Source organism: Gopherus evgoodei, chromosome 19, assembly GCF_007399415.2.
Source record: "Gopherus evgoodei ecotype Sinaloan lineage chromosome 19, rGopEvg1_v1.p, whole genome shotgun sequence".
Lineage (NCBI taxonomy): Eukaryota > Metazoa > Chordata > Testudines > Testudinidae > Gopherus > Gopherus evgoodei.
In genome coordinates this window covers 8902732-8963679 of record NC_044340.1, presented here as the reverse complement: position 1 = coordinate 8963679, position 60948 = coordinate 8902732, and the positions used below count along the sequence as shown (strand labels likewise).

The following is a 60948-nucleotide window of genomic DNA, read 5'->3' as shown; positions in this document are numbered from 1 at the left end:
AAGAGTCTCGGTCCTGTCTCTCACTTCCTTAGTGCTTTCCAGCTGTCAATCTCAAGCCCATTTAAAAAAAAAACCATTAAATTAATTAACCATCAACCTCCCCTCCCTGGAAAGCAGGTGGGACCTAACGCCATTTCACTGGTGGTAAAATTGATGTTTAGCCACTACTAGGGAAATGTAAGTGGAAGACCTAAGAGCTAGAAGGAAAGAAGATGCAATAAGCAGCAGTCAGCTGGCAAATTGACACTTTCAGGCATAAGGTGCTTTTCTCTGCCAAATGTAAAGGGCCAGTGATGAGCAAAGCCTGCTGGGATAGGTTTCCATAAAAGGGTGACTCTACAATGGTGTGTTTCAATCAGCTGTAAAGACAGAAGTGGCCAAGTTTCTACTTTCCTTTGTGGGAAAGGGACCTGACTGAAGGACTTACCCAGGCTGAGGCAAGGTGTATGAAATGGCTCCATTTAAAAAAAAGGATGTTTTTATTATAAAAATCAAAGTGAAGTTTTGACAACAGCTTGGTAACATGGAGGTGGACAATACCGCCACTATATTGTGCCTGGAGATATTAATATACATGTCCCTGGTCCTAGACTGGTCAGTAACAGAACTGGGAATAGAGAAACCAGAAGCTGAATCCACTGAAGTTTTATGCTGAGCTCAATTCTCCTTCCCATCCTACCCTTATGAGATGACCATACTTGAAGTTAATGAAAAAAAATTGTGATAATGTTTGCCTACTTCACAGGGGAATTGGGAGGCTGATTTAATTAAAGGCTTAATTAAAGGTTAATTAAATGGCTTGAGTTCTGGAGATGGAAGGTTGCTAGGGAAGTGTGAAGTATTATTATTGCCTCTCAAACTGGCAATATAATCGGTGAAACAACTGGCATAAACGTGGGCAGGACTTGTTCTGCTTCCTACGCTTTGATTTCAATCTTGCGTAAAAGAGGCAGTGGAGGCAGGCGTTGGTGGATCCTATCTTTAGTTGAGGACATGAAATGAGTCCTGCATGGACTTTCTGTAGTAATATTAGACTTGGAGCAACAGCAGGTTTCTAACTTAATTCTCCCCTCTCTTTTTTTTTTCAGGTTAATACTGTTAAGATTGAAAAAGTGAGTCAGACTTAATGTTACTGGTATTATCTTAAGAATGATCATCAACATCCCCCAGCTCTATATTATCAGATTACTCATGTCCGCAACAGGCACACGTAGTAGCAGCACCAGCCACCGCTCTGGAATGTGATCTTGCAGCAACCCCAAAGTAAGTCTACAGGAGTCTAAAAAGGGAGGAGCAGAGAAAGGATATTATCACATGTATTAAAGTCTGTGTCTGCCTTCTGTGGAAGGATAAATTAGCTACATAGATATTCCCATCAGAGAAGGAAAATCAGGCCATGTCTACACTACAAAATTATGCCAACTTAACTTACATCTGTATACAGCTACCTCCATTATTAAATCGCTTGTGTGTGCGCACACTTGGCTGCTTGTGCTGGCCACGCGTGTCCTCACCAGGAACTCTTGTATCGATTGTATTGTCAGTGTGGGGGCATTCTGGGGCAGCTCCTGAAAGCCAGTAACAGTCAATGTAAATAACAGTGTTTACACTGACACTACATCAACCTAATAACTTTGATTGTGACTGTACGCTGCTCGGGAAGGTGGGGTCACTAAATCAGTGTAGAGAGGCACTTACATCAGCAGGAGCCAAATTTAAATGAAGACACTTTCACAGCTAGGTCGACACAAGGCAGCTCACATCAGCTTAACAATGCAGTGTAGAACAGGCCTCAGGAATAAGAAGGCAGACATAAAATGTGGCTAATTGAAATGCTTGAAAGTATAATTAAAAATGTGGGTTTGTGTCTTACATATTTAAAATAAATTGTAAACAAAATAGTCGAGCATAAGATTTCAAAGTAAGTGGCTGATGTTAGCATTTAAGCTGTGGAAACCAGTTAGTTCACTATTTACTTTAGTCATGTTTTGGGAATGGTATAAACAAAGCAGGCTGGATAAAGTTGTTTTGATTTGGACGATATTAGTTCCTTTCTGCAATAGCAGACCTGTGGCAGGGGAAACACCTGTAGGAATATCTCCCCTTGGCTTTTGACCAATGTCAGCATCTGAGGTTCTGGATGCGATTAGGGAGATTAAGGTTCTGGACTGCGATTTGGACCCATGTTTTGGTGAGGTTTATCATGAAGAGAAACCATCAAAACCTCCCCTTTGATAAGGTAATGTAACAGCATGAACAATCAGACTCATGCTCCGGGAAACATCTCTTGATGTGGACATTTTTGCCAGGCATCTCCTTGTCTTTAATCTTACCTTTTTTGGAGAAGACTGAGAAGGCTGTAGTGATATCAGCTCTGCTTCATTTTGGAGTCCTCAGATTTCCTTGATCCTCTACAGTCCAGAATTGGACCTGCGTGTAGTACAGCCCAGAACTGGACCTGCACTAGTCCGTGGTTGATTATCTTCTGACAGATCAAAACATCTGTGGTGGTTTCTTCAGGCTCATTAGCTACCTTTCACAATGACAACATGTCTTTAGGGGCAAGTGGAGTCTCTGCAGGCTAGGCTAGGTGGAGTCCACTGAGTGGTTTTGTTTTTTCCTAACACTTCCCATCAAGAGGAAAGTGCTACCTCCCCACGCCCCATTTCCAGTTTATACAAAGACTAGGGAAAATTGTGAGACAGATGGTTTGGGCTTGAGTGCTATTGTGATTAGGCCAAGTTGGCCTAAACACCAGGGATTGAACCAGAGCTAAAAACATGAACTGCTACAACTTGAGCTAAGTATCAGAGGGGTAGCCGTGTTAGTCTGGATCTGTAAAAGCAGCAAAGAATCCTGTGGCACCTTATAGACTAACGGACATTTTGGAGCATGAGCTTTCGTGGGTATTCACCCATGAAAGCTCATGCTCCAAAACATCTGTTAGTCTATAAGGTGCCACAGGATTCTTTGCAACTTGAGCTAAAGAGCCAAGGCTCTCCCTTTCTGCAGGCTGGGCACAGAGTGGGATCTGTAACACGATTATCAGTGAGGTACATTATTGTATGCTATGACATTCATCGCTATGTCTCCAGGTCATTGGATTCATGCAGTGTGAGGGTCACTCAGCTTTGTCAATAATTGTGTAGAGGATGGGGCTTGGAAGAAAGCGATCTGTTCAGATAAGACAAAGGTGATTTCAACAGGCATGGAAATAGCAGTTAAAGAGAAAGAGAAAATATTAGCCCCTTTAATTGAGATGGGGTGGGGGCAGAGAGCTCAATCTTAAAAAAACAAACAAAACCACTATTGATGGGATTTTGCAACCACAGGGGTCTGGTTGAATCAGTTAGCGGCTTCTGGGTGTCCAGAGAAGGGGATGAAAGGGGGGGAAGAAAAAGCACCGTTGGTCATTGTTTTGGCTTTTTGTGCTGAGCAGAAGTGGAGAGGGTCTTTTCAATATACTAGATTATTTCAAAGTGGGACCATAGTTGAAATAAAATTTCCCACTCCCCTGGGAAAATTAGAATTCCCTTTTGAGAGGCTGTGTAACAGGCAGTAGATGGGATTTCATATTTTCTTTCTCCCATTGCTAATTCTTTCCTCCCCCTTTCCCAGTCACTAGATGTGATGATACTTTGGAAGAAATATGCTTCACAGAGAGAAAACAAATTAACAAGCATTATACTGATGAATTTTAAGACATTTTTAGAACTGAGGAGTCAATGAGGCAGAAGAGAAGTTATTCCAGATGGTAAGAATAGCCGAGGAAAAAGAAGCGCTTTGCTACAATTGTGACCAGATTGTGATAAGGGATAAAAAAAGATGCTAAATGAGAATAAGGGGTGACAGAAAAAGCAATTTATTTGATCGACAGCAGCATGTATGGCCCTGAAGAAATGGAGAAAGACCATTCTCACTTTAAGAAGCTCTCAGAAAGAGCAGAGCAAATCCAATGAATGTTTCAAAAACCAAGATCAATTTTGATGTTGATCCTATCTTATGAAAATAGATTTCAATCATTTCTTTTGGGAGAGGTAGGGGGAGGAGAGATGCAAGGTGACTATCATCTAAAATCTTGAATCATTTGTGCAGTATACACCACCACCTCCTCTTCTAACTTCTGCTGCCACCATCTGGTCATTTAATTTTTACATTTTTTAAATAAGCAGAAACCCTCTGCAGTGTCACCTCAGTTCTACTTATTGTTCAATTAAGCTTATTTTCACCCCTTTGCAATTTAGGTAATTCAGCTTGTCCCCATTTGGATATTGGCTTACTTATGATCAGAGAAGAAACAAAATTCTGAAAGATGCTCACAGCAAGTTTTGTGTCATTGTAAGGGGGAAGGAATGATGCAGCTTATTTAGGTAAAACATTCCAAATGCGTTATTGAGGGGAGGAAACGGTTTCTGAAAAATGCTTATTGTATAAAATAGTTCAAGTCCTTGCAGTTTGCTATTCAGGCTCTTGTCAACTGGATTAATCTGGAGGAGATGTTATTTCTTGATTCTTTACACATCAATTCATTCATGCTTCTCCTAGTAGCATGCAAAATAAAGCTGTTCAGTAGAAGGAAGAAAAAATAAGAGAGTAGAAGAGAGAGTAGGAATGCAAGCATTCAGGTAAAGGTATGCTGTTAGTTTTTGCAACACTGTAAATTAGCAATAAGATTCCAATTCTAGACTCTTTAGACAGCATTAAAAAGTCTTCTCATCATGCACACACAAGTTCAATAGGGCATTAACATGCAAACCATGCCTTCCCTGGGTGCATAAACATACATCCACAGATAGATATAATTTGAACCTATTGTAAAATGAACAGGTGTTCAGTTAAGCCAGGACAAAAACAAAATCAATTCCCTAGCAAAATCAATTCCTAGCAGTTATTAAAACACACTGTAGTCTGTGACAGCAGAGCATGATTCATATCCAAGGATGTAAGGATTTGAACTTTGGATGTTTGCAATGCAAATATATATATTTTTAATTCTCCCTCAGCCTCCCTACAACCAGTGTCAGACCTTTCCGATCTGAACTAGGGAGTGGCATTTCCAGTGTCTCTCTGGATCTAATTATCTGGCAAAGGCAGGTTGAAGAAAGAATAGAGCTTGGTCAGCAAGTTCTCTTAATGCCCTTGGCAGACGTTTCTCTTTGTTGTGTCAGAAGAGACCAGACACATAGCAGCTGCTGGTATAGGCAACGACTGAAAGTTCATTACAGTATCCTACTCACAGGGAAAATGACACTCTGCCTTTCCCTATGGCAGCCCAGAAAGGAACGCCTCGTTCTCTCAGAGCTAGAGGGAGGCACACAGGTAGGTGAGAGAAAAGTCAGATTATAAGGGACAAATGCCCCAATAATAAAATAGTGCAAGCCTCAGGGCCTGAAGATTCAGAGGGATGAAACTCTGCTCCCTCTAGAGAAGGGGGAAAGTCATCATTATTTACATTAATTATAATGTTGCTTACCCATAATTCCACATGAGTTTTGTTTCTGTGGTTGGAACTTATGTTTTGATTTTATAAATAAAAGGTTATTGCTGTATTCATTAAAGGACACAAGCATTGTGCAGTATATCCCTCGGCAGGAGTAGGTCACCCTGATCTTATGCGTAGTGGACTTCGGTTTTGGCGACAAAACTCAAGTTCAAGAAGGAAGGGTGGCAGAACCCTTTTCCTGGAGATAGAATCACTATCTCAGCAAGCAGGGACTCTGTCCAAGGGTTCAGTTTTACTCTGGATTCCCTACCTGGAGATTCAGTGACCTGTAAATTTACTGAACTGAGTCAGAGCCGACCAGCAGCATCACCCAGCTGATCTCTCAGCAGTGCCTGAACAGACCCACAGGGACTCACTGCTCAGCAACCCAGAAAACAGCTGATTTCACAGCACCCCCACCCACCAGGCTGGCACAAGCAGAGTGGATATTACAGCATTGGACTGGATATCTTCATATCTGCAGCAGGACCTGGCTCAGCAGCCCTTTCCGGGGATTATATGGCTCCTTAAAACACAAAACAAAAAACCTGCACAATCAATCATTGTTTGAGATCAGGAATGGGATTTAAGAAGCAGGAGAAGGAGGAACGTGTCTCAAAAGCAACCTTCATTGGGCATGACAGCTAGACTCTAAATCAGCCTGTGCAGCACTGAGATGAGACACACATATTTGTCCTATCCAACCTTTAGGAGTATGGTTTACATCTCTCAAAAACCTGAAGTTGCATTAAGATTGCCTCAGACTCTGGGATATCCATTAGCGACCTTGTTATTCCAATCTACTTTACCTGGGAGGCTTTTCTATACTTTGGTGATAGGCAGCAGTACAAAATCTGAAGATAGACAGACCAAAGAGTAGGAAGGTAATTTTTAGTACCTGCTGTGCAGTACTCAGATTATAAACTGATGAATTATGGACACCTGGTCAAGTAGGATTTTTATTTCTTATCATTTTCAGTCTTTGTAAGGCTTGTCTCAAAAGTATAAAAAAAGACAAGTTGATGTACGTTACTGAAATTTTGTACTACGTACAATTGAACAATGACACTGCACATTCTTTGGCATTGGCCCGTGCTCTTCCTGCTTGGGGTGACCCTTCTGAATCCTTCACTCCACAAAGTATCACTAGACTTATTGAAGCCCAGTCTGCAGGTTTTTCCAACTTGGACTATCAAAGGTCAGCCCTCAATTCACTCAGAAAATATGACTGGCAGGCTCTGGTCCATCACTATAGAGACAACATAGACCTGAGATCCCATAAGCCAAACTGTCCTGACATTTGAATTTCTGCATTTGATTTTTCCATTAAATAAAATTGCTCAGAAGTAGGACATTATGCACCCATTTCAGATCCAAAGGGCTTCAGGGAATTTGCAGAAGGAGAGCAGAGATCACATCTTGAGTCTGTCCATGCTATTCAGCAGTAAAATTGCAGGATCTTCCTTCTTGATATTCCAATATAAATATTACTCAGATTAAAAAAAATTTGATTCTCATAATCTTTAGGAAATAAGAGGTATCAGCCAACGTGCACTGTCCTCATTCCTCATCCAATCCATTTAAGAGGGAAACATGGGAGCTTGTGTCACTTTTCTGTTTCCGAACCCCAAGTCCAATATCTATTTCTCCAGTGTCTCTCTTACATCTTTGGATGCAGCTGTAACACACAAACAATAATTGTCATGGTTACTGAAACCCCCACCTACCAGTGCTGCCCTGAAGGCCACTAATCTTAGGGTGGCAGGATTACACACATGGGTAAGAATTTGTTTGCATGGGTTGCAGTCGTTTGTATTATTCTGTAATGTTGATTCATTTCTCTACTCTCCCCTGCATCAGGTTTTCCATGTGCTGTGATCCACAAAACAGGTGCTGAGGAGGAATGAAGGCGAAGCCTGGCTGAGCTGCATGAACACTGGTGAGCAGCAACCCCCCTTTCCCAAATCCATTCCCTGTTGAAAGGGACCCCCACCACCCAGAAGAGACTTTGTGCCACTGAGCCTCACAACCTCCAGAAAGACCCCAGCCCCCTGTGTGATGCACTATAATATGAGGCCTCATATAGGGAGATGGGGGCTGTATAAGGTGTGTTGCCTCTCTATAAGAAACACCTTACCCTGTGCCCAGGAGGAAGAGATCCCTCACCCCCCCATCTATCCTGGAATGACACCCCCCACCAAGTGCTGTATAGGCAGATTTCACCTCTCACCCTATCCAGCTCCTTGTTTGATATTCCTGGAGAGTGGCCTCCAAAGGAAGACCCCCTATCCCCAGAGTGCCCTAGGCATTATTTTAGGTAGTTCTGTGGCCTTTGTTATATAGGTGGGGCAGACCAGATGATCACAATGGTCCATTCCTGCCTTGAAATCGATCAGTCTCCTAATGCCAACTATCCAGGGGCTGCAGCAGGATTACAGGCATCTTATGGGGCTGGAATAGCAGGCCTGGTAATTCTGTAGCAGATCCTTGGGCCATTCCCTGCAAAGGGGTTGGCATGTGTGCCTATTGCTAACCTGTACAGAGAAAGCGACATCTGAGTGGCAGTGCTTGTGCTGTCAGAGGCTGGTGCTTTCAGGGAACTGACAAAGCTACCTCATGCTAAGGGCAGGTGGTGGCAAGATGCCACACAGCCCTGGATACCCCCAGGGAGCATCACAGTTGCACATTCCAAATGCTGCATTTAAGGTAGCCGTTGCAAAGTTTGCAAGTGCAAGATGCTCAGACAAATGGGCTTGTCCAGCGCGGCTGCATTAGCTTGGTGCAGCCATTAGTGGGATACCATATTCTATACATCAGTACAGATGGGATATAGTCACCTCATCTGTGATACAGTGAAATATTTCTCTGTGTGTATGGTGAGACGCGGGAGGAAGAATGCTCCCGGGCTGGAAGTCAGGAGACCATGTTTCTATTACAGAGCTCAGCCAAAGATGTTGAGTGCGACAGCAGATACCTCATTTAGGGGTAAGTTTTCAGGAAGATGTTCCTCCTGTTGCAGGCACAAGTTTAAACACACTTTTGTGCCCCCAGTATTGAGCTGCAGACCCAAATTGGAATATTCCGGATCTCTACGTATTTGAGTACTGGCACAAATCTGAGGTTTAATAGTTCACATGGGCATATTTTAAAGATATTTAGGGACCTACAGATGCTGATAGGCACCTAACAGGATTTTCAAAGACACTTAGACACCTATCTGCAACTTTAGGCACCAAGATACCTTTACAAATCTAGCCTCATTTTGTACAAATAAAAATATAGCTGCATATAGCAGCTGCAAAAAGGGAAGACAGGTGTTAACTAGGCTGGAAAAAAATATATATACCCCCTTAATCTCTTGTGGCTGTTTTGCAGTTTTGTCAACTCTCATGATTTTATCACAGGTCTTGTGATAATTCATGTTTTTCTTTATACCCCAGCTGCTGGAGTGAATATATGAGATTCCCATCTTTTATTTTTTTTTAAAAAACGTTTCTAGCCTGTGACACTTTGGACAACTCAAGTTTCTTTGTGCATCAGTTCTCCATCTGTAAAATGGAGATGAAAGTACTTCCCTATCTCATCGAAGCATTGTCCTGTTAAAGATAGACTGTGTGGCACTCAAGTATTACAGTGCTACGGCCTGACAAATATTTAAGACAGATGGATAGCCCTCCTGGTAGCATGGAAAGCTCACCCTGTACCAGTAAAGCTCAGAAACCAGGAAGCCTTAAAAAGAAACCTCCCCACCTTTTTTTTTTTTTTTGAAATAATGAGAATTTTTAAAGTTAATCTCATTTTCTGGAGTCTAAGTACTTTTTATATTTTTTAATATTTGGGGTTGGCACTATTTTGGTCTGCTCTCTAGATAAAGGTTCTGTGAATCTAAATTCATTGCTGTTTTAAAGTGCTTTGAAATCCTTAGAATGAAATCAACATTGCAATGCCAAGTGTTATATATTTCCAGCAATATTTTGACTGATTCTTTTATACATTTTTTAAAATTAAACCTTCACTGTCAATTGCCAGCCAGCACCCAAGTGCAAAGAAATAAAGGTTAAGACTTCAAGAAGCAACTTAGAGGCTTGCTGACATTGCTTTGAATCTGTTCATTTGGCAAGTGAAGGATACGCCTCTTGTATGCCCTGAAATTTAAAGCCGTTTGACAACAGTAACTCAACCATGACTTTGCACTGTAGGTCATGATATGAGCCATTCCGCATCAGGCTCCAATCATCTCCCCTGCCCTCCCACTGCTAACATACCAGTAAGTGAGAGCGTAGTTGGCAATCATGATGAGAACAGCAGCTGCGTAGTGCCAGAAGAAGCACATGGTGACAAACATGATGTTGTCATGGTCATCCTCATCCCAGGCTGGGCCTCCCCGGGGTGGGAACAGCACAAACCCAACCTGGTTAGAATAAAATGATTTGTTATCTTTGAGGGGGAAGGGGAAAAAAAAAGTGGATGCCTGACCCTCCAACCTCTAACATCGCTTTACTTCACCTTCATTATTATAATGCTTTACTCACTAATGGCATGGCCTGACCCCCACTCATGCACAAGGCTAGACTTGCATTTCAAGCTCAGAAGACCTGAGTTCAAGTCCCATCTTTGCCACAAATTTGCTATGTGGCCTTGGGCAACTCACTTAAAATATTTGTTCCTCAGTTTCCCCATGGGCAAAATGGGAATGATAATACTCCCTGATTTCTGAGGAGCAATGTGAAGATAAGTTATGGTGCCCAAGGTGCTCAGATACTATGGTGAAGATCACCAAAGAAAAGTGTGTATAGCAATAAACACCACACTGGGAAACAGAAGGCTCTGGGTTCACTATCAAATCACCATCCTTATCAATTAACCAGCTTACTAGAACTGCTTGGCAAACTTTTGTTTTACATTTGATTCTGTTAGAAAGGAGGTTCCCTATCCTGAATCAAAGTGAAGGGAGCAGTTACACATGAAGAAAGAGAACGTGACCAATTATCTTGTGTTCTATTTAGTTCTAAAGATACATATTCAACCCTTTGGTACTGTTGACGCTGAACCATCCTTAGGGGAGTTTCCATAACATGCATCTGAAATTCATTAGCATACCACACGGCAGTTACTTAATCCACATACAGTTCTAGAACGGCTATTCCTTCCCACTAAACTGAAGGGAATATTGTGGGGCCCCACGATGTGCAAAAAACATGAAAGAACAGTATCTAGAGTACATGGCTAGTAGATAGGTGACCAGACAGCAAGTGTGAAAAATTGAGACAGAGAGTGGAGGGTAATAGGAGCCTATATAAGAAAAAGACCCCAAAATCGGGACTGTCCTTGTAAAATCGGGACATCTGGTCAAGCTACTAGGAGAGCATGGCAAAAAGTCTTGATCACAGCAAGTAATTTCTCTCTCTCTTTATTTAAAAAGAACAAGTGAACAAAGAAAATCAGTTATTTCACGATCAATGGTCATAGTAAAGGACCTGGGACTAGTAGGTTTCCAGGACAATTGTTCATAGATGGGTTTTGAAGCATTTACCAAGTAAACCCGGAAAGATAATCCTTTAATGACAACTTATTTGTATGTACAGTGATGTACATCCCTCCCCCACATCACGTTTCCCCACCCCCAATGCCTAGTCCTAGAACAAAGCTGAAGGTGTTGAACCAGAACTGACCTGCCAGAACCAGGTTCCCTGCAGAATGGTAAGGCTAGCTCTGAAGAGCTCCAAGACAATGTTGTCACGGTGGAAGACTTCCAGTAGGATGCTGAAGGCCCCACCGAACACAGCGATGAGCAGCAGGGAGTGGATGTGCATATCTAGCATGGGGCGGTGAAGGACGTGATAATAAAAGAGAAAACCTGTCAAAATTCATATCAAATCCAGAGCGACATTGTTAGTAAGGAACTTATAGATTTTGCATTGCAGTTTTCATACAATAAATAAATCAGTCTCAAAGTGCTTGGCAAAAAGAGGCCAGTAACATTCCATTATCTCCATTTTACAGATGGGGAAACTGAAGCACATGGAAGTGAATTTGCCCATGGTCACCCAGGAGAGCAGAGGCAGGCTGGAAATAGAACCCAGGTCTTCCAGGTCCCCATCCTGTGATAGTCTTGCTGGTGATGTGCGAGCCAGATCCTAATAGGTTTCAGCTGCAGATCTCTGCAGCAAAGCTCGCTGTCCCCCCACTCCCACTGCACACATGTGCATGAGCACACATGTGAGTTTATGGCACTGCCAGGTAAAAAAGAAATCTTAACATATTAACTGAGGCAAGTTGTCATGGAACCCATCAGGCCAATTTTCCCAATTATAGCCTGTATGTCAAGGCAACAAGAAGTTGGCTGAAAGCCTTTGAGCACAGCGTACAGACAGCTGAAGCAGCAATCCCTGTTTGAAGGTGCTAGGTCAACTCCCATCACCACCAGCAGTCCCTCCTTTCACTACTGAGTTTTTGCTATCTACTGTACTTCATTAGTTTAACTTTCCCTATTTCCTCCAGGAGCTTGCAAATGGAGATTAGCATGGACAGTGTCCTTTTAAATCCTGACTTTGCAAACGATCATTTCAGTGTCTGAATAGTTCCACGTCAAAAATTATTGCTATCTATCCCCCCTGCACACCCACCCCCAAAATCTCTGTTCTGCATTCTTTAAAGTCAAGGGAATAAGAGGAGGAAAAGAATCTCGAGATGTTCCTAGACACAGTGGATTCACTACCAACAGGAGCTCCATTTGCACGTGGCCATTGGCTTGCCCTGTTCAAGTCAAATGAAGCCTGAAATCCTGGCTCTGTATGTCCAAGATGATCAGAACAGAGAATGATATTCACGATGTGTTTATCTGAAGCCAGTGCATTGGCCACTTGGATTTGACAGGAGAGATGAAAGCAGGCAAGATCGACGCTGCCTACAGTGGAATTAATTGCTCTCTGGTGGTACACATGACACAAGGACAAAGCTCTATAGACGTGAGGCAAGAGTAGGATCTACCAGATATTTACGGTAACAAGGAACTTCAGCCTGCTGCTTCATACCACAAAGCCATTGTCATCTGAGGAATCCATGCCAGTCTATGGCAAGTATTGTATAGTTTTAAAGCTTGTTAGTAATCATGAGGCTAGTTGCTCTTGAAATAATGGCAGGATCTTTAGCCTTATCTGTATCAGTTACATTATACTCCCTTATCTCAATACAAAGAGCTCACCTTCCTGATGTTCATTGTTGGTCATCAGACAGGCCCTCACTTTCGTGACAGTGCAAGAAGTGACTGGCCCACTCCCTGTTGTGATAATAGCGAGACACATCCCGATCCCCGCTCTATAGCCACTTAACGGTTTCAGTCTTCAACTCTATCTACTTCCATCTGACGTGAATTCAGCTAGGAAACCTGAAATCTCCTGTGGTCTTCAAACCTCCTCATAGTTTGAGACACAAAGAAATTCCCTTTCACTGCAGAAAAAAGTTCTGGTACAATAAAGCCAGATTGAGGTCTCCTCTGATTTAGATAAGGTGGCTGCCCCTTGCCTCTCATTAGAGGTGGACTTTAAGTAACACCTCATGCCCCAACGCGCCCCATTTTTGCTGAGGTTCCGAACGTGGAAAGATCCAGTGTCTCTCGGCAACTCATCATTAATCCGTCTTTCATGATACTTCGTGTGTTTTGTATCTATGATATCCCCAAACTTTCTTCCTGAACCCAGCTGCTTCCAACAACATCTTGAGATGTTTCCAGCCATTTCAGAATCCAGTTAACAGAGTTTATTCCAGTGATTTTTTGTGTAGTTTCTTCAGTCTCTTAACTGTTTTTTCCCTCAGCACATTAGCAGGTTTTACAATCTAGTTATCATCCTAGTGGTAGACTTTCAAAGCTGTCTAGTACATCCATATCCCCAACTCCTATGAGGTTCAATGGGTATCTGTCAAAATCCTCTGAGCAGCTTTGAGAATCTCAGCCCTAGCCGTTTGCCACCTGGCTACTAACCTTCAACAAACACAGCCACAGACAGCATGAGGCGATCCAATCCCAGGGGCAACTTGAGCGGGGAGTAAGTGAGCACATCCACCACACCTGAGAGTCCATAGAACAGGTACATGGTCGTGTGCTGCCAGTTCATCAACTTCACCCAGCTGCGTTCCTCACCACTGTAGAGGTACAAGTGAGGGCCATCGGGGACAAACTGCTCAGCCAGCATCCCTGGACAGAGACAAATAGAGGGTTACATGTCCTGTTTTTTAAAAACAGAGGGAAATCCAAAACCAAGAAAAGGAAATACTTTTTCACACAACGAGTGATTAGACTGTGGAACTCATTGCCAGAGGAAATCACTAAGAACAAGAATGTAACAAGATTAAAAAAGGAAATGGATATTTATATGGATATCCAGTTATCGTAATTAGTGACAATAAAATTTTTGAAAGGAAGATTAAAGGTTGTGCTTTACAGCTTAAATTAATCTCTCTTAGAGACCAAGGTGAGACATATCTTGGGGTCATATTATTCCACTTCTGCCTACTGCAGAGCTCTTGCACTATTCTCTGGCACATCTGGTTCTGGCTATTGTTGGAGATAGGACACTGGACAAGATGGACTCATAGTCTGATCCAGTCTGGCAATGTCTATGAGGAACAGATTTGAAGACAGAACATTCTCCAGGCTGGTAAGAGAATGAAAAAGCCCTAGTAGAGTTTGTCTTTGTTTGCCAGAAGCTGGGAGTGGGCAAGAGGAGATGGATCACTTGATGATTACCTGTTATTGGGCACCTGGCATTGGCCACTGTCAGAAGACAGGATACTGGGCTAGATGGACCTTTGTTGTGACCCAGCATGGCCGTGCTTATGTTCTTCTGCTTCATGTCACCCATTGGAGACACTTGGTGGTGTGCAGTTCATTGGACCATGTTTATAATAATTGTACATGTAGGATAATTTTTACCCTTACTTTTGATGAAATTAAGGGGCTGTAGGGTGGGTGAAAAGGTCAGAGTTTTGCTTTTCGGGCCAGAGTTACAGTAAGACAATAATTGTAGCATGGTGAATAGTCTTGGGTGGTTGGCGATGCTCAGTGTTCTAATCCTTACCTATCAGGGCAAAGATGATTTTGGCTGCTCCTTCAATGACATCCAAGCGTTGGTAACAGTGGTTTCTATGGGACTTTTTATTCACCTTCTCGTTGAAGTATCTCAGGGGGTATTTCACAGACCACCAGAGGCCAAAGAGCAGGAAGAAGCTGCCTGGGAGAGCATGACCTTTGAAATTTGCCATCACGATCTACCTGCTGGCGCTAAAAGGCAAGGAAATAAAAGGTCATTGAGAGAAAGGCTTTTACAATCTCCCTAACAATGCAAATAAGCCTTGCCCATGGGGCATGACCACAGCTAGCTCAGGAAGAGAGATCTGTGAAGAGAACAAAAACAAAAGTTTTTTCACATTTATTTCAAGATCATTTTACAACCCATATATTTGCTTTTTACATTGTCATTTTAAGAGGTGGTGGCCTGGCAGATACGTTAAGCAGATTCCCCAACCAAGAGCAGTCACTAAACAATAACACCATGACTTGCCAGCAGTGCCCCAACCGAAGAAGAGAAGAGTGCCTCCCTCTGGCTCAGCTACCAGAACTAGGCTAATTTTTACCAAGATACCGATCACACACTGTATATCATGGTCAGAGATGCAGAACCATTTGCAGAGGGATTTCGGGCCCTGTGACTCTGGAACCAAGAGGAAAATAATCCCCTTTGAAACTGAGTAATATCCCTTCAGCGGAAGCATTAAAAACAAAACAAAAACCAGTTAGAATGAACCTTCTATACATGTAGCATGGGCAGAGATTAGCATGAAGCTATCTAAAGGCTCCAACAGGTATATTAGACCTGTGAGCTCTGAATAATTGTGGACTGCAAAGCACTGTACAGATCCAGACAAGCTTCTGATCTTTGCGGTGTACGTGCACCTGTGCGGGCAATGGAGCAAGTGCATCACTGCAAGAGGACAAAGCATGCAGGAAGTTGAAACCAGCTATCTTGTTGGTAGTCCTGGGAATCCACAGCACATCCAAACTGCCTGGCAGGCAATGATGTCACTCCCTACTGTATTGTGCCTTAAGGACAAGAGAAGCATTTCATCATTTCGCTGGTCTGTGTTTGAACTTGACATTAGTTCTTGAAGTCTATTTTGAAGGATGGTTGCAGGCAAGGATGAAGCTCTAGGGTGGAGTGGCCAAATTAGTAGGGTACTGTGGCAGATTTGCAAAAGCTTCAAAGGGGAAATGCGCAGGGGTAAGGAAAGCATGACAATGCATTCATTGGCAATAAACCCTTCTGGACAACATATTCATCCAAACCCACTGCCTCTGATTCAGTTTGTGGCTTTTGCAAATAACAATACATACATATCACTGTAACTCTAGCCAATGCCATGAATGCTGGCCAAACATATGCTTCTTGCTGAAATCTGACCCACCTTCGTCAGCCAGCATTGTGCTCCCTCTGTTCTTTGGATGGAGTGGCACAGACCTAGCTAGGAGGGTGGGAGAAGGAAGGAACATTGGAGAATGACCACTAGGTAGGTGGCTGACAGACAAGGCTAGCCCCGTGCTGCACAAATGACCTTACACATACTCTGGAACTGGTGAGCAATTTCTGGAAAGGTTGCAAAGAAGCAGTCCATCAGCAATCTAAACAGAGACCCAAGTTCATGTCTTCAGTGTGCTCCACTCTTTGTGCTGGCTGCTGATTCAATTCCAGGTCCGTTTCAAAGCTTTTGCCCTTATCTATAGATCTCTAAATTGGCTAGAAAGACCTGGCTGTGTCAGAGTGTGTCTCCGTCTAGTCACACCCCACCATGGCCACTTAGTTCAATGCAGTAGTACAGCTGCTGGAGCCTGGGCTCTGATTAACTTTCTCATCAAAGACCCCAAAACTATTGAAGTTGCTGACACCAGAGAGCAAGCTGAGCCTGAATCTTGCATCCTTCAAGGTACATTGCAAGACTCATTGGTTTCCTTGGGTCTTCTAATATACAAGCTGCAGATTGACTGCAACGATTTACTACTGGAAATAAACCACCTAGGACTTCTGTTAATTAAATTATCTAAACTGAGGGGACAAACTGGGTCTTTACATGGAAGGAAGGAACAGATGTTACACAATGGCAGATAGATGTGACAATGATGGAGCTCTGAGAGACGCCACCTATGGTGCAAGCAGGGTATGAGATTAATCCAGTGTTCCTTTCCTCTGCCTCCATCCAGGGTGGGAGCACAAAGGTGAATACTACATGGGAGTGGCTCATTTCACAAACTACCCACAGCCTGCCCTGGAGGCATTTGGCATTGACCTCAGCACGGCACTGAGGCCATCCTGACATACCTGCTTTTATTGGCTCCCTGGAATAATCAGTGGCCACAAAGAGACAAGAAGATTTGACAGATGCCAGTGGGAGTACAGGGCCAGCAACTTTTCTGTTACAAAAGAAAGGAAGATGCTAGCTGAAAGCAGCCTGAGCAGAAAGGGCCTATGGGGAAGATAAAGAGATGGGTCCTTTGTATAAAAAGGCAGTGGCCATCAACTCCTCCTGCTGACGAGTGAACTTCAAAATGGTCCTGAGCCTCAGCAGACCCAAGGGAATTAACAAGGCTGGACAGATCCCTTGCAAGAATGGCCTCTGTTATTCTGAGCTTTTGGCTCTTAGTCCTTGATGAATGAAACTAGGAAGCACAGAGGTGAAGTTACACATTTAAATTAAACCTTCCAAAAGGTACAGATTGGATCTTATTTGGCCTGGTTACTGTATTTCAGAACTGTCACCCTGGGTCCTCCACACAACCCAGACCAGCTCATGAAGCACATCTGTCACTTATAATCCCAAACCTGTTACTCGTTTCACCCCTCCTTTTATCTCTCTTCTGTGACAGTTTCAGGGCAAATGCATCAGCATTCCTCCTCCACTGACTCTTGAGGCTTCCTGCTTAAAGTTTCAGGCTCCCAGCTGTCATCTCTCTGGGGCAGAGACCTGAGTCTCACTGACTCCTAACAAGGAATTTTAAGACTGCACAGCTCCCTGGATTGGCACTGTGATATTCCCAACAACCCAGACTGCCTAACCAGGTCAGCATCTGCTCTTTGCTTTCTCTCCAAACGCTATGACCAGTATATAACGTGCAGTTACAGCTCCATCGAAGCAAGCACATTTATAAGAGATTGGTTAGGAACAGAAGAAGAATGAGAGCAAAGTTGTGAATAGGAAGGTGACTGCTCTTTAAGGTAAAGGCAAGTCTGAACTTGCTGCATGAGTTGAAGACAGCAAAGAGATGCAAAGAGACACCAGCAGTCTGAGCATCTGGGGGGGAGGAGGGGGCATGGAGTGGGGAGAGAGATGATTTTGACAGCAGCATTTTGGATAGACTCCAGTGGGCACAAGATGGGATATGGAGAGTCCAGAGAAGAGGCAGTTGCAGTAGTCAAAGCAAGAGATGAACAAGAGTAGGGGTTTGTCATGGTATAATTCCCCACTCTGAACCTTAGCATCCAAAAGATGGGGTACCAGCATGAATTCCTCTAAGCTCAATTACTAGCTTAATACTTGTAGCGCTGCCACCAACCAGGAATTCCAGTGCCTGGTATACTCTGGTCCCCCCAAAACCTTGCCCAGGGACCCCCAAGACCCAGTCCCTCTGGATCTTTACACAAGGAAAGTAAACCCTTTCCCTCACCGTTGCCTCTCCCAGACTTCCCCTCCCTGGGTTACCCTGGAAGATCACTGTGATTCAAACTCCTTGAATCTTAAAACAGAGAGGAAAATTCACCTTCCCCCCTCCTTTTCTCTCCCCCTCCCAAACTCTCCCTGAGAGAGAAAGTAATCCTGACACAGGGAGAAAATTAACCTTCCTCTCCCCCTTCCCTCCTTTCTCCCCACCAATTCCCTGGTGGATCCAGACCCCGTCCCCTGGGGTCTCACCAGAATAAAAAAACAATCAGGTTCTTAAACAAGAAAAGCTTTTAATTAAAGAAAGAAAAAACAGTAAAAATTATCTTTGTAAATTTAAGATGGAATATGTTATAGGGTCTTTCAACTATAGACACTGGGAATACCCTCCCAGCCTAAGTATACAAGTACAAATTAAAATCCTTTCAGCAAAATACAAATTTGAACTCCTTCCAGCCAAATACACATTTGCAAATAAAGAAAACAAACATAAGCCTAGCTTGCCTTATCTGCCTAATACTTACTATTTTGAATCTATAAGAGCCTGTATCAGAGAGATTGGAGAGAAACCTGGTTGCACGTCTGGTCCCTCTGAGCCCCCAGAGTGAACAACAACCAAAAACTAAGAGCACACACAAAAACTTCCCTCCCTCAAGATTTGAAAGTATCCTGTCCCCTGACTGGTCCTCTGGTCAGGTGACAGCCAGGCTCACTGAACTTGTTAATCCTTTACAGTCAAAAGAGACAATGAAGTACTCCTGCTTTATTAACCCTTAACTATCTGTTTATGACAGGGTTATAAAAACAGAGGGGGGAAAAGAGGATTTCAGAAGACAGGATGAAGTACAGTAGGATTTAGGGATGAAGAAAAGAAAGAGGTGTAAAACAGATCCCTCAGTTTATACAGAGTGACAGGAAGGATAATACAGTTACGGATCTTGGGTGACACTCTAATGCAGGGGTCGGCAACCTTTCAGAAGCGCTGTGCTGAGTCTTCATTTATTCGCTCTAATTTAAGGTTTTGCATGCCAGTAATACATTTTAACATTTTTAGAAGGTCTCTTTCTAGAAGTCTATAATATATAACTAAACTATTGTTGTATGGAAAGTTAATAGGGTTTCAAAATGTTTAAGAAGCTTCGTTTAAAATTAAGTTAAAATGCAGAGCCCCCCGGACCGGTGGCCAGGACCTGGGCAATATGAGTGCCACTGAAAATCAGCTCACATGCTGCCTTTGGCACGCGTGCCATAGGTTGCCTACCCACGCTCTAATGTATGGTTTCAGAATAGCAGCCGTGTTAGATTGTATCCACAAAAAGAACAGGAGTACTTGTGGCACCTTAGAGACTAACACCGCAAGTACTCCTGTTCTTTTTACTCTAACGTATGACCATGTTGTATGCTGTGTTATATAGCACTAGAGTTTCGATATCACAGAATGAACTTTTCACCTGTTAACACAGAAAACAGTAGGTTGAGAGTCCCAGTGTTTCACTTAGTCACGGAGCACACGCACATCTAGTTACTTAGGTGAGTCAGGGGATTGGTTTCCTAGGAGAATTGTAGCAATTAAACACAGATTGTTCCTGTTTGCCTTTTGCTAGTTTGCTTAACAAGGTGAAGAAACTGTTAGCTATTTGATGTAGCCTTGAGCATATGTCAGGAAGACCCTCTGGCATAATTACTGGTCATTTCTGCCAGGATGGTCAGTTAGGCTTTTTTAATTAATAGCTGAAGCTGAAACTCAATGCACCAAAATGTTTCTCATCTGTTTATTAGTCTCTCTCTCTCTCAGTAAAACAGACTTACATTTAAATAGTAAGCAGCAGCCATATATCTTGCTATTTTGAATTAGTTTATTTAAATAGCAGGTGATGATGAGATGGGGCTGAACTGCAGAGCTGGATCTGACCTTATGACTTGCCATCCCCATCCCCTCAGCTTACCAACTCCACAAAGATTTCACACAAAACACCATCAGCGTTAGGTTGGTGCTCACCAAGGCATTGACTGGAAAGTTCCCAGGAGCTTGGCTCCATCAGAGCTATGGTGCTATGGAGCTGGATAGTGGGGCCTAGGAGGCAGTGCAGAAACTCAGACCCTCTGTGCAGAGAGCTCTAAGCACCAGCAGAGGACTCAAGGTCCTCACATTTTAGGGCCCTTCGCACTCCAATACTCAACAGGGGCAGGGACCATCTTTTTGTTCCGTGTTTGTACAGCACCTGGCACAGTGGGGTCCTGGTTCATGACTGAGGCTCCTAGGTTTTTTAAATCTTTCCTCAGAAGTCAGGTTTTCTAAACCTTTTATCAGTTTTGTTGCTCTTCTCTGGACTCTCTCCAATTTGTTCACATCTTTTCTAAAGTGTGGCACCCAGAATTGGACACAGTACTTCAACTGAGTTGACCAAGAGCTTCACAGCACCCTGTCTAGATTATCTTTCTGGAAAGCTCAGCCTTTAAAGGCCCAGCCCTTAATACCAAAAAACTAGTGCAAATCCCCATGTTGACGCTTCTTTCAGCTGAACTTAAATGTGTCTCCAATCAACTTAAGATAAAGCAAAATAAGCCACCCTTAAACCAAACTAAAAGCATTGACACAGAGCCTTGCAGTGGTTTAAATTATCACCTTCAGTTAAACCAGTGTCACTTGCTCAAGTAGACAATCCTTGAGTGTTACGAGCATTGTTCAGTGCTTCCTCTAGTTTTCTGACTGTTAATTGTACAGTTATTTCTTCAGCAGAAGAGGTAGAGAACTTTGCTTCCATTGCTGAGGTCCTGGGCTTCATTCCTACAAAACCACGAGATAGGAGCTACTAGTAAAGATATATTACTATCCCTGCAAGTAGCTCTTACGAGAGGATATTTACTCCTAGAATGGAACTAGCCCATACAATAAAATACTATTTTCTAGCATATTTTACAGCAATGTTGTGGCCAGCTGTTACAAGTAATGAAAGCCTCTGCCTCACTCCATGGCTGGATGGGAAAGATTATTGGCAAATGAGCACATTTGCCTTCTGTGTTTAATGAGCCAAACAGAGAATCCTTTACCAGCAGTATTGGTACAATCCAATAATTTTATGTAATAGACACTTTATTTCCTTGGAGACACACCAACCACCTACCCAAACTGCTATAAAGAGGCCACATTCATATACACTATGGAGATAGCTGAAAAGATAAGATTTCTGGGTGAATAGCTGACCACACAATAAGCCTGTATAAGAGCTCTAGCAGCTGTACTATTAAAAAGACATTTAAATGGCAATTAAAGGTGTGCCCCATAAAATAGGAGCTGCCAGAATATTCATCATAATTAATAGATGCACAGACTCATCAGATATCGTAAATTAAGGTCACACCCTTTGCCCTGTTGGACACACTGTGCACAACCCGTTCCACAATCAAAATGCATTGTAGGAGCAGAAAATTATCTTCAATGTATTTTTAAGCACACCAAGAGAGGACTAATGTTTGCCCATGTGACTGACTCACCCTGAGACTAACAGAATGATCATGTGCCCTGACCCATTCTGCACAGCGCAGAACTGCTTGCAATGTTTGTGTGTCAATGTCAAGAGAGACTCAAATGAGCACAAAAGAGCAATAGGCTGTCTCAAGCATTTCTGTGCAGAACCTGTGCTCTGATTACTCTGGAGCAGGTAATAGGGCACAGTAACCTGTCTGGAATATGTAACCACTGGGAATACAAACATGCCTGAATGCACTTGTCTCTGCTGGTACCTTGTCCCTTTTCTCGTCATTCACCATTTGCCTATTGTTTAAATCCTAGTGCTTCGAGGTATGAGTTGTTTGTTTGTAAAGTCCCAAGCACAGAGCCCCAATCCTTGTCTGGGGTCCTTGGCACTACCACATTAGACATAAGCGAAAGGAGTCCAATGACTTCAGATGGAGTTGTGGGTGCTCAGTATCTTCTGAGAAACAGGCCCAAGGCATCTCAGCCTGGGCACCCACAATTAGAGGCTGCTTTTTCAGAAATTGCCTTGCCCTTACCTGACTTCCTGCTTACTCCATTACTCAGTTCACCAGCTTGTTCCATAGCATACTTGATTCTCCACTCACTTTAATTACCGTACTTTGCGCTATTGCCTGTTTATTACAGTATCACGCTATTCGTCGTCTTAATCATTGACCTGGGGCTTCTATTCTGATCACTTTCACAGCTCAGTTTGTTTCTTGGGCTGTTGCCAGTTCTCTGTTCTCCCAAGAATTAGCAGTCACTGGACATAGCCAGGTGCTGCTCACCCTCGCTTCTGAATGCGCCTCTTCTGGTGGAGTCTCTTCCTGCTCCCTACACCTCCCACTCCTCCAGCCGCCCTCCCTCTCTCTTATTCCCACCACCAGTTCCACTTAGGGTGACCAGATATCATGATTTTATAGGGACTGTCCCGATTTTTGGGTCTCTCTCTTATATAGTCTCCTATTAGCTCCTCACCCCGTCCCGATTTTCCACACTTGCCCTAGTTCCACGTTTTTTGCCCTTCCCTATCTCCCATCTCATTGCCCCGCTACTCAGTCCTACATTTCCCAGACCCCCCTGCCACCACCAGAGCCAATTGCCCCAATTCTGCCCATCTCCTTTACCTCCCCTCTCTTGCCACCTTGATCCCTCTGGCCCCCTCCACCTTCCATTTCACTCTACACTCCTACTCACTTTGGAACATTCCTCTCATCTCAAGATGGATCACCCAGGCAAACATCTCATCTTTTGTCTCCCCCACCCTTCCCCTGCCATTTAGTGAAATGCAGACCCTTCTTCCACCCAGCAATGCCTCTGCTGCTGCTTTCCCCAGGGTCATTAGGCTTCTCTCCTGCTTCTTCCACTTCATCAGAACTGCCTCAGAGGACCTCTTCATGGCTAAGTTTGGAGCCTCTGGAGCTTTCCAAGGGTCTCATCTGCTTTACTGGACCAATGCACCTATCCTCCCTGAATCGGTTTCTTTTACCCTGTCAATAACACTTCATCTTGCACAATCTGTCTGGTTCCTGGCGGTGTACAGTGAAAGTCCAAAGTCCAGTATGCCACTGTAGCAAACTGCTCATGGACACCCTTTCTGCACCCTCCCACCTCACTCAGATTACACAAATCATGCATGTAGGTTCACACACTGACCACACACTACCTAAGAACTACATTGATGGTGATCATACCATTTGGGATTTGAGAACAGTGCCTATGGCTCTTGCGTGTGTACGTGGTGTTAGAAGGATCATTTTAACAGTCTTAAGGGGACTGCTGGGCTCTTAATTCAAGTGAATTACAAGGAGTCTTCTAATCTCAACATGAATTTAGTTCACTCATACATTTCACTAGCAAAAGCTGCAGGAAAGTTTCAGACAGGATTTGTGTCAGTCCTGCCACTCTTGGTGCAAGTGCGTCTCTTGCAACAAACATCCAGTTTGATTCAGCTTCTAAAGTAAAGCCAGCCAAACCTAGGTGTTAATGGACTATTTCACCTCCTGCTCCCTTGAATGTGTATAACAATACTGCGCTGTTCACATCTGTTCCAAACATACAGTAATTAGACTTGTTACTAACGGATCTGGCCATGTAATTGGACAAATGAGCCAGTTCAAGTATCTGGTCAGATACTGTGGGGTCCTCATGGTTTCTCTTTATATTTACATCTTGTTCAGTCTTTATAAAATTGATTCAGGGGGTCATTACACTACTCACTCCTGGCTCTAGTTCTGGAATACATCTGGAGTGTTTAACTAAAGAGCCTTTGATCTATTAGGAGGATTCAAAGCTCAACAAAGTCTCCCATTCTCTCACAATTTCATTCCCCTCAGACAAGTGCTTTATTAGAGGACAGGGTATGATTTCCAAAAGCCTCTCAATTCTTTACCTGCAAGCTTGTTCAAAGGTGAGTGGGAAAGATGAGAAATAAAAAGGAAAGTTTGGATTTCTGTAGGTGCATCATTTGAAGCCATGCAGATGGCAGTGACCTCTATTGTTGGTGATTAATTGTCAGCAGCTTAAACAGAAAAAGAACTAAATCCCTTTTATATGAGAACTGCTTGCCCTTTTTCTGCCCCCAGTGCTGAGTACACTTTTATTATTTACATACTGGAAAAATTTGAGTGCAATTGCATGACAGGGTTGCATGTGATGATAGGGGGCAGGGCTCAACAGCCCTGGGATTCACTTCCCATTTTTGTCTTATGTTCCTAAGAGTTCATGGTTTCAGCCAGCCAGCTGCAAAGGTCAGGAAGAAATTACCTCTCCCCGCTGTATTCTGGGATTTAAAACAGAAACAAAAAAACCCTCCTTTCTCTGAAGCATTAGGAATAGCAACAGCTGGAGAAGAGAAAGGTGGCACCAGGCATTCTCCCTCTCAGGTCATTGGCTGGTTTGTTCTTGCTTACGTGCTCAGGGTCTAACTGATCACCATATATGGGGTCGAGAAGGAATTTTTCCCCAATTGAGACTGGCAGTGAGCTTTTTAAAAAAAAACCCAACACCTTCCTCTGCAGCATGTGAGTGTAGATCACTTGCCAGGATCATCTGGGTACATCTTACTTAATGATGTTGGGCACTGGTGCGCCTCAGCCCCTCCTACTCTCTGCCTGTTGCACGTAATAGTTCAGGCTTTTGTGGGCTGTAATACTTCGGCCTAGTTTCAGTGGTTGAGTTTAATGTGCAGGTGCTGTTGGTGGCCTGTGATGTACAGGAGGCCTAGATGAACTGGTGGTCCCTTTTAGCCTTAAACTCTATGATGAGTCAGACATTCTACAGGAATAATGGTCAATAACCTGTGCCAGTTGTAGGGGTTATTTTTTGTTCATGTGTTTGTGAACTCACTGGATGACTGGTCAACTGGAGAAGAGTAGTGTCACTTTCTGCCAAGCTCCATTCATACACCAAGTTGCACCTACGGGAGAGGTAACATACCACACACCACAGAGCTTGGTAACGGGATCATCCTACTGATTTTTTGCATGCTTTGAGCTACACTGAAATAATTAATGCTGACATGGACATTCTCATCAGTCCTCAGAGCTAATAACCCATTGGGATGGGTGGAAGCATTTCACACTTCTTGAGGCTGTTGGTCCAGGCTGTCTGCAGGCTCTGGAAGACATTACTGTCTGGGTTACTCCTAGATGGCATTTGAAAAGTTAGGTGAAAGCTAACATTCTTGAGCAAAGATGCAGCTTCCAGAAAAAAGGACCTAGCTCACAAACCAGCTCCATTTGGCCTCTGCTTTATAAGAGAAAGCTACACATAGCAGGCTCACTCAGTTAATTTTTTGCAAGCTCCTAGTGGCCAGTGCAGTATTAGTCCTTACTTTCAGCCCCTGAAGAATACTGCTTCTCTTCCCACAGCCATCAGGGAGTGGCAACACTAGGTCAGCTGAGGTAGAAGAAGCCTTCCTTCCCCATGTGGTTTCTATATTGCAAATGATCTCACCTAGTCTCTGATTTCTTTTTGCGAGAGTACAGTGGAACCTCATAGGCTGGGATGCGCTCAATATTTCCCCCAGGAATTGAAATTAGTGGGAGTGTATAAAAATACAGGGGAGGAGTGAGGACTGATGAAGTGTGAGACCATTAGGGTTTAGGTGGGCTGTATGGCACCATAGTGAAAACTGAAAAATGGTTCACAACCATTTTATTAGATTTAAGTCATGTTTCTAAAACCAGCACACAAACTAAAGTTGTATACACAAGCCTACTATGAAGCACTGTATCTACATTTGTCTTAGTGTCTTGTTGTAATTGTGCACAACTCTGTTATTTAACTTCTTGAATGCAGTTCATTCATTTTTGATGGCTTCTCATGCGTCCAGTACTTCCAGTCCTTCAGGATACAGTCATGATCACGCAGAAAGCAACTTCTTTCAGAACCCTAAATACTATTCAATGAGGAAAAAGAACACAACTGTAGCTGTTGTGACTGGGAGTAGAAAGAGATGAATTCCTACTTCTTTCATCTCAGAAAAAATAGCACAAATATTGGGTTGAACCATTAGTGATGATAAAGAAGTTGAAATTAAATCTTCATTTGTTCATTGCATGATATTCTATTCTGTGTTTAAATTCTCTATTCTGTCCTGATCATATGGCAGCCCCTTGCAGGTAGGGCCGCACTCTACTCAACTGGTGGAGCTTTATAAGACAGGCATCTGTAAAACCTACATAGAGGTTGATAGAATCCAGAAGTTGGTGTTGTAGAGATGTAAGAATCAAGTCTGTGTACTTTATTTTTTCATCTGACTTAAACACTTCTTATACTGACTCCTTAAATGAAGAGGACAAGTGCCCTAATTAGTCAACTTCTGAATTGAAGTCTTTGCTTCTTCCAGTATGTTTTCAATGGATCTCTCTCTGATTGATCCAAGTGTAGTTTCCATTGCTGGACAGAGATCTACTACTATTGTAGCAGATGCCTGGATAGCATTGTTTAATGACCCAAGTCATTTCAACAGTTGACTTGCAAGAGAGAAAATGGCAACAGTCTTCTCTGAACTTAGTAGCAAAAGTAGTCCACCAGCCTCACTACTTAGATGCGTCCCATCTTAGTAGATACTTTCCAAAGCCAATAACAACAGTTGCAGTAATTTTAAGACAGCCAAGGATTGCTCATGAGAAAACCAATGGGTTTTCCCCAGGTTGGACTAATTTGAACTTCAGTCCAGTGTATCTTCTATATTTTCCAAGACATTCAGTCCTTTTAGACTCTTTCATCCAGAGTATAATACATACATTAAAAGGCATAGCTTTTGAAATGTCTTTTGAAGATTCTGTAGCCTGTACTAGTGCTATTTGGAGTAGATGGCCTCTACAGTTTGTATAGGAGAGTTTAGACTTACACTTTTCTCTGAGCAGTTTGTACTTCACCCTACTCTCAGTCATCCAAACTCCTTGCTTCCGAGTGCAGTTCATTTGAGGGTGACCAGTGCTTAAATTGTAATTAAAGAGGTGCCAGGGCTCAGGCATGGTTTTTACCTTCATAACTGATCTGGCAAGAACTGCCAAGCCTAGAGGTACCAGGGCTGAGCTCTGGCAAAAATTAAGCAGCGAGGGTGACCCCCTCAATCAGGACAGGCTAAGTACAGTTCTGCTGCCCTTCACTCATACAATAAAGATAACATTTCATGACCCCCCCCCCCCACATTCAATAATAAAGTGATTTGTAACCCAACACCAGCCCAAACTGATCACTTCGGCAGCACAGCTCTGTCTGCTGGATACCTAGGCAGAGTAGGTGTGTTCATGTAAATACAGTCTGGTCCTGAAGCCTTCCCACTTCCCCTGGAACATCACTAGCTATCAGGGGAGAGCTCATTCAGACCTTGCTTACAAATGATTATTTGAAATTATAAGGCTGGCCAACATTGCCAAAATAAATGTGACAACGTTGTCAGAATAAACAATAGCTGTGTGAAGCAGCTAGTCTTTGTTCATACTTTTCAAACCTATTGTACTTTTCAGGTACAAATATTTTATCATACACTGTATCTGTTTTTAAAAGTGTGTATTAATGTTTCAATTTCAATTCAAATTCACAACCAATGACTAAATTGGCAACACTGCTTGTAACTAGTTGACCACTGGGAGGTGGGTGGGGGGAGTTGGGGAAATTCGGAGGGGGTGGGTGTTACACCACCACTGGAGTTGTGTGTGTAGGGAAATCCCTGGATGTTCTAGAGGGGAGGGTGGAAAGGTGCTTCCAATGGAGAAAGGTGTTTCCCCAATATGTGGGGGAGAAGACAGAGGCAAATGGTGAGAATATCTCCCCCAAACTCTTATAAAGATAACAAAGATGATAAAAGGAACCAACAAGAGATATGTGGAGAAAACTGCTCACACAAACTTAAGTTGTTCATAAACTTGTTTCCTTCTCTTGTTCCATTCACCCATTACCTGTCTCCAAATCTTCTTTGCGCAACATCAAATTTAGATTGTCAGGATGATGCCCTGTTTGTCTGCAAAGTCTCACATGCACCTATTATCATAAGCACTTCAACCTCTCTCCTTGGGAATCTATTTGCTTGTTTGTTAGTGATCTCTATTCAGGCTAAAGTTCCCCTTTGCAGAATTTCATGCTATTAAATCAGAGGGTTTTTTATATCCTTTTCCTCCAGCTGCACCCAGGGAGAATTGTGATGGTTTTGAACAGTTATGTTATTACTTAAACAAATTAGACTGATAAAAAAAATCCTCAAGACTGGTGAAGCAACTTTCGTTCATTCTACAGTTGCTTCTGAAAATTTCCAGTCTTCCATTACAAAAAGACCTAATGAATCAAAATTTAATTATATAATTGGCGCCTAAAATGCCTGAAAGTCACCTCTTTTGGTGGGGGGGAAGAGGGGTTGCACTCATGCAGCCTGCTCATAGATGCTACCCTAGAAATTTAGGCTGTTAGCAATTTTCTTCCATAAGCATTTGAGATCAGTGCATAGTTAGGGTTGTACTCTGTATCAGACGTTGTACCTTGTGCTAGAAATGAGATCTGTTATCAATTTAACTGATGACAGGGATGACATTTTTCCTTTCCTTATTGTTCCTGTTAGAATTTAGTCTGTTACTAGTATCAAGTTTTGATAAGTTACTTCTGGACTCTGATCTTGCTGCTGTTCTTTGCTCCAGAAGTATTTGTTTATTTTTCCACTCACCATAAAAAAAAAAAAAAAAAAAGCAAGCACATTTCTGGACAATGCTACAGAAAGCATGCCTGAGGGCTAATGAATTTCAGACCAGCAGCTCAACAACATATGGATCTCATATAGATTTTCTTCTAGGTTTTAGAAGAAAGGGCTCTGTCTCATTAGTTTGGTTGAAGTCAGAGAGGAAGAATCAGAATTAAAGAAAGAGACTCATAAAGCTACATTAGCTCAGTGACAGAGCAAGATCTTCTGCAAGTCTAAGCACAGAAAGTGTCATTTTACTTGTAATTTCATTGAGAATTGGTCTTCTCCTCTCCTGCTTCCAAAGCTTTCAATTGCCATTTGCCTGATGTACCTTAGTGCAGTCGACTAACACCGTTTAGAGGTTTCCTTCTTGTATGTAATTGAAGCCCCTCCTGGCCGCTAGGCTCCCTGGTCAGTTTGTTACCACTACATACACGGTGTGGTCACCTTTCCACCTCCCTAGGTTGGCGAGGCAAAAGCAAACCAAACACTCCCCAGACCAGGGACCCCTTCGTGACAACGGTATGAAGAGAAGGAAGTGCAAGGCTCACGCACACAGGCAGTCACCATCACACCTCAGGGCTCTGCCTTATCGCGCTTGCACTTTTATTTGCTGCTTTCTGAAACCCAAGGAGGAGGATGGAGGGGGCTTGTACTGGAGACTGGGGCGGATCCCAGGGGAGGGAAGTGGGAACCCCCTACCCTCCAGAGGGAAAGCTATGGCTTTAGAGGGGAAGAGCAGGGCAGTGGCATAAGACTCACCTTAGCAAAGCCTTCCCACATCACCGCGATACACAACCTCCTGCTCACGGAACTGTAGCCCGGAGCTTCTACCCACCCCAGACTGCTTAGAGAACTGAGCGCAGCCCTCATGGGTGAGCGAACAAGAGAGAGGGTTTCTCCTCTAAAGATGGAGAAAATTCCCAGCCCAGAGGACCCCCTTTCTTCATTCTGCAGCCCCCGGTAGCCTGATCCAGAGAATGGCCTCTAAACATGAAGCATAAAACCTGCAAACAACCTAGCGCTCCCCTTCTCAATCCGCCCACCCGCAGAAGAACTTTACCTGCTGACCACTTACTGCTGCTCCTTCCAGCCCTAAGAGCACCTGTCGCTCTCTGGATACAGGTGAGCGGCTGACGCAGAGCAAGTAGGCACAGGTGAGGGAGGGAAGGCTCCGCCCCATTCTCCCTAGCCCAAACCTCTGGGGAGGAAAAAAAAGAAACACCTTCTAATCAATGGCTGCCCCGGCTTTTAATTAGTGCTATGATTGGAGTCTCCCTGAAGTTTTTCTGGTTAATTTCACATTCTGGGAGAATTTTCCTTTACCCTCAATTTCCTAATATTTGCACTTCTAACATTCTCCCCTGTGTATTTCCTCTTCCTGTGCTGCTGATTTGCACTTTGTTTTCTATGCCTGGATGCAGCCAGGCCAGTCCCTGGTCACAAGTTTTGTGTGATGGTCATATAGTTTCTGTCCTTTTACTTAAAATAAAATACAGAAGAAATGGTGGAAGTAAACCCTGGCTTTATGATGTTATAAAGCACTGTAAAGATCCTGATGTTCAGTGATTCTGAGCTCCAAGGCATCCCATTGCAAGGAGAGTGGGAGGTCCTGAACTAATGAAACTTCAGCCATGTATTTTAAACCATTAATATCCTGGACATTCTAATTTTCTATCTAATTTTCTTCCAAGGCTTTGTTACATTTCAGTTATCACATGAGTCTGTGGTTTTGTGACACACGTTCTTTAAATAAAAAATGGCATTTTTTCTAAACAAATAAGGGTGAAATCTTGAGACGGTTGAATTCAATGAGAGTTTTGCTATTAACTTCAATGGGACCAGGATTTCACCCTAAATCTCTATTTTCTTTTCTTATAATTCAAATGACGGAATTGGCATGCTCCCACATGGGTTACCTTGAGGTCCTTAGTTTTGAGAACTGGATCAGATTCACAATTGCCCAGTACTTTATGTAAAAATCTACACCAGTCAAAAGTGAATGTAAACCATTATTATTCTGAGTACAGAACAGCAGTGAATGCTTTGGTGTGCAATAAAGAAAGCAAAGGTACAATAGGGATAAAAGGAAGGATGGATAGATGGATTAGAGAATTTTTGAGTAAAAGGTGTCAGAGTTGGGAAAGTTATATTAAAGTAATATTAAAAATGGTACACCACAGGAAAGTGTTAACAGTCTGACCTTATTTAACATTATCATAAATGATATTCCAAAATGAATAAATCCTGGCATAGGTGTCACTCTATTTGCAGATGATTGTGCTTTATGGATTAGGAGCAGGAATATTGAGGTGACATAAAAGAGAATAAACAAAGCATTACTGAAGACTTCAAACTGTGGAAATGCCTCTGGTTTCAAGTTCTCCATTGCTAAAACCAAAGACTGATCTTTACTGAAAGAAAAGCTACAAAGGAATGCAAACTGTATCTGTGTGGAGAACAAACAGATATAGCTAAAAGGGTTTAAATTCCAAGTGGGTAATATTTGACACTGAGTTACTTTGAAAAGATCATATAGACTATGTTAAAGATAAATGGCCAGCTATCCTAGAAAACAGAGTTCATTCATAATAATGCTGTGTACTTACAAAGTCTTTCATTCCAGGCTCTAAAGTGCTTTACAGAGATTAAATAATAAACCCTCACAACACCCCTGGGAGAAAGGTAAGTAGTAGTATCCCTATTTGTAACAGTGATACTTGAAAACCTTTGTGCTGGCAGACATACCTGTAATTCGCTTTCACATATCAGTATGCAAATACGGCATCACTGCTAGCAAAACTACCTGCCTCGGGGAATTTGTAGTAAGGAAGTAGACGTTATCATTTAGATGCAGTAAGGGAATTTAAATATTTCTGCTTCATTCCATAAGTGAACTTCCAGTTCAATGCAGGCCTGGCACCTTCCCACGCACACGTCTTTTTCAAGAAGAAGGAAGGGGTTTATTAAAATGTAATAGCTTCCTTTTTAGTATTACTGTTGACACAGGTGATGTTGTAAAATGTGAGATGCGAGCCCATTGGCTGTTTCTACTCTGACACATAGGTACTGTTCAAACCAGTAGTGGAAGCTTTCTGCATGAGTCTCATGCATATTGTATCAGTGAATACAAATGTCTCATTTAGACAGCTGACATGATGTTGAGTGGTTTTGTGGGCAAAACAAGCAGGCTTTATCCAGGTGGGGCAATACAAATTTTACATAAAGAAAGACTAAGTTGCAGGAATATCTTCTCTCTTAATTGTTGCTCACATACATGCAGTTTCTACTGTTAAGTGACCTGTAATGTGCCAGTGGTCTCCTGATGTCTTCACTCCAGTCCTTGCAAGAGCTGGGTGAACAATTCAGAATAGGTCATTTGTTAGTTGCACTACAGTAATGCACAGAAGCTTTGATCGCGATCAGAGCCCCTTTATATAAACATACAGTGAGAGACAATAGAACTTAAAATCTAAGTTGAAGAAAAGACACAAGTGAGTTTAAAACTAATGGTGAGAGAGGACACAGAAAAGAAATACAAAAAAAATCCAAATTATGCATCAAAGCACTTCTGTAAATAACTTGAGTTCTGTAGCTTATTTGCTAACAGTTCACTGTGGGTGTTTAAAATTCAGGCTCTTTTGATTGGACATATAGGTCTTACAGTATGTTTCTGTTCCCCAACTTTTTAGAGTCAAGTTTCTGGTGCAAATCCTTGTGATGGTGAATTTACAAATTACGTTTGGTGAATATTCTGCTTTGTGTATTTAAAATCTCCTGTTTCCACAAACATGGCTGCTGGGAAACTAAAATATTTGCAGAAAGCAGATATGAAGTGGTGGTGATCACAGCTGAAGCAAATTGAAAAGTCCAAACATTTTATTTAATATAGTAAGTAACGTGAAGGAAGAATGTGCTAATGCTGAAACAGTTAGAATCCTCACACTGCCCTTTTGGAAAGTCCTGTAGCTATTAATGGAGTTCAAGACAAAAATTGTCAAATATTGTGGAAGTTCCATATTCTCTCTCTCAATTACTTTTCAGACAAAGCTGCAATTTATAAGTCAAAAGCTGGTAGCTACGGCCATCATAGCAAACTCAGCCTGCCTTATGAAAGTCAGGCCGACTGTTCTCCAGTTCTATTCTGGTTCATCTAACTGTGTTCATCATCATGGTATGTGATTGCCTTCAACAGTGCACTAAATAATGTGACTTAACAGCTGTTGTGTAATGGTTTTCCTCTGTCTCTTCCTCTCTACAAGAGGAAAATTGTGTGTGTACCTGACAGGAATACGTACACTTCTGTGTGCTGTGTGTTTTCATCAATGAAGGCTTAGCCAAAGATGTTCCCATTACCCTTGGAATGGAAGATGGTGAGGTTTGAGGTAATTCTTTGTTCCTGCTGTCTGGTATTGGTTTCCAAAATGCTTTTGCCTCCACCAAAAAATCTCCTTTGCGATAAATAGTTCTATTGAACCAGAGGAGCTGAGTTCTTGACCATTTCCAGAGTTTTACATGACTTTCCAGGTGTCCTGGGTACAGACCATTGAATATCTTGAAGATAGGAAGAAAGGCCTTGAATTTGACACAGTCTAGGCAAAGAACTTACGTCACCAGCAGCGATAAGGATTCTGCAAGTAGGGCTTAGAAGATATTAGTGTTGAGGATGGAGGCAGAATAGAATGCAACTCGCCCACTCATGGCTGCTTTGGAACTGCAGTGCTAACAGGCATTGTTTTGTGCAGTGAAGTTAATAGATACAATGAGCAGTTCTGTTGAGCAAGAAAGTATGTATTGTATTCTCGACTGCAAACATATTTTAAAGTGTCGTTGTCACGCCATGGGGAAAATTTGAACCAGACACACTTGATTCTCTTTTTCCAGTCACTTCTTTAATCCTGTTTTTATGTAACTCTACATCACATTTATTTTTGTTACTATCTGCCTGTTCCAAAGTTAAATTTCTGTGACATAAAAATTCCTTTGCTTAGCAAGCAGGGGTGAAACGACTACAGTGATATCTGAGGGCACCCAAGTGGATGAACTCTTGAAGGATAAAAATTCCAATTTTGAACATATCCTTGGTACTAAACAACATGGTAATCAGAGAAACAGAATAGCAGGATTGTCTCCAGTTTTCCCCAAGAGGCCTTAGATGCTGAGCAAAAGTCAGGTTTAGACAAGACCCAGATTTCGGGTAGATAAATCAAAATTAGAGCTGACTGAAATTCTCAAATGAAGGTGTATATGTGGGGGAAGGGTGCCAGTTGGTTAAAAAAGTCCTTTTTAAAAATAATTTTTTCTCTTCTTCCAAATTTTTCTATCCTTCAACAAAATGAAAAAAGGAAACATTTTTGTTTGCAGCTTTTCACCTTTGTTAGTGATAAAAATGGAAAAAGAGGGAGAAGGGAACAAAAAATAAGGGAGAAATTAAACCCCAAATATCAAACATTTTATTAAAATGTCTTGCAATGTTTTAAATAAACAAATGCCCCTGCTCCCCATGGAACAGAACCAACTTCAAAACTTTCCACAAAAATTCTTTACCATATTTTAACCAGTGAGAACCAAAATGACATCCATTTTCTCCCACTGCTGTGGAAATCTTGTCCTTTCCTTTAGGATGAGTACAGCTGAAAAATGACATTCTGACTCTACAAGACAGTTCCCAAGATCTCGGGCCTCCCGAGGTCTCTATGGATGACTGATGGGGTGGCCTGAAAATCCTCAAGCATCTTTGCAAGGTCTGCAAAGCCGAGTTTTGTTGAAGATCAGTTGGGTGGAGAATTCATTTTAAGCGTACTCTGCTCTGTATCATTAATCTGTAAAAGTGTTTATAATGTTTCCAGATGGTCCATTAATATTTTTGGTAGTCCAATTAAAAATCTAAAGCGAGAGGGCATATCAAAGTCACTGTCTCATCCAGGGCTGTTATGTCCAACAGAAAGTTAAATTAAACCTGCTCAGTGGCTAGTGTCTGGATTTCTCTGTTCACAGCTGCTCATGGCTCCTGTCTACTGATGTTAGAAACTTAAACTAAGTATCAGGGATATGAGGCTTAGAATTCTCATTGCAGAGTTCCAGTTTTGCTATTATTTGTATTGTCGTAGCGCCTACAATCCCCACTCAGGGCTCAGGACCCCATTGTGCTAGGTGCTGTACAAATACAGAACAAAAAGATGGTCTCATGCACAAAGATCTTGCAGTCTAGATACTTCATCTGAAGCTTTGTATTTGTCTCATGGGAAAATCACACAAGCTAAATAGGAAAGGAAAACAATTTTCTTCAGAATCATGTGGTGGTGTCAGTTCCGGCTGTCTTAAACTGATTCTTCCATTATTTGGTGCCTTTTTAAAAAATCCCAGTTCCTGGAGTCAGGTGACTGCAGAATCTCTCTTTTCTTTCTTTTTTTTAAAAAACCCCATAAGCTTCTAGCTGTTGCAGAGAAAAGCGTTGAAAACATGCAAACCTAACGCCTTGTAACCACAGCAGGCAAATAAAGAGCACTCCAAATGTGAATTCCTTTTTAAATCTCTAGATTTTTAAGCCAATCCCATGAATCCATACTGGGGAGCCTGACCCATGCTGTTTGGATGCTGGAAGAAGGCAATGCTACTTGGACCTGATAGAAACCAGAAGTGAGATTCTGTGCTGGGCCTCTGACCGTATGTCGATAACTGTGACTTAAAACCCACAGCAAAGAGTCTCAGAGCCTGGGTCTACAGGCTTGAGGTCATGCTATGGCACTAAAAACAGTAATGTGGACACTGGGCGCTGAAGCCTGGGGAGTGAGTTTCAGAGCCTATGTGCCAGCCCAAGCCCCAGCATCTACACTGCTGATTCTAGCACTATTGTATGAGCCTGAGCCTGCAAAACTGGGTTTTAAATGGCAGTGTAGACGTACCCTAAGAGGTGACGCCCAGAACACCGAGCCCAGGGGGGCATAAGATGACTTTAAGCCACCTGTATAGCCTATTTAGACAGCTCAGTCTTAAATTACACAAGCCTCCTTGGCTTGCCCTATGGGCTTTAGCACTGCCTGGAATCTTTGCAATGTACACCCCCTGTAGCGGCCCTAGTGAGAGGCCCTTGGGAGCCAGCCTTATGGCTGTCCTGCAGGGTGCCTGGACTGGGAGAATCCTATCCTGGCTGGATACAGGGCTTTTAAAGTCTCTTTATATCACTCTGCCCCTTTTACATTGTGTAGAAAGCCTGGAGCAGGGTTCAGGATCCCTGTCGGCTGCCAGGGCTGGGCTCAGTGCTTGCCCTTCTGGGGTCTATATTAGTCCCCCGAAAAAGAAAGAGAAGTGTGTTTCTTTATGATCTGGGCCTTGCATCATCTTTCTGTTAAGGAGGAGAGTGGGGAGGAAAACAGCCTTGTGCCCAAGTGAACATTTAAACATGAAAACACTCGGTCGTTTGCTTTTTTCCAAATTGGCTTAAAATGTTTTTATTTTGCTGGTGATTTTTTCCTTTGCAGAGCTCAAATGAGAGTTATGAGTTTACCTAGTCACTTGCTATAAATATGCATGTTAAGCAATGAGATTCTTCTGTGAGTCTGATTAGCAGGTATCTGTATTGCCCTCGTACCTAAGTCCCCAGTAAGACTGAGGCCTCATTGGAAGAGGTAATTTTGCTGGGTACGGAGAAGTGGTAGGTGATATGTTACTTGCATAGGTGTGACTATGCTAATGAGATACTACTTTGTAGGATTGCTGCACTTTCCAGCTGAGTAACTCAGGGCTTGGCTACACTTGAAACTCCAAAGCACTGCCACGGAAGCGCTTTGAAGTGTGAGTGTGGTCGCAGTGCCAGCTCTCCCAGCGCTGCACATACTCCACTCCCTCAATGGGGATTAGCTTGCAGCGCTGGGAGCTGTGCTCCCAGTGCTGCGGCACTGTTTACACTGGCGCTTTACAGCGCTGTATCTTGCAGTGCTCAGGGGTATTTTTTTTCACATCCCTGAGCAAGGAAGTTGCAGCGCTGTAAAGCACCAGTGTAGCCAAGGCCTCAGTCCCTAAACATCAGTCAAACTTCACAGCCCCTAAGAGGTAGCTAAATACTTCCAGCTAGAAGGTTCTACCGTAGGGCAAAGTGCTTTGTTTGAATTGTATTTACTTATTTATTACTGGTTACCAAATGGAAAAGCTCCAATCCTTTTGCTGGATAAATGAGCTTGGGTTTGAAAGCTAGGAAGGACAAACCCCACTGGGTTGTGGTTTTTGATCTCCCTGCCCTTTCCTACAGGCAGGCATTCCCACTCGTACACTCTCAGCAGTGGTTCTCGGCAGGGCCGGCTCTAGGTTTTTTGCCACCCCAAGCAACAACAAAAAAGCGCAACTGCCGAAGAAAAAAGAAAACTACCCGGAATGTTGCCCCTGGAATTGTGCTGCCCTAAGCACCTGATTGGTTTGCTGGTGCCTAGAGCTGGTCCTGTTTCTCGGCAAAGCAATGAATGGAGCCAGGGCACAGCTCTGTGGCAAGGAAGAGGAATGTCCATTTCATAATCCCATCATGCGTTCCAGTTCTTGTGGTTTGGCAGGACCTTGGCTTACAAAGAAGGCAGAGTTTGTCTGGAAGTTTGCTAATCCCAAAGGATGTGGCCCTTCATAAACAACCTGTATTACAAATTTAGTTCCTAACCCTTCGTGGAATGAAAGTGGCTGTAAGAAGAGAAAGTTGTGAGTTTTTCATGTGCCCCTCTCCTGAAGTCTTTAGTTACTTTGGGGGGTGATGTGGATGTGAATTTTTTCTCTCTCTCTCTTGCTTTCAGATGCTTTCCCTGTCTTCCTAGCTTCCTACTGCCAGTTGGTATCTTCATTCCCTCTTGGTGGAATCTAATCTGAACTCCTTCCCCTTCTTATCATGTGGAGCAAATAAATGAACATGCTATTCTAAGGATGGAGCACAGGAGATCCCTATAAAATCATAGAATCCTAGAATATCAGAGTTGGAAGGGACCTCAGAAGGTCATCTAGACCAACCCCTTGCTCAAAGCAGGATCAATCCCCAATTAAATCATCCCAGCCAGGGCTTTGTCAAGCCGGGCCTTATAAACCTCTAAGGAAGGTGTCATGGTATAATTCCCCACTCTGAACCTTAGCGTCCTAAAGATGGGGTACCAGCATGAATTCCTCTAAGCTCAATTACCAGCTTAAAACCTGTAGTGCTGCCACCAACCAGGAATTCCAGTGCCTGGTACACTCTGGTCCCCCCAAAACCTTGCCCGGGGACCCCCAAGACCCAGACCCTCTGGATCTTAACACCAGGAAAGTAAACCCTTTCCCCCTGTTGCCTCTCCCAGGTTTCCCCTCCCTGGGTTACCCTGGAAGATCACTGTGATTCAAACTCCTTGAATCTTAAAACAGAGAGGAAAATTTACCTTCCCCCCTCCTTTTCTCTCCCCCTCCCAAACTCTCCCTGAGAGAGAAAGTAATCCTGACACAGAGAGAAAATTAACCTTTCTCTCCCCCTTCCCTCCTTTCTCCCCACCAATTCCCTGGTGGATCCAGACCCCATCCCCCGGGGTCTCACCAAAATTAAAAAACAATCAGGTTCTTAAACAAGAAAAGCTTTTAATTAAAGAAAGAAAAAACAGTAAAAATTATCTTTGTAAATTTAAGATGGAATATGTTACAGGGTCTTTCTGCTATAGACACTGGGAACACCCTCCCAGCCTAAGTATACAAGTACAAATTAAAATCCTTTCAGCAAAATACAAATTTGAACTCCTTCCAGCCAAATACACATTTGCAAATAAAGAAAACAAATATAAGCCTAGCTCGCCTTATCTGCCTAATACTTACTATTTTGAATCTATAAGAACCTGTATCAGGGAGACTGGAGAGAAACCTGGTTGCACATCTGGTCCCTCTGAGCCCCCAGAGTGAACAACAACCAAAACTAACAGCACACACAAAAACTTTCCTCCCTCAAGATTTGAAAGTATCCTATCCCCGATTGGTCCTCTGGTCAGGTGACAGCCAGGCTCACTGAACGTGTTAACCCTTTACAGTTAAAAGAGACATGAAGTACTCCTGCTCTATAAACCCTTAACTATCTGTTTATGGTAGAAGGAGATTCCACCACCTCCCCAGGTAACCCATTCCAGTGCTTCACCACCCTCCTAGAAGGGGTAAGAAAAAGCAGCTTATTTCATTTGCCTTGGGCTGCTGCTCCCAAAGCCAGCCGTCTAGTCAGCGTCCAGCTCTTCAGAGCACTTTAACACACCGATTTGAGCTGAGGGTGTATTTGCAGTCTGTGTTTGGAGGAGAGCATGTGTGGGTTGGTGGGACTGAAAGTGAGTTTAGCTATGTTAGTGCCAAGTTATAAACACTAGATGGTGCTGTGGGGTTACAAAAATACCATAACGGTCTGTGACATCAAAGCAGTCTACCAACATCACAATGGGCTGGAGCTGGTGATGTGAATACTGGGGCTGGGGAATAGAAGGATATTGGGGCTAGAGCCTGATCTTAGCTACTCTGGGTTTACCACTGGTCTGAGGTCAGAATCTGGCCCGTTATTCCTATGAAAAGCCCCTTTCAGATCATTTTTCCTACGACTGGCATGGGCTGTGGGGGACACAGCTGTAAATCTGTGCTCTGCCTGATTCAGAGCAGTGTTTTACATCCCAGATCACTGAACCCAGCAGGGCAGAGACTTGCAGCTGGATTCCCCACATCCCTGTCCAGTGGGCTATAAAATGTGAGAGAATGTCTCTCCACCAGAAACCTTCCCGGTGAAAAGTTCATCAAAGCTGATATATCTCCTCAAAATATGCCAGCGTCAACATAAAGTAATTTGGTTGAAAATGTTCCAACCAGCTCTGCTTGAAACTTATGATTCCTCCGTGCCGAGGGCATTCAGATACCACTTAACCTTCACCGTGCCTACACATTGATTCTGCTCACATTTGTGTTAAAGGCAACATGGTTACACCTTGTGCCACACACCTCATGAGTGCTTGCAGCAGCAGGGCCTTTGGAAATATTAACAGCTTTTAACCTGCTGTAATGCAGGATCACATATGCTGCATTACTGGTGGCACAGAGAGAGGGGTTGCCGTTTGCTGGACATCAGCATATCTATATCCAGTCAGGGACTGGCTAGATGAACAATGACATCTATCCACAAAGTAAGATGTAGCAGAGTTCTATCCAATTTAGGCCTTCGGCTTCTAGTAGGGAGCTACATACCTGACCACCTGCTTCTGCGATACTGTTAGGGCTTCCCTCTTCTTAAACAAATACCAGATCACTCCCCACAGCTATATGGTTTATTATGTATGCTTCCTTCTTCCTATTGCTCACATACAATGCTATTTTTTTAAACAAGGGCTTCTACGTGAAGTTCTAATTCTTCTATATGTGTAAGAATGAAAATGCCCATGGTATAAATACACCTGAACATCAGGTGCATTTCCTTGAATGCTGGGATATTCAGGTGCCTGATATGGATAAGTCAGAACCAGAACATCAGATCCAAACTTTCCTTTGGATAAATTTATGGTACGGCCAGATTTAGCAGCATGGGCTCTGTAAAGGACTCAACCAGACTGTCCTCTGATGGAAATTATGATTCAGATGCAAACTTTTCAGCTTCAGCCTCTGCACAGGCTCGAAAAGTCAGGAAGCAGCAACTTAACAAAAACCAAATCCAATCCACCACAAGTCAATGGGAGTTTTGCCTACTCAACTGGGCCCAACATTTATATTATTTGTTTATTTTATAGTCAGCACACATGTCTCTGGGCACTGCCTGAGCTTTGCACATTGGTGGAATCTAAAGGACATAATGAAATATGTGTTTTTTAAGTTGCATAAAGAGAGATGCTGTGTGTCAGGGACTCAGGGTAGGGAGCACTAGGCCTTTTAAAAGAAGGTGGTGGGAAAACAGAGCACTGTGCCTTTATATTCTTCAGATTTAGTGGCTTCTTAAGGACTATAACTGACTCTATTCCACAGCATCCATCGCCGCTCCTCTAAGAAATAAGGGGCTTGCTGATTAGGCTGAGAAACAGTAACTCGTCCTCACTACTGACCCTGCCTGCCATGCCATTGCATTGTCCGAGAGCTCGGGTTACCCAACAGGTCCGTAAACAGTGTCTAAAATAATTGCGCAGTTGTCACCACTGCAAAGGGGGACTATTTTAAAACACTGGCTTAGCCCGAAGGGCCAAGGGGATTCAAGCCAGGCCCAGCTGTCAGAGCCCGATGCAAACGGAGGCTTCAAAGTGCCTCAGCGCCAGCCTGTCCTGGCCAGGAGAGCTGGGAGGAGGGGGCGGCGCGGGAAGAGGGGGGAGAGGGAGCCTACACGCTAATGGTGTTTTGACATATTGTTTCAAGAACAATTCCTGGGGCTCGGGAGAGTTAGGAAGCAGCTGTTAGGAACCCGCTGGAGGATGATGGAGGAGAAGGCGGGGGGCTGCTGATTAACAGGAGGGCTAATGTCTTATCACATGATAGTCTCCCACTCCTTAAATTGTTTAATAGAAGGGCAGACATGCTGCTGTCAGCTGAGCTGCTTTGAAGGTGGAGAAGGTGGAAGTGGACGCACAGAGCAGGGGGTGGAGGTGCCCCAAGCCAGGCAAGTGAGGGGAGGCAGGCCAGGGGGAGCAAGCCATGAAGAGCATGGGACAAGATTCAGTGTGCAAGACTCTGTAAAGGGTCCTGACAGAGAGCATCACAGTCCCCAAAAGCTGAGGAGACAGCAGCTGGAGAAGAGGGAGCAGCCAGGCTGAGAAGGCAGGAAAGTGCCCGAAAAGAGATGCACAGCTCTCACCCCAGCCAGGTTTTGGGGCATGTCACTCAGCTTTATTCTGCTTTTCTCTCCTACTGCCCGAAGCCTGCATTTCAATGGGATGTGTTATTCTTAATTGCCTCTTTAAAACCTTGTTGTAAGGTTGGCCTTGAGTAGCCATTATCTGACCCCTGGTTGGCTGCATTTCACTGGTGGATGAACAAGCAGTTTTGTATCCTGGTCTTGAAACATTTAGCAAGTGGGCAGACCACTGTTCCTGCAAGGACATAGCACTCTGTTTACAGGTTATATGTTATAAGATAGGGCCACAGCTGTAAAGTGACTTGGTATCCTTGGGTTGCCAGGTGCTAGGTACATGTGATAAAACCAGCTGTACTCTCAGTTAGATTCATGCAACCCCAACAAAGGCAACTGAGTTGTAAGGATCTAAGAGTAGAATTTGACCCCAAGTAATTTATTAACCTTACAGCAGATTCTAAACATACACTGAAATGGACCCTTTGCTTTGGGGAGAAAAATCCTGAATTTTTTTGTTTACTGAAAACCCAGTTTCTGGTAAATAAAAAAATTGTTGACCTTAATTTAGGGAGGAAAAGCTCGATAAAATTGTCACTAAAATGTTGAAAAATATTTAACATTCAAAAAATTTCCAATAGCTTAACTTGTTTTTTTCCTGACATTTCAGGCTCCCTTGTATGTCTGAAAGGAGTGTGACAGGTCAGAGAGTGAATTGACCAGTGCTGGATGTGTGATGTCTTCTTATCTGGCCAGTTCAGAGTACGTGGGACCAATTCCTTCATTTGAGCCTTTGAGACTATCGCATCTTTTCCTGTGGACCTGCCATGTACAGCATGAGAGAACTGCTTCCTCTTGTCCCTCATTCCAACCCAACAGTGGCTAACACCTGCTGCGTCAGAAGAAGAAGGGGAAAAAATAACACTAATGCCTCTAGTTAATTGTACGTTGGAGGCAGAGTGAAATTCTGGTCCCATTGAAGTCAATGACAAAGCTCCCACTGACTTCAGTGGGGCCAGGATTTTACTTCAAGCCAATAAATTCCATGGCAGTGTGATGGGGTGTGTTCCGCACACTAGCCCTGCCACAGCTGAGTTAGGCCAGGTGGGCCCAATCAGCTAAGTAGGCTGCAAGCAGGGGAGCCTGAGGCTACTAGGAAGCCACTGATTCGAAACAGGCTCACCTGTGCAAGAACAGGCAGGGGCTGTTGCTGGGAAAGACTGCAGGGAAGTAGGCTGCAGTGGCTCCCTGGGTGGGTGACCAGATGTCCCGATTTCATAGGGACCCAAGCCGATATTTGGGGCTTTTTCTTAAATAGGCTCTTATTATCTCCCACCCCCTGTCCCAATTTTTCACACTTGCTGTCTGGTCACCCTAGTGAAGGGAGTTGGAGGTTGGCAAACCCAGAGAGGCTGGGAGCCACCAGCGATGTAGGAAGAAGCTCAGGGAGCCAGCAGCAAGGGGTAGGACTGTGGCTGCTTGTTATAGGGTCCCTGGGCTGGAACCCAGTATAGAGGACGGGGCTGGATTCCCCTACCAACCACTGGGGAGTAGCAAAGGCACTGGAGTTGACAGCAGGTCTGGAAAGACAATAAATTCCCCAGAAGGGGAGGACTTAGTGACCTGGCCAGAGGGCCAAGCCATGAAGAGAAAACTGCAGCTCCAGGACTGAGCAGGACAGCAGAGCAAGACAAGATGGGGGAAGACATCCAGTCAAGCAGAACTAATTCCGAAGATGGCTAGCAGGAGTTGCTGCAAGTGGTGAGTGTGCCTCGTGTGCCCCATGACAGGCAGTAGTTGTGTTTCACCAACCTTTCCTCACGCATCCATGAGCATTATCCTCTCCTGGGTCAGGCTGAAGAGAGGTCACTGGAGACCTGCATACATCTCCATAGATGGGCACATCATGTGGTCGCTGTCACCTCTGTGCAAAGAGGATGTTGAATGTCAGCCTGGCAGCACTTTACTTCACTTTGCAGAGGTATGCAGGGCAGGATCAGGCCCTGAGTCTTAGCTTTGATTGGAAGGAGAAGAGAAAAGCTTAGTAGGCTTAGTTCACCCCTAATAATCATAATGTTTAAAGTCTCATTTCTGAGACTTAGCAAGCACAGTGATAGCACAATCATGTCTCTGCTAGAGCTGCTGCTACAGACTATTAGCTATTAAGAGGTGATTTTTTAAAATGCTTCCTTCTCTGTAAGATCTGATCCTTAAAAAGCGCCAGTGTTTGCTGGATCCTACTGGGACGGAGAACTCAACCATTATTTATGTTCAAGGGCCAATCCAGTCCCTTCTGCCTGGCCTGAGGAGCTGGTTTGGGTACTTAGGAGAGGAATCCTTCCTCCTTAGGATGCAAATTCACACCCAGCACTCCTGTGCCCTGCAGAGGTCAGCTTTACACTTCCCATGTGGCTCCCGCTAGCCCTCCCTGGCTCCTCAAGCAGCAGAACAGCAGCGGTTCCTCTGAATAGGGACCTTCTGCAGCCATGGAGAGAAAAGCTGGATTTTCTCCTTTATGGATTAAGATCTAATTCTGAGCCCAGTGATGAGATCCACCAAGACTTGAAGCTGGTGAGTTTTCAGGACAGACACCTGCTGCCTCTACCTGCTCTATATCTCCTGGACCCCTTGCCAGGACAGCGCTTCCTGGCCTTTAGCTCCAACTAGCTGATGCATTTGATGTTTCCCAGTAAGATCGTCCCTTTGGCGACCTGAGGGAACACAAGTCGCTCTGTACTGCAGTGACCAAAAACTCCTTCCAGGGTGAAATCTCAATAAAGGAGGGTGTTAATCTTCACCAGCAAAAAGCTGACAGCTGCTCCTTGGGCCGCAGACTGAGGGGCTGATCCCTAATAGCAGCCAGGATGATGGACGTAGCTTTTTGAAGTTGTTCCTGCATTCCTTTCCTTCCATGTGTGTCTCTAAAACCCATTTGCCGGGGGGTGGGGGGAGGGAGTGGGACCTTTCAGTTGGCACTTGATGGTACCATAACCAGGTAGAGGGCAAGCAGTAGAAATAAGAAGCATTTATGGCTTCCTTCACTAATATACACACTGAGAACAGCTGGAATTGGGCATCTCATCCTACTACAACAGCCCCCTTCAGGCTGAACGATTCCAGAGCGCGCTATCAATTATGCATACAGGAAGCATCCTCCTCACTCCACACCCACCACTGAAAAGCAGCCACTTCTGGAGCAGAATGGAGAAGCAAGTTAGCCGTACACTGTGTTATGTCTCTGGTTTTAGAGTGCTCCTTCAGGGCTAGCCTACCACGTGGCCATCCTTCTTGTAGGGAATTTGCAAACCGCTCTGGATAAAACAAAAGCCAAACTGAAGCGCTGTAAAAACAAACTGAACTCAAATCTTTGCTTTCCGAGGGCTTTGCTGTGCATGTTTTCCTTCCCGCGCAAACTGGTTTTCACCAGGACTATAAACAAATACCACAAGCATAGGCTGATCTGACTACATTCGCATCCTGGCTTGAACAAGGACTTAGCAGAAGTGTGTCCCCCCCAAAGCCTGTTTTGGATGTTTAGCCAACTCTCTGAGGTTTTCCCACCAGGTGGTTAAAGCCCCCAGCTCTCACTTTTAAGTGCAATATACCCTGGTTTACTGCTGAAGGCCCTTTTTCTCCTCATCAACTCATCCCTAGCAAGACTGCCTTGCTCAAGGCACCCTCTGTGCTTCTCATTCATTAGCACCAATCAACAGCCAGATCTCAGCCAACCCGCTGTAGATTCTGCGGTCATGATGGTAGGCGATGACCTGTTGGTGAGAAGTGACAGCTTGACTGGGTCAGGCTCGCAGAAGCACCACAAATAGCAAGAGAAAGAAACTCTTGTTGGGATTAAAAGGCTAAGCAAGGACATGGGAAGTACACAGGAAGAAAGTAGGGCTCCGTTTGAGGAACTTTCCCTGTGAAGAACATTTCAAAATCATGGACGGCTAGTGACCCAGCTGTTGGGGGAGGCCGCAGTGCCCCCAGGCCTGATGTGCCGGATGGCCACTCCCAGCCCCAGAGCACCGGCTGGCTGCCCCCAAGAGGAAATATCCCTTCCCCTCACCCCCAAAAAATGCTTGTGTTAAAGGAGGAAAATTTCTGGAAGACAAATCCAGAACCCAGTCTAGAAGTATCTGGCCCCTTATGTTCAGAGAACCATCAAATTCTCATTTCTGTGGGTATTCACCCACAAAAGCTTATGCTCCAATATGTCTGTTCGTCTATAAAGTGCCACAGGACTCTTGGTCACTTTTTATCAAATTCTTAGTTTTGTTAAATTTAGTTTTTTCCAAATTCTTATTGTCCTCTCCAATATTAATCCAGTGTGATCACCTATGATTGTAGTAACAATACTTAGTAGCAGCATTAATTTGTCCACTGTGGTTCCATGGCTTTACAGAGCCCATTCACACTTCCCTACAGTTTCCACATGTTACTGTCATTAGCTGAAAGTCCAGCAAGCTGTATATCTTTTTAGACAATGTCTTTTCCACCTTTGGGATGGACTTTAAAAGATCTCAACCTCCTTTGCTAGAGTAGACCCATCCAGGCAACTAGTGCAGTGAACTTGAATTGTATCCGGCAGCTAAGTGTTACTACCATGGGTCTGAGTTCTACAGGCTGGCAGCACAGCATCAGGAGTGAATGTAGCTAGGGGAGGGACTCATTGGAAGAGGACAGCACACCACTGGAAGGAGACATCCTTAGGAAAGTCTCACTCAGCCCATGGGAGCCCCCTACAGACATGTTCTCTTGGGCTCTGATCACCTCCTCCTGTGAAGATGACCTGGACATGTAAGAAGAAAGAGAAAGTGAACCCACAGAGTTTTACTTCACTAGCTTTCATGGTAAGAGTTTAACTGGAGAGAAAGACTAAAGGGCCTTTATCAAGTTAGCAGCACATTGCCTCAAGCTACCAATTTGCTGCATTACTATGGGCAGATTTGCAGGTGAAGTAGATATGAGAGGGGAAGGAAAGTTGAGAGCCAAGGATGACTCTCAACTATAGAAAGCAGAAGAAAAGTCAGTGGTAAGGAAGGAGACAATTGTTCTTGATCAGAGTCCTTTTGCCCTATACACTCTCTTAAAGACATTTAACAGAAGGAAGTTGAAATGAAGCCACAAACTTCTTTGATCAAGACTAGCAGAGAAGATGGCCTCAGAGGAGTTATTAAAGGTTTCCAAACTACAATGCAATGGATCATCTCTGTCTAAGTGGCAGATAGATGTGAAGGTAGAAGTCAGGGAACCAAGAGAAAAGGTAGATCATTGAGAGTACAAGGCAGAACAAGTAACCTGGTGAGATACCCTTGGAGCAAGCGAGAACCTAGTGCAGAGAGACTGCTTTGATAGGGAAGCGTGGAACTATGCAAGAAGGAACTAGAATGTTTCCATTGCTACAGAAGCTGGCTGATAGAAAGCAATAATTCCATAGCAAAAATGAAGGAAAGCAGTGAATGAGTCATCAGCTGTAGAGAGAAAGTATCCATTAACTACCTGCTCAAAATTTAAAGAGACACACACAACACAGAAGTCAAGCTGCAACATTGTTTAATTCAATATGGACAAATTCTATTCTCAGTGACTCTGGTTTAAGTCCAAAGCAACTGCCCTAGTTCCAGATTCATGTGTGTAACTGAGAAATTGGCTGATTTGACATCAATGGAATTGCACAGAGTGTAAGAGCAGGCTTTGGCCCTACCGGAACAAATTAATCACTGGAGTAACTCCATTGACTTCAGTGGATTAACACAGGGGGAATGAATTTAGCTAAACAATGTCGGTAAGGGAGATAGAGTATCAAAACCATCTGCAACTATTTGGAGTGTGTAAACACCAAGGAAGGAGCCAGGGTTAATGAGGAGTAATGGGATGAAGTTATGCACAGGGAATTGTAGGCCAGTCATCAGAGCAGGTTTCCTAATGAGGAGATCTGTTTGGCAGTGGTATAGTCCCCCAAGGGATCCGATTATTATTGTAATTAATTAATTATTTGTATAACAATAGTGACAACTCAGATCAGGGCCGCATGGTGCTAGGCGTTGTACAGATAGTAAAAGAGAGCCCCTATCCTAAAGAGCTTCCACTATATATAGACAAAGAAATGAAATGACCTGCCCAAATTCACCTAGCAAGTCAGCGTCAGAGCTGGGAATTGAACACAGGCTTCCTGAGCAGTGATCCATCCACCTGACAACACTGGATGCCTGGGAGCCCCTGTTTAAAATAGGGTAGGTCAAAGCAGTGAAGACCCCACACTGTAGTGTGAATGTAGGTAGGGGAGGGACTTATTGTAAGGTGACAGGACATCATTGGAAGGAGACATCCTTAGGAAAGTTTCCCTCAGCCCATGGGAGCCCCCTACAGACATATTCACTTGGGCTCTGACCTCCACCTCCTCCTGTCAAGATACCCTGGACACGTAAGAGGAAAGAGAAAGTGAACCCACAGTTTCACTTCACTAGCTTTCATGGTAAGAGTTTAACTGGAGAGAAAGACCAAAGGCCCTTTATCAAGTTAGCAGCACGTTGCCTCCAGCTACCATTTTGTTGCATTACTATGGGCAGATTTGGAGGTGAAGCAGATGTGAGAGGGGAGGAAAAGTCCTGCATTGGCCAGGCATCTACTAGGTGGTCTCTAACATCCCAGAATTAATGAAACTAATGAACTCTTCATGATACATACTTACCATTTTTTGACCAGCTCTACCTAGGACCAGATGACTTTAAATTAAGAGTGGAGGCCTTTCTGGAAGATGCTTTAGCCGAACACAAGCTATTGGGCTCAATACAGAGAGGAAATTCTCTGGCCTGTGTTATACAGAAGGACAGAGTGGATGAGCTAACGGTGCCTCTGACCTTAAAAAATCTGACTGAATCTATGACTTCCCTGGCTGAGCCTAGACAGAGCAGTGACGGTACTTCAGGGCCACAGAGAGCCAGCAGCTCTGTCCGTCCCTTTTGAAAATACCCATGGTTTAACTCTTCCTCCTCCCCAAGCAGCCATGGCTGAAGGGCCTTCTCTTCAGGAATGGCTATGAGCAACGTTTCTATAGCTGGGCTGGTCATCTTCCTTGATCCTAGAGCAGTCTGTTACTGCACAACCCTAGTCAGGTGCTTGTGCGGCTGCACGCAAAGATTGACTTGCAATGCGAATTAGACACAATCACTTCTGGAAAATGGGACTTGGCTTCTAAAGGCTTGTCTATATGGGATGTTAGTGCATGGCAAGCCTGCATGTGAATCTACAACACACCAGCTTGCTGCATAGTAATGTCTCATGTACACAAGCCTTCAGTCACACAGGCACTTTTGAAAACTTTACCAGTCAGTGGGCTTTACTATGGATTCACACGGACACAACTCAGAGAGGGCTGAAATGGGGATGAGCAAGTGTAGATTGTTGCCTGAAATGGGGGCATCTTCAAATCAATTTTAGCAATGATTTTTAATAACAATGGGCCAGATTCTGCTCTCGCTACACCTGCTGCGAATCCAGAGCACCACTAATGAAGTCAGTGAGTAAAATTTTCAAAAGCATGTAAGTCATTTAAGCACTTTTGAAAATGTTATCTAGTAGAGTTACCCTGGTGGAAGAGAGATGGGAATATGAGCCCTTGTCTTTCACGGTTATGCGTCTTTCCAGGAACATGGCGTATACTATAAATAAGAAACCCCTTTACGTCTGTAGGCTGATATTGTCAAAGCCTTATGGGCGATTTAGAGGCTTGTTTCCCATTCATTTGAGTGGGCCTCAAAATCCTTTAGGCATCTCTGATAATCTCAGCTGTAATTCTTTCAGTCTTTTGCCTAAAGAGAAACGCATTGGTTTTCCTTCCCCTCCCACTTTCCCTTTTCAAGGCTTTTCCTCTGATTTTAAGTATCACTGGATCCCGCTTGGGGAACAGAAAGTAAGCAAAGCCCAAGGCAGGGTACTAGACTAGGAGGTGGTCACCAGGAGCTTTGGAATGTGTGTGTGTTTGGAGTAGAAGATGAGGATATACATGCCTGCTAAAGACAAAGTGATCTTCCAATTACTTACAGGCGAGAGGTTCTCTGAATATTTTTGTGCTTTGCAGAGGTCACAGAGAGTTGAGTACTCAGTAACTCAGCTTGCCAGGTGGAGCCCTGCACAGCAAGCCTGGGAGCTATCCCCAGCATGCGACAGAGTGGCGTCAGCTGACTCTGTCTGATCTGATTCCTGCTCTCCCATCAGCAAATGCCACAAACTTGGCATGAGTGAGTTTTGCTTTATTTTAATTGCACACAGAGGAGCAGGACGTGTTGGAAAGTGGGATAGGAGAGGAGGTGGTGGGGGATGCTTCAAATAGGCCGTGGTGCTATCAGGCCCTGCAGAGGGCAGTGAAATGGGATCTGCAGCGTGGCTACCGTACCATCTATGGACTTTGTTCACCTGGCTCCACAAACCGTGTCCAGAGGTATTTTGAAAATGCTGCCTGGAGACTTGGAATCAGTCAGGGATCAGGGTCTTTCTTAGGGGCAGGGTTAAGGGACTGGGGTAAGGGCCTGTTTCCCATTGTTTTGGCTGTGAAAAGTAACCTTAACGGTTCTGCAGTCAGAAAGGGCATGCACTCAGGACAACCCCAACTCGCGTGTATCATTGCGGCATGGGACTCTGTCTCTACAGGAGATGTCTTCTTCTTCTCACACAAAGCAGGGGCAGAACTACAGGAGACTGTCTCAGAGTTCAGATCCAGATCTGAAATGCTCCCAGACATTTGGATGGGAGGGGTTGGATCTGGACTTCAGTCCATCTTTATTCTCACATAGTTTGGGTATCCCATACTTTGTATCTTCATGTTGCATCTGCTGACCTGCCTTCTGAAAATTTCTTCTTTTTAGCTGGTAATTAGAGAAAAGATTAACCAAATCAGACAAGATAAGAAAAATCCAAAGATCATCCAAAATTCAAGCCAAAAACCCTCTTCCAGCTTTCCCCTCCCCCGCACATTTTGCTCCCTACTACTCCCCTTCCCCAAATTTGAAAAGGTCTGGATAATTTATTTTTCCTCTGCTTGCCTCTGCAACAACAGCTTCTCTTGGGCATCAGACTCACAAGATCAGGAGAGGCAGTTCGTGCTGCGTCTGGCTCAACAGAGGCCATGACATACTGGAAGGAAATCTCATGAGAGAGCCTGTTCTCTTGACAGTTCCAGTGGGTGTTAGCCCAGACATGAATTATCACCTGGGTAGCAAGGTGACAGAGCACTTTATGGGTTAGACAGTCAGACCAGTGCTGTGTCATAGACTTGTGCTATCTCTGTCTATTGTATGCACCTATTGTCTCTTGTCTTGGACTGTTATCTTGTAATAAAGGCTCCTTATCTTTTAGCACCCTCTTGTGGTGGGGCAGGGAGCTACACCAGTCTGCTTTTGTCCTCCCTTATGCCATCATACCCAGCTCTGCTTTGCCAAGTCCATGTCAAGGACAGACCTCTCTGGCCCCCTCTTGGCCCGGTCCTCAATAGTCTGTCTCTTCTAGGGTAATGGGGAAGCTTTAGGGGCTAATCAGCTCGAGTTCTCCAGGGTTAATGAGAGTCTTCTCTAAGAACCCACTGGCTGGACTATGTAGGGGAACTCAAGTCCACCCATGAGACTGGGTTCCAGCTCACGGCTCTTGTTTGGGCAGCCAGAACCAGTGTTTCTCCATTCCTCGCTGTTCCTTGAGCTACTTCCTACCTCTCTGTAGTCTCCCCAGCTTCTTCTCCTTTCCCTTCCTTTGCTGGGTTGACTGGCTTGGCAGCTTTTCACCAGCCTGCTGGAGGGATCCTCAACCTGAAGTCCCTCAGTCTCTCTGGCAGCTGCCTCGCCCTCCTGCCTTGCACCCCTTTTATCCTGACCGCTGCTGTGGGGTTGCCAATCGACTCTGGCTGAGCATCCAGGCATCTGCTTTGTTAGTCCTTTGGCCGCCGAGCCAGCAAGGGGTATATAGACCCCAGGACAGATCTCTTTGGGGCAGGGACCATCTTTTAGTTCTGTGTTTGCTCAGCACCTAGCACAATGGGGCCCTGATCCAAGACATGGGACCTTACGGGCTACCATAATAGAAAATAAATAACAACAACAAAGAGATCCCAAATGTTGGGTACTTTTCTGGACTCATTTGCTGAACTGTCTGAGGTTCATTCATTGCAGCAAGGGAGATTTAGATTGGATATTAGGAAAATCTTTCAACTGGAACATGTTAGCTAGGGAGTTTGTGGAATCCCCATCCTTGGAAGTTTTTAGGAACTGATTAGACAAACACCTGTCAGGGATGCTCTAGGCATACTTGGTGCTGCCTCAGAATGGGCAGGATGGAAGAGATAACTTCTTGAGGTCCCTTCCAATCCTGCATCTTTATGATTACGTTGTTCACATTTTCTCTCTGAGCCATCACTTCACACCTAGGTTGCAGTTGTTCCAATACTGCATCTGTTTAGCCTCCCACCTATTGCCAGCAGCATACCCCAGCCTGGCAGCTTTGTACCTACATCTCAAATGCATCCCATCTCTGCGGACTAGCTCCTAATTCAACCAGCACAGGAGACCAGCCACTCATCCATGCATTTCTTATGCCTCGGAGTAATCCAAAAAACATTAGGCACTATATTTAACCCTCAACCTCAATAAAATATGTTGCCCTGGACAGCCTGACCGGAGCTGGGGATTGTCACCTTTCACAACATCCAGTAATTGTTTACCTCATAGCTATAAATAAACAGGGGAGGCATTTTTTTCATTTGCTTGTAACATTTCAGTTCGAGCTTTTTAAAGTCATGCACCAAGACTGACTCCTCGGCGTCAGTACGACGCCACAAGCCTGAACTTAACACAAAGACTTGAGACTCATACGGGCAAAAATGAAAGGAACATGCATATGTGATGCAAGGATCAACTCATTCAGGGTTGATCATGCATATGTGATGCAAGGATTCAACTCATGCAAGGACTATGCATAATCAAGGACACTTTTGCATGTTCTATGTCCAGTCCTGACATCTCTATCGTCCAGGCATTATCCTTGCACTTTTTCAGAATGGGAGGCCTTTGGAAATCACAGAGAGACCTAACTGGGGAGAAATGATGGCAGCCCATCAGGGAAATTGTAACTAGGGAAAGGTGGTGTCTGTCTGAGAAGAGCTTGACACTGGGACCCTTGGAAGAACAACCCAGTGATCCCTGGAGCCGGAGCCAGGCAGGATTAATCTTTCAACAGCTGTAAGCCATTTATTAGTCAGGTTTTAATGTTTCTGCAAAAGCCAAGTTGTGAGGGAAAGACAAATGTGAAAAAAAATTGTGTTAATTACCAGTCCATTTATATGATGCAAAGCTGACCCGGTCTGTCATCTCTTCTGCCTGAGTAGCTGTTTGTCGGGTCTCATATTTTCATAACAGGCTCCCAGTGGGGCCTGTATTTCTTTGGATTGCTATGGAGACAGCAGCTGCAGCTGACTTCTCCTGTTAGAAGGAACCGCCAGCACTTCAGAAACCATTTTGGAAGCATTTGTCCCAATAGCTTCTGCTAATCTCTGTTTCATTTGTAATTATTTTATCACCCAGACACTCCGACACCACAACGGTTCCCTCCCACCCCAACCCTCCACTATGAGGGAGCTTCAGACACCTCAGTGCTATCCTTGTAGAGATTAAAAGCCTTGGGGGTGATGGGGGGGAGTCTTGTAAGGAACACAGGGAGTTCAAACAGGCCCCAGTCTCCTCTAGGCTGTTCTGTGAGGGGCTGGGGCTATTGAAGTAGGCGAGCTATGAAGCCGAGAGCCTTTGAGGTAGCCCGCGCCATCTAGGCCAAGAATAATTGAACAAATAGTTTATCTGGATAACCAACAGCTGTAGAGAACAGGCGATTTCCAGAGGATTAGGGGAGAGCTGTGAAAGGGAACTCTCACGGGAGGTTTAAAACCCTCATCTTGCATTCTACCAGCCAAGAACATATGTTGGAGCCTCTGAATTTCTTTTTAAGTACTTTTTTCCCTCTCCTTTTGAAATAATTGTATAAAACACTGATAAGAATTTTAACTAGTTCAGGAATAAGGCAGAAAAATGGTTTGCGTTAGGGGAACTGAATTATTTAGAGGTAGTTGATTTCTAAAAGGAGTTTTCTTCTGAAGCTTATTTGAATTTGATCTAATCCAAGCAGTATTATTGTACAATTTTTTGGCAATTCCATTTCTTGGGCTTTGATTTTCTGGGAGGTGGCCTGGTTTTAGTGAATAAGGCATTGGGCTAGGAGTCCAGAGGCCTAGGTTTTATTCCTGGGTTACCTGTGCAAACTTGGCAAATGCTGTTTCTCTGTTCCTTGGTTTCCCCGTTTGTCAAGCGAGGATCTGGCACAGTATGCAAATGTGATATCTTTGACATTACAACCGCCAAAAACCAAAAGAGCATAAACAACCATAGCTAAGATACTTACACTCCTAGACCAGTTCCTTGCAGGGATGCTGTGTGTGAGACTGAGAAATGAGAATCCAGAGATAGAACCAACCCTCCTAAATTCTGTTGTGTGTGAGTAGATGTAGTGCTGATTAAAGATGCTGGGTAGATATCTCTGAAGACTGGAGTCCCCTGTTTATCTATAGAACAGGTGACAGCTTGGGCAGCAGCAATGGAAGTTTTCTCTACACACTGCCCTATTGATGTCTCAATCCTGAATGGGAGGGATCATGTCTAGAAGAGTCATGTCAGTCCTTGACCTCTCCACTGAGATGGACCACCATGGTGCCAGTTTTAGGATTGGGTTTTGTGATGAGTACATCGAACCACTGGGAAATAGACTGAGACCACTAAGCCATTGGACCCCCTTAAATTGGCAATTACTCATAATCCCTGTTCTATAAGAGCCTGGAATAGAATCAAGGAACTAGAGGACCTATATTGCTGTTATCAACCCCCTGAAATAATCCAGTGTCTCTGAAGAACGGCTAAATTTCATCTGCTTGTAATTTGCTAAGAAGCTTTCACTTAGTCTGAAACCTTGCATCTCTAGTCTTAGCGTGCCAGGACACACAAGGCCTCAGAAGCAGCAGGAGAACCACTGTGGTACCGATTGACAACGGTTTAGGAAGGCCACATAAAGACCACATGCTACAGTGTATTGTGGTGACTCATGGCAGCATAGGAGGGCATTTTAATGGCTGCTCAGGGGAGGTGCATGGTTAAGGAGTCTGCCAGCCAAAATCACAATTTAGGGGAGACACATGGCAGGCTTTAGCCTCCACTACTGCCTGGAAACTTCTCTAGCAGCTAATCAACTGCTTTTCAGCTTGGATCCATGGTGGGGAATGACTCCATCCCTTCAGCTCCCACCCAGACCTATCTTCCAAAGCCTATCAGCTCTGACTTTGGGCAGCGGATGAGATTTTCTGACATCGTTTTCCACCAAATCTGCACCCTTGAGCAGCAGGAAGTGATTCAGAAATGCCAACTTAAACTTTATTTATAATTACACTTCGCAGCAAAGAGTTGAAGACTGGGAGCGATAAATTCTCCAGCAGCTTCTATAACTTCTCCCTTCTGGAACTCACATGAAAAAAACACTTCAGCCCATCTGTCCAGGTTAAAAACATGCACAGAGAAGCAAACCACAATTTACTTCCCATACGGCTTAAACTGTGTCTCCTTCGCTCTTCACAAACATTTGGAATTCAAACATTTGTCCATCTTTAAAGAAAACATTCTGTTTGCTTTAAGATTTGCAGAAAAGTTCAGGTCTGTTCCTCCCATCCTTATTTCGACCAAATGGGATCACCCAGCTCCAGCTAATGTGCTTCTGACCTTCAGAAACCATGTCTGATTTCTGTCAGTTAGTTAAAACACTAATGGACAGGCAGATTGCCACAGAGATGTGCAATCGCAGAAATGTAGGGCTAGAAAGGACTCCAATGGTCATCTGATCCAAACCCCACACACCTTGCTTCTTGTAATGCAGGATTAAGTAAGTGTATTGCCTTCTTCCATCTTCAGTTGGCTAGGAATCTCAGCCCTTTCTTCCAGGATTAGGCCTGGCCATGGTAATCTATGTTTTAGCCTTCTCCAGGTGAGACATTGCAACTCACTCTGTCTGGGACTGACTTCACTTGCCATGGGATGGTTGAAGCTGGTGCAGCCTGCAGCAGAGCAAAGGTCAATGTAAATATGTCATACCTGCAGGCTGTGAACTCTGCTGCCTCCCTATTCACTTCAGAATGAAATTCAGAGTCTTGGTCCTAATCTACAAAACATTTACAGTACTGGGACCTGGCTGTCTCTGGGTCCTCATCACCCTGAACTATCTTCCAAGTCAGCTGTACTTCACAGACCATTAGGTGCTGGGGCAGAGTGTTCTCAGAAGTGGGACCCAGGGTGTGGAAATTCTTGCTGAAAGAGATCTGATTAGTGGTGTTCAGATTGAGATGTAATTCCAGGAACAACACCCAAAAAGTAAAATCCTGGCACCTTCATCCACCCATGTAACCTGGGGAGATGCTATTTATTCTAGATCTGCAGTGGTGGTGTAGCCCTGAGACCCACAGGGCATTAGACACACAAGGTGGGGGAGGTAATATCTTGTATTGGACCATCTTCTGTTGGTGAGAGAGAGACATTTTCTAGCTATGCAGAGCTCTTCTTCAGGATTCTTATTTTGGAGTCTTCCAATTTCTTGTGGCACTTAGCTATCATGGGGCAGATCTTCATGTGACATAAATTATCATAGCTGCACTGTGTTCAATGGAGCTATGAAAATTTACACCAGCTGAGAATCTGCCCTCCCCTTATTTCGATTTGGAGAGACAGAGTTAATTATCTCATTTACTTTTAGACAACTAGTCCTCTGCATGGGCACAGATTGGGGCATCACCAAAGTTGAGCCCATCCGGCGCTGTTCTACCTGACTGAGTCATTCCCAGCTTCCTTGTTGAGAAAAATCTTTTAGCCTCTACCCCAGCTAGTCTAGGATTGTGCCCTAATGTTCGGGCTAGTTTTAAATGTGCCGCATGATGGGACTGCCTCCACTCCTCTTCCTAATATCTCTCATTGTAGGAAGTTCACAGAGATACTTAGACTAAATTGTCCTTTTCTTAATTTAATGCTCTGGAATCCAGTCCATATGAGACTTCTGCTTGATCCAAATATAAGACCCCGATCCTGTAAGGTGCCGATTACCTCCCAATATGGAAGCTGTGGGTGCTTAGCGCTTTGCAGGAGCCATTTAGGCCTAGATCCTCAAAAGTAGCTGTCTAATCCCATTGAAATCAGTGTAAGTTAGTCACTTTAATACCTTTTGAGGATCTGGGCCTAAATACCCTAATAGGACTGAGCCCTAACTCACTTTCTAAAGCACAAGTGGTGGCTATTTCCAATGAGAGCCCGAGATTAAACTTTAAACCAGTATCAGACTTGTGGATTTGGGAAGGAACCAGCGTTTAAAGGCAAAATAAAAGAAACTTTCAAATTATGAACAGATAGGACCTTAGCAAAAGGAGCTTAATTTGCTGATGTTTTAATATACCGTTCAGTCATTCCACTCAGTGGAGAGAGACCTTAAATCAAATCTCAGAGCTAGAAAATGCATTACTTACTGTTGAATTGATGTCACTGCCAAAGAATTTTCTCTCAGCTTAAGCTGTCTGCTGCAACATGCCAATGGCACGTTTGAGACATTTACATATTTGTAAAGTGAAATTCCTTTTATCTGTCCTGTGCTCGTTTCTCCCCCCGCCCGTCCTAGCTTTCATTTATTCAATTTTAGGCACAAAATGAAACATTACACTTGAATGCAGAAGAGCACTGCCCTTTGCTTGAGCATTTGTGTAGTCAGTGTGTGGAACATACACACAAAGATACTCCAGCACAAAGACACAGCAAATGCACGAGAAACCACACGGGACTTGAAAAAAATAGAATTCACCTCCCAACCTGTATGGGACATGCTGCTGGGCCAGGCCCACAACCAAATGAATTGGTGGTTTCCTGCAGACAGACATTAAGGTCACAGTTAAAATGTAAGCTCCTTGAATCAGGGATTTGGTCTGAACTCCCTGCAAAGTTTAGAAGTGTCTCCAGGTCTGTTGGTTCAAGTTCATCTGTGACCAATGAAAAAGTTAATTAGTCATAAAATGCATCATCTCCACTGGTGCTAAGTGGCTCTCACCTTACTGGCACTTTCAGTCAAGAGGTCAAGAATTAAACTGGCCACAGAGACTGATTGCCATTCTTTCCTATAAAAGTGGTTGATCCAGATCATCATTAAGGTACATTGACAGGATGATATGCAGTGTAATATATTTTACTTGCAGTATGTTATTCAGCCATTAGATGTCTCTGTGTGCTGTACAGCATTCCAGACAGGATGCTGTCCCTGGTAAACAAGGGAGACAAAGATGGAACTCAAGGTGTGCAGAAGCCTGCTGGCTGTCCATAGTTATCACTGTTTTCTGTTTAAAGAGGACTGTGATCCCCTATATCATGACATGCAGGAGGTATGCCCTGCCCTGCCCCTACTATATTTGTTTATAGAGGAATTCAATATCCAGGACTGTCGAGTTGGCACTTTTCACCAATAACAAATTAACTAAAAAAATTCCAAATTGGGGGAGGGGGAAAATGATGTATGTAACAACCCTACAATAAACAAATGCATCCATAATTAAATACATGTTGGAGTGATAACTCCCTGCATGGACTAAAGCAGATCATCAAAAGCCTACACATGTACATTGCAGAGTGCCCTCACAAGGAACAGGTCTCACACTTTGTTTGTTTGTATCTTTTGCTTCCCTTTCTCTCCTGGTTCTGGCACCCAAGCCTTAGCTGTGTTTGCTGCTTTCCCCTCTACACTTTATCCGCTTTCCAAAAGGGGATGAGAATGGAGCCAGGCCACAGTTTTTGGTTTTCATTATCATGAGGCTATGAGAATAAGACCTGATTATCTGCTCTTGCCCCACTGGCAGTGCCCTTGAATCTTATCTCACTTCCCTATTTCTTTCTGTCTCTGTGCCTGTGATTGCTTTGCTCACCATTCTGTGCAGAGAACCTGCCTTTCACTGCCTTGATTTAACAATGCCTACAGCCCTTTTGCTAGTGGTTTCGATGATCTTCATCACAGCACCACTGATCTCAGTTCAGCAGCCCTTAGGAGACAGACTAGCACTAGCAGAGCTCAAGATAACACACTAAAAATAGCAGTGTGGACATTTGGCTAGGGTGGAGGTTGGAGGTCTCAAGCCTAGGGGGTTGGGCAGGCTTGACAGCCTGAGCTCCAGCCCAAATTGCAACATCCACATGAATATTTTTAGTGCACTACCCAGGCTGGGAGGCTTGCACCTAGCTGCAGTGTAGACAGACCAATAGGGAACAATGCTGAGCTGGCACAGTAAGGGCTAGAATACTTAACAGACGTTCCTCAGATCTCGTTTCCATGAGTTGGCTTGTTATGGGAAAGGTGCAGGTTTTGAATGTTACAACCCAATGATAGCATGGTGGTCCAGCCCTTTACTTTCTGCCCTTTGGGATCTGCTGAACCCTGTGGGCAATAAGAACAAAAGAGAGACTCCTGAGCTGTGTATGCACAAGGGCCTGGGAGGGGGATAGAGTTACCTAAAACATTGTGTGAGCCGCTGCCATATATTAATGCGCTCCCTTAGGATTCCCAGTGCCATGTCTTCTTGCTCCATTGAACTTCCATGTCATCTCAAGTGTCCCAGCCCAGGGCCAAGACCTTATGAGCATTGACTTTGAGACACATGCCGGCCTGCCTCTCATTCCTGGAATGCACCAACCAGGGTGTGAATCCCTTGGATAGGAAGCACTGGAATTCTAACCCCTGTCCCTCTGACCCCGCACACCTAGTGGCTCAAGGTCTCTGAAATATTTCTGTCTCCAGGCCCTCTATTCCTTTCTTGCTGTGCTGGGGAAGAACTCGGGGAAAAGAATGGGCCAAAGGGGTTGAGAGAAATGTGCTTCACTTCAAACAGAGAGGCACCCACGCCTCCTGACCGCTGTAGTTTATTCTATTCTATAGAGGCTTTTGAACTGCTCTCATCAGCAGAGTATCAGAGCGCCTACCGGTTGTGCATAAGGCAGCATGACTATACCTCTGTCATGTGTCATTTGTTCTGTCATCCTGTCCCCAGAGGGAGAAGCATGTGCAAAGGTGTGTCTTGTTTCGGTAACATGTGCCTTTGGGTTTTTTAATAAATACAAATGTATCTGTTATGTGTTGTTAGAGAAGGCAAGGTCAAAGAAATGCACCTTGCAGTAGGCTTGGAAATAGTGAGGTTTGTGATGGTCCTTAGTTTATCTGACCATGTAGCTGTTGTCCACGGTCTTTGTCCTGGAGATTTAGAATATCTTTTACATATCCTGGGGCCAAGCCAGGGAGCGCTTTGAAGATAAGGTCTGAGACTTGATCACTACAGTCCCTGACCCTTTTATCTCCTTGGCTGAATTATAATGAGACGTGTATCAGTGCATAAATACTGCTCTGGGACCTTTACCCTAGCAATACACCGGGATCTGTACCACTGCAACAGCTCGACACTATTTTGGTGTGTACTGTTGAAGTACCACTAGGCTGCACTGCAGTAGTAATTTTGGAGTCTGCTCTGGTGCTGTAATGAGATTAGACGGAGATTTGTCCCACTTCAATCTGCACTAGAGTGATGTGCGCAGTGTGTATACAATGGCAGTCAGTGTTGCTGTACTGAGATCTGTCCTGGACATGGAATCCCATGCAACAGGGGTTAGCCCTTGCAGCACTTCCAGGCTGGGATCTATTTAAATAGAATTACAGCAGAGACAGCTTTGGCCTGTTGGGTTAGATCAGGGATCGGCAACCTTTCAGAAATGGTGTGCCGAGTGTTCATTTATTCACTCTAATTTAAGGTTTCGCGTGCCGGTAATACATTTTAACATTTTTAGAAGGTCTCTTTCTACAAGTCTATAATATATAACTAAACTATTGTTGTAAGTAAAGTAAATAAGGTTTTTAAAATGTTTAAGCAGTTTCATTTAAAATTAAATTAAAATGCAGAGCCCCCTGGACCGGTGGCCAGGACCCGGGCAGTGTGAGTGCCACTGAAAATCAGCTTGCGTGCCACCTTCGGCACATGTGCCATAAGTTGCCTACCCCTGGGTTAGATGCTTGTTCTAGAACCTGCCTGCATTTTGGGGATCTGGTTTTCCTCTCCCTGATTTCAGTTGAATTACTTCTAACTAACACTGAAGTAAGTGAGAGGAGACTCAGTGTCTTGAAATCAAATGTCCTAACAAGTGACATAACAAATGAATTTCTTCTAATCTCCTAGATACTCTTGGCTTGAGTCT

The 60948-nt window shown here is 43.9% G+C and overlaps 1 protein-coding gene and 1 long non-coding RNA gene across 4 annotated transcripts in view; one reads left to right on the top strand and one right to left on the bottom strand.

Annotated features, from left to right (window-relative positions):
• Positions 1-6466: 6466 nt before the first annotated feature.
• Positions 6467-30020, bottom strand: LOC115637246 (transmembrane protein 45B-like). Of its 3 annotated transcripts, none has more exons than XM_030538319.1 (6): positions 29912-30020; positions 14560-14762; positions 13464-13676; positions 11155-11339; positions 9748-9893; positions 6467-7160 (listed from the first exon to the last, which is right to left on the bottom strand). In XM_030538319.1, exons 2-6 carry the CDS (start codon positions 14741-14743, stop codon positions 7043-7045), a joined length of 846 nt encoding a protein of 281 aa, XP_030394179.1. In that variant the 5' UTR covers positions 14744-14762; positions 29912-30020; the 3' UTR covers positions 6467-7042. The 3 variants fall into 3 exon arrangements, with proteins under 3 accessions (XP_030394179.1, XP_030394180.1, XP_030394181.1); XM_030538320.1 differs by having other exon boundaries at positions 29927-30020; XM_030538321.1 differs by lacking the exon at positions 29912-30020 and adding an exon at positions 22202-22234.
• Positions 30021-50426: 20406 nt separating this feature from the next.
• The window catches only part of LOC115637129, a 22604-nt gene continuing 12082 nt past the window's right edge, over positions 50427-60948 (top strand). The window contains exon 1 of the long non-coding RNA XR_003997169.1: positions 50427-50437. This is a non-coding gene — a long non-coding RNA (uncharacterized LOC115637129). The remainder of the gene's footprint in view (positions 50438-60948) is intronic.

Coding starts and splice junctions, on each gene's coding strand:
- LOC115637246 (XM_030538319.1), bottom strand. CDS start 14,743: ATGGCAAATTTCAAAGGTCATGCTCTCCCAGGCAGCTTCTTCCTGCTC. Junction 13,677..14,559: donor AATCATCTTTGCCCTGATAG/GTAAGGATTAGA, acceptor GTCTCTGTCCAG/GGATGCTGGCTGAGCAGTTT. Junction 7,161..9,747: donor AACTACGCTCTCACTTACTG/GTATGTTAGCAG, acceptor TGTGTGTTACAG/CTGCATCCAAAGATGTAAGA.